At 39.3% G+C, this 72089-nt stretch overlaps 1 protein-coding gene across 4 annotated transcripts; it reads left to right on the forward strand.

Moving 5' to 3' along the window:
- The first annotated feature begins 8334 nt into the window (after positions 1-8334).
- On the forward strand, positions 8335-53658 carry LOC103974954 (uncharacterized). Of its 4 annotated transcripts, XM_065175322.1 has the most exons (13): positions 8853-8991; positions 10085-10149; positions 10250-10336; positions 11749-11938; positions 12019-12068; positions 15836-15928; positions 16006-16094; positions 16369-16447; positions 45871-45953; positions 48655-48733; positions 48827-49559; positions 51911-52502; positions 53247-53658. In XM_065175322.1, the coding sequence occupies exons 4-13, from the start codon at positions 11815-11817 to the stop codon at positions 53383-53385; spliced, it is 2061 nt and encodes a 686-aa protein (XP_065031394.1). In that variant the 5' UTR covers positions 8853-8991; positions 10085-10149; positions 10250-10336; positions 11749-11814; the 3' UTR covers positions 53386-53658. The 4 variants fall into 4 exon arrangements, with proteins under 4 accessions (XP_065031392.1, XP_065031393.1, XP_065031394.1 ...); XM_065175320.1 differs by lacking the exons at positions 10085-10149; positions 10250-10336 and adding an exon at positions 8335-8564 and having other exon boundaries at positions 8658-8991; XM_065175321.1 differs by lacking the exons at positions 10085-10149; positions 10250-10336 and adding an exon at positions 8335-8564 and having other exon boundaries at positions 8658-8991; positions 48827-49178.
- Positions 53659-72089: the final 18431 nt, after the last annotated feature.

The following is a 72089-nucleotide window of genomic DNA, read 5'->3' on the forward strand; positions in this document are numbered from 1 at the left end:
AGTAAGAGTTCCACTCAAAATAAAGAATGAAACGGAATCAGAGGAATTAACCTCAAAGGTCAGAATTACACTTAAGGGGCTTAAGCATGAAGGAGGCTTTTGCGAGGTATTTCCTTGATGCAGAGTTGGAATACACCACCAGTAGGAAAGGAATCAGGTAACACTGTCTAGTGCTAGTGCTCCTTCCTGTATAAGTGGAAAAGTAAGAAATCAACTCGTTAGTGGGAAAGTCAGAATCCAACCCTATAGTAGTAGCTTGCCTCAACGCAAATAGTTACGACCGCTTGAGTTTAATCCTACCAGATAGACAGTTTGAGTTTCATCCTATCCCATATAAGGGAAAGATGGAAATGCTCTATTTGACTTTCAAAAGCCTAGAATCGATGCGGTGCGATTTAAAGGTGTGGTTAAGTATAAAGTGAGCGAGAAAGAAGCTCCTTATTTGCATTTGCAACAGGGGTTCGCCCAGCCCTTTAACTTGATGACTTGCTCCTATGCAGGTTTTAGTATGGTTTCTAGTTTACTTACGTGACATGAGTGGAATCCGTCTTTGTCTGCCCTAGCTTTAAGTTCTCATATCAGCATGCATACCTTTAAGTTATAATATCAGCATACCTATAAGTATGAATTAGGCACACCCCTGCAACTTTAATAAGAGAAACTTTAATAAGATAATAAAATAAGAGAAACTTGTGAATAAGATAAGAAACATATACATGCGCGCGCCCCGACGAGAGTAAGCCTGAGCGAGTTCTTACTGCTCTACTTGCTGAATGCTTTTCCTTTAATGAGGCACCACTATCCCGACTACTGGAATTTCCATAAGATAGCCTTATTACTGCCTTGCTTCTTGTTCTCGTATACTTGCTTGCTCTCTTTACTCTAAATAAGCTATTCCTGTTCTGATCTTTCCTATTGCAAGTGTTCTGATCCTTCCTATTGCAATTGTTTCGATCTTTCCTATTGTAAGTGTTCTGATCTTTCCTATTGCAAGTGTTCTGATCCTTCCTATTTCATATGTTTCAATCTTTTCTACTACAATTCCATCTCTGCTTTTGTCTTAAATATAAAAATTTTGAATTGTTCTAGCCTTGTATTTGATACATCTCTTGTTTAGACGTAACGATTTGAATCTGGAAAGCTTTCGAGATTCTGACCCTTCCATCTTTTTTTAGCTATAAATCCCTGCATAGATTTCTAATCTAGACATAACTTATTTAATTAGAATATTGACTCGTAAACCTTTCTTTTGACAGCTTATTTGAATAATTTAGACTTCTATTTCGATTGACCCTATGGATTCTGTAAAATAGAGTCCGTACCTTCTGACATTTTGATACTAAACTGTTTATAAGTCCATGTTGGGAATTCTGATTTATGCAAAATTTACTTTGTTAGAAACTAGACTCCTAGATCTTTCTTTTGATACCTATAATGAATAATTTAGAGTACAAATACCTACCCAACTATCTGTTGAATCCGATCTTATAAATTCGGCCAAACAGAGATCTTATTCTCCGACTTTTGTTTACCAAATTATTTGTAACTCTCTATTGGGAACTTCAATTCAGATGAAGCTTATTTTATCTAAAAGTAAGTTGAAATATCTTTTCAATGATATATTTCTTGAGTAAATTAGAGCACAATTGATAGTTTGAATCATTTATCCAATGTGCCTCTCGAATTTTGCCAAAAATCGAGCTTGGATCGATTTCACTTGTTCTTATTTCATTCCCTTTGGAAATTGATTTTTTTAGCATTCTTTCTTCGAATGAGCTTTATATCATACTTTGAATTCTTATATGCTTTTGTCCTTAAATTATTTATATTCTTGAAACCTATTATGTAAAGTTTATGTTGTATCGCATTATTTCGTATGGGCATATGTAAGTTTCGTTGTTATGCATGTGCGTCTGATATATGCTAAAATCCATATATTCTCTTGCCTTAGTTTCCTTTCAAATTTGAATACATTTTTGAAAGATTATATTTGCATTGTATTAACTCACAAAGGCACATGTACGTTTCATTGTTCCGCATGTGCTTCCGATATGTGCTAATTTTATTGTTCACACTGTTCTTTTGTACTCTGGTATTTGTGGGATATTGTGAACCTTTGCCAGAAATAGTAAAGGGAATTATATATAGAGCCTGCGATGCTCTACTAGCTCCCTCTGACTTCACCTAGACGTGGGTGGATTGAGCTCCTAAACGTGAGAGACTTCTGTCTAGTGATCATTCAGAAATGGATGAATCACATTCTATCTGTGGTCCCACTGCACCTTCTGTATATTTGATATGATATTCAGAGGTTTGGTTATGTTTTTTCTATACTTGCTTTGGATAATAATGATATAAATGCAATATCAAATACAACGTTTGAGCTTCTGTTTCGTATTTATTTTTTAATATGCTCCGAAATGGTTCAAATGTCGTTTATATGCTCTGAAATATTTCATATGTTATTGATATGTTCCGAAATGCTCCCTATGCCTCTGAAATGTTCATACACCATTGATACGTTTTGAAATATTTCATATACCATTGATATGTTTCGAAATGTTTCATTTGTCATTAATATGCTCCGAAACATTTCATACACTATTGATAAGCTCTGAAATGTTTCATTCGTTATTGATATGATCCAAAACATTTCCTACGCCATTGATATACTTCGAAATGTTTCATCTGCCATTGTTATGCTCTGAAATATTCTATATGCCATTGATATGCTCTGGAACATCTCATACACTATTGATATGCTCCAATTACTCTATGCTCTATTTGTTATGAACAAAATATGTTTTGATTAAAATGACATTTATAATTTTGTATCTAATGAGATGGTATCCTTGAATCTCTTATATTCTGCCTTGCATTGTGATACCTTGTTTATTTGAAACTATCCTTTTTCGTTCTAGATATGTTTTGTCACTTGTTGAGCTGTTTTTAGCTCACTCCGTTGTTATCAATCTTTCAAGTCAACTTGTCACTCTGAGATTTTTGTATTGGGCTGAGGCAATGGAGAGCTATTCAAAATTGTGGGCAAGTCTTGTTAGTTGTTATGTTAATGTTGAATAAGCATATTCTTTATGTAATGACAATGTTGTCAATAAATCTGAATGGATATATTATGTAAAAGTGTTAGAAGATCTCTCTTATTTGGAATTTCAGAATATTAAGTTTAGTCTATAATGATATTGATTGGTGGTAAATGGTTGGAGTTTTGATTGTATAAATTACTTTACTTGTAGAATTATAAGTGTTAATATTTTGTTAAGTTGACTTGAGTTTCCATTAATGTGAATTATCGAGTGATGTGATATATGATTATAAATTGCACAGGTTTTATGGTTGTGAATTTGATTGAATGTTTCTCTGTATCCTCAAATGTTAGTTTAGATCTTGGATTGATTTGTGATGGAAAATTTTAATGTTATCAATTTGAATGGGTGTGACAGAGGTGGTAGTTTGAGGATCAGTGAAATATTTGATATGTTGACATGCAAAATATACTGATGTGTAGTGAACTATAGTGATCGGTGAAAATTTTCTTTGATACATTTTAGGAATCTAGGGTGACGAGGACATTTGGTCCTCCTACTTCATCTACTTCTAATTAATTATAATAGATGAAAGGGTTGAACGGGGATATTAAATCAGAATGGCGTAGTGGAAGCATGGTGAACCTAATACATTAGTGGCAGAATAGTGGTAGAAAGATGGATGATGCAAATTGAGAAAATATTTGATGTACAAAATTATTTTAATGATCAAAAGAATTTCTGAAGATCAAGGTCAGGAATAGCAAGGACAAGTTTACCAATAAAAATATGATTGAAAATGAATCAGAAAATGATAACAAGAGGGTCAAGACATCTGGATTTGGAAAGGGAAGTCATTACAAAAGACTTAATCCTATGTAAGATGAGAGTTAAATTATGAAATAAGTTTGTGTTTGTGGGTGATTTGAGTCTATTTTGCTTGTGAAAAGTTAGATCATAAAGTCAAAGACTATCCTTTAAACAAGAAGAAAAAAATCACTGCCTCATAAATCATCAACCCATGTCATAGTATATGTTATCATTAAATATAATTCTAAAATTTCTGAATCAGTGGTCAAAGGTATTATTCATATTGACATGGTCGAAGGCATTATGTTGATGTGGTCCGCCATATCGACTTTGAAGCTCCTCGTTGGCATTGATATGGCTGTAGACAGTTGCGAATGGGCATACTACTAAATTGTGCCCTATCACACCTCTATCATGAATTAGTTAAGCAAACTTGGTTATCATCTTCGGTACCCAAAGGAACAAATTATATATCATAAATAATCAACAATTAGAGAGATGCAAAAATATTTATAGAAGCAAGAAACCATTAAATGCACCATCTAATTCCTAAGTTCAAGAACATAGGATTCCTCGAAATCAACAACTTTCATAGCACAAATCCAAGTACGAATTCCTAGAAATAGAATCTTGAAGAAAATAAAAGGGCAGAACCTCGGACCTTAAACTGTGACTTCAGATGTTCTAGCTCATTGTCGAGATCATTGATGGCCTAATTATATGCCTGGATCGGTGTGCTTTGAATCGTCGAGATTAACGCAGCGCAGCGGAGTGGCTTACCCTGAGTTCGACCTCGAGCTCTCGAGGGCTCGGCACCTTGTATCCGGAGAACATCACATCCGGATCTCGACGCAACTGCCTGTGATAATCCCGAAACAAAGGAACGCGTCACTCATAAGAACAATAACAGAAGCAGAGTCATCGAATGGAGAGGACGAGCATTACATTTCGAGGAGGTTACCGAGGGTGTGGTCTTCTCTTTGGGTGGTGAACTTACCGACGCAGGCGATGTTGGTTTCCTGCACGTAGATAACCATAATTCATGACATTCGGTGTACAAAAGCAGTGATGTTGTTTCACGGAGTTAGGAAGAAGTGAGAAGAATGCAAAATAGACGAGGGCGGAAGGTGGCGGCACTTTTGGGCTACGAAGTCTTGGTGATGTTCCTTCTTCTCCTTCTCCTTCTCCTCTTTACTCTTGGTGATGTTCCTTCTTCTCTCTTGATGTTGTTCCTCCTTCCTTTTTTACCTCAATCGGATCGTTGGCGCTCTCGTTATATTTACAGCAAAGCCTGAACCCGGCGTTTGTAAGGCGAAGTTTACATATATACCCCGCTACAATTAATTTTCTGAAATATATTCCTCGAATTTATATATATACCCCAATAGTCAATATTATCTTAGCAGAAATATTAAAATTATAATTAACATTAATATTCTTTAAAGTTATTCTTAGAGAGGATTATTATGGTAATAGAATCAAAGGTATTTTTCGTGTTCTATAAATTTTAAAATATTTTTTATACTCAAATTACGTGAAACTAAACATAATGATATTGGTATTAGAGAAACATTATTATGATTCGTGACCTAGAAAAAGAAATTTACCCCTGGACGTAAGAAATGAAGAGTCATATAAGATGCTAATTCGACGGAGTCCAATAAATGATCATGTAAGATGCTAATATGCAAAGTCCGATGAGTTACAGTGTCTCACATGTCACATAATCATCGGATTAAAAAGGAACATATTAAAAAAAAGAATAATTGTTGTAACCTTTCAGATCTGGAATATCTTCTTTAATGGCTGGTCATTCTTATTCAAACATTATAAAAGGAATTTTCTATTTTTTTATATCATTTCTCTACTATATCTCACTTACGATACGTTCCAACTTGAGCAGTATTTTTTTTTTTAACTCCGTTGATCTCATTCCAGAACTCTGTCTATAAATTCAATAGCTGACGATATAAAAGGAGAGATTTTTATTATTTATATTTATATTTTTAATTTAATTATTTGTAATATTCTTAAGACACCTTCTAGAAATGTCATCATTTAATTTTAACACCTTTTAAACTTCTTCTATATACTCCTTTTTTTTGTTCCCCTTCTCTTTTTTTTTTCTCCTCCTCCTAATCATCTTGATGATCAGGAAAAGACATAGTTAAGGTTCTGATAACGATACTCATATAGATGATTAACCTACAAATGAAATGGATTGTATAAACTAATAATAATAAAAAAATCATGAGAAATAAGAATATGATTAGTAATTGAGGGATTGTCTTTAATAAAATTATTATTTTAATTATTATATGAAGTAAGGGGTTGTCATCTCTTAATTTGTAACTATAATAATAGCATTAAATCTATGGGTGATTTAAAAAAAACTATTTTTTTCTTTTCTCTTAAGATGCCTCTTTTTTTTTTTTTTTCAAATAATGTCTCTTATTTTTTTTATCTTGTAAATATCCCTCGTTGCCTCCACCTAATAATAAGACCCCATCACTCTACCCATTGACGTCCTATCATAATCTTTGCTATCTTACCATCATTCTCACGTGCTTTCACCCTACCTATGAAAATCTCACTATCTCATTGCTATCCTCGCAAGCTTCATGAGGCTCTTCTTTCACCTTTGCCATACAAATGGAGATATTGCCATCGTCCTTAGTATCTATTTCCACTACACAAGGCTTCCCCTCACTTCTCTCCTGCATGACCCACCACGTGAGATGTCACCTATACCTCTCCATGCTGCTCTGCTTAGTGATTGAACGATAGTGAGGGGTTACAACAATAAAGAATGAGGGGCAATGAGATAAAATAATAAAAAATAAGGAATGAAGGACGAAAGCAATAAGGTAAAAGCGTCGAGGTCGATAGTCAATACGGTAAAAGATAACAAGGCACAGGTGAATAAACATCAGGGAAATGAATAAAAATCAGAAATTTGTTTTTTCAGGGAAATGAATAACTTGTTGCAAACGTTTGTACTTGTCCAGTAACTACAATCACAATCATTTATAATTGCAGGTAAATAAACATCTCTTACGTGCTTACGAAGGACAATACCTTAAATGCTCTCACAAGCATAAACTTTAGCAGGTAATATTTGGACTCCTCGATCATCGCAAACTATATTTACAATCATTTATAATTGCAGGAAAATAAACATCACTTATGTGCTTGTGAAGGACAAAACCTTAAATGATCTCACAAGCATAAATTTAGAACAGGTAATATTTGAACTCCTCGTTCTCTTGGAGAAGTTCGTGCCGTGGACACTTCACATCTTGCGAATGCTTTGCTTTTCATTACCGTAAAATATATATTTGATATCATCAAAATCCATGAAGATCATCATGTCATCAAATAATACAATGGTTTAGGTTAAAGTGCCAAGTAGATAATTTACATTATTCGGGCAGACATATCCTTTTTTTATTCAAATATTAGGAGGGAAAAATTGTTGGATATTTGAAAACCAACAATTTTTATATAACTTGCTTATGAATTTTCAAATTTATTTTAAAGAGGCATTTTTTATATTTTTAAATTCGATTAAAAGGACCGTAATTAAAGTGTACCAAATATTTTGTTTTTTTACCATGAATTAAAATTATTGAGTATATCAGTTTATGAATATTAGGACAAAAGTAAAAGGAGAATTATTATGGAATTTTCGAATTATACAAATGAAAAATCGACTTACATACTACAGGTGAAACCATTAGAAAATCTCCAATTTATAATGAGTTTATAGTTGGAGAGAAACCACTTAATTTTTCCCACTTAAATATTATGTTAATTATCCCATATTACAAACAAATGAAATTTATACTACATATGTATCCTTCAAACCACCAAATAAAACTACTTAATTATCTATTTTTTCTACCTTTACCTGCAGTTCCGACTGAGCTAAATCTTAAGGGATCAATCATTTCCTATGTTCCTCTTTATGACGCAACACGAATGGGGCCACAACTGTCGCTGATCGGTCCAATGGACGGCTAAGATGGACTCCCGGCACTTCCTCAGCCATCTTATAAAAGACACATGCCTCGTGTTTTACCTGCTGCTGATCCGCTATTTTAAAAAACTTTTATTGTGGGGGCCAAGAGTACATCCATCTATAATTCAGGTACAATTTGAAACGTAGAAACACAACCCGAATGAATCCGAAACTCGCATTACTGGCGGTCATGCCAAGTGGACGGCATGGATGGACTCCGAGCATCGACGACTCGTAAATGGCCCACTCCAATACACCGATCGTGTTCCTTCTGCACCATTGGGCGGGGTTTTTTTTTCTTAGTTTGGACCCACTCCCTGGAGGGTGACGGTAACAGGAGTGGACACCTAAAATTCCCACCGCAACTAATAGCCGAATACGAATACATCATGTAACCTAATACATGTAACGTTATATATATGTTATATATAGATATATATATCGCTTCTCTCCGCCCCTCTTCCCTGTCTTCTCTTGGCCCTGGTTCACTTCGCCCGCCCCTTCCCTCTCGCTTCGCAATAATCCCATATATTTCCCCTCGGGCTTATTATTATTTTTATTATCGCCCAATTCCCACCTCGCTCTAATTCTTTTTCAAATCGATCACAGGAGCGAAACCCCTCCCCCTTTTAAACCCCAACATCTCATCCGATCTAAATGGCTTTCCACATCGCTTGCCCCATCACTTGGTAATACTTCTCTTTCCCCCTCTCCCTCTCTCCTTCCCTTTCGTTCGCTCTCGTTTGGTTGTGGGGTGACGAATCCCTTTCTTTGGTCCGCAGCCGGCGGATTTGCGACTGCGAGCTCGGATTCCCGGCGGGGCTGCGCGGGGAGGCGGGGAAGGGCGCGTTCTTGGATGAGATCGACGCGCTCGAGGAGTTCTTGAGTGACCCGTGGACCGTCCGGCCAGACGCCGCCGAGAGGGAGGAGGAGGAGACGGTCCAGGTATGGGTGCCTCGCGTGTCGCCGGCCGTTGCCGTGCCCTCCGCGGCCGTGGACGACAGGGGCGCCGGCGTAGGCGACGAGGTGAAGCGGGCGTTGCTGCAGCGACAGGCGCTGGCTGCTTCCCTGGCGGCAGAGGACTATGTCCGGAGGTTGGAGGCTGGGGGTACTGCGGTGAGTGCCCTTCTTGCGTCTCATGACGAGGCTTTCTTTAGGAGTTTAGTGGTTGGCTTGTTGGCCTTGGTAGATTTGGGGGATAATATCTTGGAATGTTTCACCAGGATTCTTGCTATTCTAGAATTCATGTCTATATCTTCACTTTAAGTGTTTCTGGATTCGACCCATAGTTGAAGGTTAATTTTCTTCTCTATTGCTTTCAGGTATACAAATTTTTTGATATCGAATTTGGTGAAGATGTTTTTTCTCATCTTGTACGGTTTCCTATATATCTCTGTTGATTGTAATTGAAGTCTCAATAGTTGTTTAAATCACCTCCATGATGGATGTAGGATAATTTATGCAAGTTTTTCTAGTTAACCATTGATGAAGGAAGTGATATTATGCAAATCGTTGATTAGTTAACCATTTTATTTTAACTTTTTGTTTGAACAAACAACCACAAACCAATTCTGTGCTCTAGGCACCACCTTTTTTATATCAAACCTTGACAATGGTTGAAATAGATTTTTAGAAGGGGGAAAAGGATGTTACTGTTACTGATCCATTTTGTGTCACTTCTTTCTCATCATCAGAATTGTTCTTGCCAGAGTTTGTAGTGTCAGTTCGTAGCTGAATGCCATGAATATGTTATTCTAGTAAAAGATCTCGGACTTGGTAAGATAATGGCCATATCCTGTGGAAATTTATTTGTTTACTTGATGTCATAACTTGATCAATTTTTAATACTAATAACATGCCTTCCAGTTTAGCTTTCACCCAAATCTTTTCTAATTTTTGGTGAATAGTTCTATGTCATCATCATATTATGTTACAGATGAAAAGGCAATGTTTATCGGCCCAGTTAAAATCAACCATTGTTTTTTTACATGTCAACGTGTAACTATATTAATTGTATGCATCACAGAAGAGCCAAACAATAGTGAGACTATTAATGGCACAGCTTGCTCTTGGTATGATGTAAGAAAGATTTGGGTTGTTCTTGCTTAAAGGGTATAATTTGGACTCCTATAAATGCAGACTTTCTGTATGGTCTTGGTTTGTGCCTCCTATCCAATCATTTCAGAATTTCACTTATTTATTACCACAGGGGGGAGCTTTGTTCTCCGTAGTGTGCACCACTATATCATCCACCAGTTTAGACAAGTACCATAGGTATGTGCTGCAAAGTGGCCTAAATTTTCCCGCTTGCCAACTAGTTAAAGTATTAAGCTTCTAAGCTATCAGGTAAATTTTGTTTTGGTTACTGTCACAGGCAATTCACTTTACAGATTACTGAGAGATTCTTCTACTGTCATACACATTTGAGAAAGTTGTTTGCTTAATTTACGTACCTGTCAAGGTATGGAGTTGATATTACCTTAGCAAATTGGGTGGAAAGATTCATGATATTGTTTGGTTTCTTTTTTGAATTTGGGAAAGCTGTTGCTTTACTTTTGATTTGCTATTGGGAAATGGGTTCCAATGGCAGTGATATCACCCCCATGATCGTGTTGATGACTGGGAAACTGAAGGTTTTTCAAGGCATGATGCTAGCAATATGTTTTATTTATTTAAAGTAAGAAAGAAAGGTGGTTGCTGATATTAAATTTAATAGAACTTTACAGGTTAACATTGCTAACTAGGAGATTGTGACTTTCTGAGAGTCAGGATCTTTAGTCACATACCAATTGTTTTGGAAGTGCTTTTGTCATTGCATTGCTGCGATCTATATTGTTTACATCACCAAAATAATTCCCAACTGATTGTTCTAGGTGCTGTTATTTCTGATGATTTGACTTAGTAGTGAGAAACATTTAGACATATGAAAGCAAAAGGAAATCAATTAAAGTGGCTTCCATTTTCTTTTTGGGGTTTAAGGGTTTGTTTTATACCTCCATATTATAGGCCTCCTAAATGTTGATATCTGAGTATTGCTTCAGTGGTTGTTGCTTTAGAAATATATTGTCTCAAACATGTGGCACTATGCTGATTGTGTTAGATCTTGTAATTTATATGAGTCAATTTAGACTATTGTGGTGTAATTAAATCTATGAACAATCAGTCACTTATTGATTGGAATTCTGGTCAAGCACTTTTGCTAGCCAAACATATACTTTATTGCTCACTTTATTTTTCTGAAACTTGGAATTATACAATGTCGTCTCTCTTGTGGTATTGACCCAATGCGTTCTGTTATTGCCTGAATTGCAACGCAATAATAGATATTATTTAAATTTTGGTTTCCAAGAACTTGGTGACCTGACACTACCTTAGTAATCGTGGAACGTCCATTTCTGAACTTTTCTTCTGAACCTCTTAGTATTGCACAGCACCAAGTACAATTGCTATGCTGTTTAGTCAACTTCCTTTAGACATGATCTTGTGTCATCTCTATGAATTCTTGATGTTCCTTCATGATTTGTTTAACTTTACATGGCTCCCATCTTAGCTCTATTATTTCAGTACTTTTTGTTAGAGGATATATCTTGTCTCATTGCCTATTTAGTGGTGTAACACACATTCCCTTGTTTCAGAATTAATTTCTTGTGTTTGTATAACCAACTGAATGGTTTTTAAAAGGTGTGTAGACTATATTGTATGTACCTCTGTACTCCTGTTCACCAGCACAAGGACAGCCATTAATTTGGATTCTCTTACTCCTGAACTATGTGGAAATGAAATAGCTCATGTTGTAGTAAAATGTTTTAGTAAGTATTTCTTTTAATCTGCTGTAAAGAAAAGCAGTGGATAAAGTAATTTGAATTATCCCAGGAGTTACTAGGAGAGGCAACTAGCAATCTTGCTAGGGATGATCAAGGGGTTTCTACCGTCAAGGTCATGTGCCGTATTTGTTTCTCTGGGGAAATTGAGGGAAGTGAGAAAGCTATGAAGATGCTATTGTGCAAATCATGCAACAGGAAATACCACAGAAGTTGCTTGAAAACATTGGTTGAACATAGAGGTTTCTACTCACAATTCAAGGCTACACAATAGAAATATTTTCCCCGAAGATTTCATTACTAAACATGTCTTTTCCTGCAGATCTATTTCATTGGAGTTTGTGGTCTTGCCCTGCGTGCCGCATCTGTGAGGTACTTGCTTTTGCTGGTCTATGTTGGTCACAGCATGCCTTTCTGAATAAAGAGTTAGAACTTTACAAAGAAGTTACTAGAATTCTAGGAGACATTTGTGCTCGTGCTTGGACCTTTTTACTTAGACTTCATTTGTCGGGATATAGTGTAGGGACTTCTTGTGAAATTATGTTGTCTATAGATGTTAGTCTATTTTCCTCTTCAAATATACAGAACAAGGTCTACCACTGCAGGAATGTTGGTAGAGACAACTAATTCGATTGCTAAAGCTTGCTTAGAAAAAGTAATTCAGTTTCTCTTGGCTGCTGTTTGATGAATTTGATAATTGATTTTATAGAATGCTAATCTTAATGCATCCTTTATTTGGCGACAACCTTGACATGCTGAATAGCATGGAAGTTGATTTGGAATTTTGGATACTGTTATTGATGCACAAAATCTGCTATGTGGTGGATATTTTTTTATTCTTTGACATGTTAGATGTTGATGTTGATTCTATGCTGCTGACAATGTCCAACAAACGTTATGTTGTCAAGTTATGTTTGACACTGTCTCCTATTACTTTAGGAACAATTTTTATCATATCATCCATCGTCTGCTCTATAATGCGACTATTCGTCTCAGGTGCTTATGTATGAAACATTGGATGAATTCAATGGACTTCATGTTTGGTTTGTTAAGTGTATTTTAAGTTAATTTTGGCAATTTTCAGTTGGACCCAGAATGCTAACTTTTAGTTATTTTTCATTGGATGACTATTAAAACAGATGCACTTAGTAGTGAGACCGTGGAAAATTTAGTTTACAAGTGACCATTGCAATGCAATGGCTAGATAATTGCAGAGATTTCCAGACATAAATATATTGTTCTTGGCAGTCCCCAGGGTGTCATTTGAGCATATGTCATATTCATGCATTCTTCTGTTGTCCCCTGAATTCTAGCGATCTAGATTGCAAATGTTATGTTTAATCTGAATTGACAGACTGTCATGGACAGCCACTGCAAGCCTGCAATGCAGGACCTTCGTCACTCGAGCAATCTGTGTTTTGTTTGTCATCACCTTTTTTCTTGTGTACAACTGTGAATAACGAGGCATATGGTAGCTGAGCAGTCTCATTTTGCATGTAATTTGCTTGTTTTCGACTGTAAATGTAGTCTGCAGAACATTCCGTTGACTGTCAACATTCCTGGACTGAAACTGGCCAAAACAACCCATTTTGCTTGTGCCACGACTACTGATTTTCAGTATTGTTGTTGGTGGAAAAAACGTTAGCTATCTCAGCACTCTAGAACTGCACAGTTGGCACTGGGCCGATTAGGACTTTGGTACAGTAGTTGGAGAGCTTCAACAACTCGTGAGGCCATAAGTGATATATTCGTAGAAGTGTGAGACTTCGTCAAACTCTTTGACAACTCGGGACCCTAATACGTTTGGATTTGGGACTGCCTTTTCAAGGCTAATTTAGTTCTTATTACTTTCAATTATTTGTAACGTGTGCCTTCCAGACAAAGATGACCTTGTGTTTGTCGTTTGCTTCTTCAACTAATTCTGTTCTTCTTTTGCAGATCCTTTGGGACCGCAAGGGGTGGAAACCTAGGCTGATCCTTGTGGGTAGAAGTCAGCTTGGGTGCCTCATAAGTTAGACAATTCTAGCTAAGTTTGTGATATGATGGAGTCAAATGGTGGCCGACACCCACCTAATTATCACCATGTGAACTTTTTACCATGATTTCCTTCCTAATCCATGATTAAAGGTGCATCTCAGGTGCAAAATATATTTTTATTAATTATGTCCTTTGAGGGTGAATCTTAATGCCATGATGAGTTGTTTCCTTATTACCCGGATGTCAAGGGTTCAATTTCAAAAGCAGCCTTTTTGCTTGTAGGAGTAACCCATCCTAGACATGGCAGTTATGGCAGACTGTCTTGGGCTGCCCTTCTGCTCTTGGAGGAATTTGCATTTAAGAGGGAAAATTGTTTCAGGGTAACTGTGGTTTAATTAATAGTTATGTATTAGAAAAGTGCATGTATATTCATGCACTTTTGTTTTCAGGAAGCAATTAAAATGGAAAGAAATTAATATTTTTAATCATTTTCAATGATGATACGTGCTATTTCTTGTACATGATAGCTGATAGCCTGATACCACCGAAAGTGATATCTTTTTATCAATGAAATAGTTGCACAATGGGACAGGAGTAATTTACTAGTTATGGGTTATGAATGGGCAAGAAATCCAATGTGAAATTTATATTTTGAATAAATCTGCTCCAGGATAATGGCATATATTTTTAAAGGTTTCCTTCTAGAAAGTATAAATTAGTTTGTATTGTTTAACTCATGAACCCATGATTGGTGGGATTTAGGCTTATAATCATGCTATCGTAATCTGGCTCCAAGAACCTGACATGTTGTGTGCAGGCTGTAAGTAGCATCGCGAAAGATACTTGCCATAAGGGCATAGTTGTGATGTTGATTATTAATGGTAGCTTGACTTTGGAGGAAGAGTAAGCTTGTGGTGGTTTAAAAATGCCAAATCGTGTTTCAAGCATCATTGACTGGAAGTTTTCAGAAGCTCAAATGCACTCGAGTATCATCAGCATGTCCTGGGCCTGTTGGTTATGGGCATGATATGTGCTGTTGGCACGTCCTTTGCTGATACCATGTCAACATGGTCATGCTGGCAGCATACTTAGTGAGAATTAGAGGTCATATGGATTCCAAGTGATCTGCTGTTGGTCTCCTTCAGTGTCCCATGACAACAGTTCCAACTTCATCAAGAATGATTATTTATGTTCCTGCAGTGCAGGCATTAAGGTTAATGCCAGTTGGCCTCAGGATAAAATATATAGGCCTGTTATCTATCTGTAGTCATCTGATATCCCTCTTTGCTTTTGAAAATCCAGTCAGAGATGAGGGTCAAGAAGTTTGATAAAGATGATATTTTAGTGATGATAAATATCCTCGACTCTTGACTATGTTACTAATGCATTTTTTTTCCTTGAAAAGTGAATAAATATGACTACATATAGTAAATAATAATAATATAGCTCAGTAGAACAGAGAATCAACTTCTTATCTTGTGCCAATCCTGTTGCTATGGTACTTGCAATATGATATTGCTCTTTATTGTTCAAGCTTTGTCTGTGGCTCTGTGCTACTTGGCATGGAATGGAACTCCACTTATTTGCTTTAGTTAGTTTTGACTCTTATCCATGCTAACATGAATGTCTAGATTCCACATCAATTTTGGAAAAATATTAATACCATGATTTACTTTTTTCTGCAACAAACTTGAGCTTCTGTGTGGTGTGTAAATCAAACATGATGTTCCATGGGTGACATAAGCCTATAATGTTCATGAGTGCTTGTAATGAAGTTCCGACTCTCCAGGTAATCTTAGAAAAATAATTCAATGCCAGAATAACAAACTGTTCTTATTTCAATATATAGGAGTATTTATTTGTATGTTGTGTTGAAAGTTGAAACCATGTGGTTTAGTTGCAAAACTGATAGTGAAAAGCATCAATATTCTAGTTCTTAACATTCTCTTCTGCTTCAAAAACGTTCTTTAGAAAATTGTGACCAACTTTACACAACAGAAAAACCATCCGGTGTTGACCTTAAGATAGTGAAACCTGTTGCCTTTATTCCATTCTGCTAGGTGTCTTTTGTTTGATGTCATATGCTCATTTTTGTCATGTTCCTTGTTATCGTCCGTGCTTGAGTTGATGGTTATATCAGTTCCTGATTCTCTTTTACCCAGGTCTGCCGAAGAACTGGTGATCCCAATAAACTGATGTATTGTAAAAGGTGCGATGGCGCTTATCATTGCTACTGTCAGCACCCACCACACAAGGTGTGTTATATGACTGATTTCTGGATAATGCATAGTTTTCTGCATTTCAAGTATTGTGTCAACAATTTAACTTGCAGAATGTGAGCCGTGGACCTTACTTGTGTCCAAAGCACACAAGATGTCACAGCTGTGGGTCCACCGTTTCAGGAAGTGGTCTTAGCACAAGGTAGTTCAAATACCAAACTGCATTTCGCATGATTAAGTTGCTGCAGTTGTCTGAGCTATTTTCTACACTACATAGTTGATCAACAAGGTTGTGATATTTTGGTGTAGTTGTTTGAGATATATTCTATATGCCACATGGTTGAACCACATGGCCCTCATTATGATGCTGTAGTCTTCTGAGATATTTTATACACTATTAAGTTGAACCACAAGCTCTGAAACTAGTCTGTTTTATTGGCATCATTCCTACTCTAACATGGATCAATGATCTGCAGGTGGTTTTTAGGCTATACCTGTTGTGATGCTTGTGGTAGATTGTTTGTGAAAGGAAACTACTGTCCAATCTGTTTGAAGGTACTGCTTTATTATACACAAGTTTTCCAGCTTTTAAAAGGAAATCTTGGATTACAGTTTACAGATTATAAGGAAGATTCTGTGAATTGGATGAGAGCCATTTACATATTATAGTGACCATATTTCATTTATGTTTGCCTATTTTGTATTATGTTTTTGGAAAATCCTTGAGTTAATCTGTAATATTGACAGGATTAGCAAGTTAGTGATCATTTAGTAATAAGGTTCATATTATTGGGAGTCAACTATATCTGAGTAACTAGATGACAAATCCTCGAATAGCATATGTTGGATCTTGACTGGTTATATTGGTAGCAACAATATGTGCTGTCCCTAGGAGTAAGGTTGAGTTGTATGGATGGTGCATTTATCTTTTTTTGACAAAGACTACAAGCTACATTCATATTTCATAAAGCTAGTAAAATAAGTACAGGGTGGAAAGGAAAAAAAACGTCAAAAGAAAAGTAAAAAGAAAAAAAAGGAAAAATATAGAAATAATGAAGGCAGGAGAGCCTTCCCAATCCAATTGCAATAACTAAAAGACAATCCAGTAAATGTGTCAAATTTTTGGATTCCCAACTGCTAATGTAAGTAGGATCCTTTTGAAGTTAGAAAACTACTCTAAGGCCCTGGTGAGGATGTTTCTCTGAAAAACTTTGTTATTTCACTCCTTTGTAAATCATCATACAGATCAACAAGACAGGGAATGAAGCTAGATGGCCATGGGAATTGGACATAAGTCACCTCAAAATCAAGGTAGATGGAGGGCACAAAAAACCATTCAAGCTCTATCCCAAAGATTCTATCATCTAAACCAAGCAATTTAACTTGCCCATTTTTTTCCATAAATAAAGGAAAACAACTGAATGTGATATAAGGGCCCAAGAATGAGGTTCAAATAATGCCTTAAAAGTTCAACCAAAAACCATGTTGGCACAAGCCAAAGGTGATTGTGATCTTAGGATTTCTAGTATGGAAATCTTAAAAGGAGGGTTCAAGCCATTAGTCTTCCATAGATTAATTGATCTTCCATTGCCAAGCGAAAATTTATGCTAATTAAAGATTTTTAGGATTAAGGAGATATCGAAGATACAGTGATAATGCCAATTCAATATCTTTAAGTAATAATGAGGAAAGTGTTGGGAAAGGAAAGAAAGCGATCAATGCATCCAAGTGTAGGGCTACTAATTTACCATGCATCGTATTTGAGGTTTTTTTTTTTTTTCACTCTAGAGATGTGCCTTGGAATCTCCTAGTAAAATGAAAAGAAAAAGACATTAATGTATGATTAATTCATCAGACAACTAAATTATCCTCCCAATTTATCTGGTCACTAGCTAAGAGACTAGACTCATGTTGTTTTAACATGTTTTAGACTATAGCTATTAGGTGGTTACCAAAAGTTGATCATGGCTTGTGGATATGCTTTTTTGCGATAACTCGAATGATAACACATTAACATATTCTTCAATAGTTCCCACCTTTGTCTTGCCCTATGCCAAAGCCTTTTGACTCCAATTTCATCTATGCAAGTTGAGTCGGGCCTCCTTGCCTTGGTATCTATATCGAGACTCAATTTGTAGTGAGATAATTATAGCCCTCATGGTCCTTCGTTACGTGGGTCGGCCCTCCATAAAGCTCGATGTTCACCTCATCGGCTCGATGCATGCCTTCATCTTTGGCAGTCTTCAGTAGCTTCCCGACTTGATCTCACGACGTGTCCATCGATATATCACCTCCTATGAGATCTTGTGATGACTCCTCACTGTAGCTTGATTTTGGCTTCTTACGAGCTTTATAGAGCATTTATCTTTGCGACCCTTGTCTTTCGGCTTGGAAGAGAGATTGGTAAGGCATGCTTCTTAAAGGCATCTCCTTCAATGTGTGTGGTCCATTGCACAAGAAGCATTTGTCAAAAATTTGGGCTTATCCTCTTGGAAACTAACTTGTTTCGTTGGAGCAACATTCATCTTCACATACTTCTTTCATGCATACTTTCCTCATGCAAAAGATAAAATTTTCTTTGTCCATTACGTCGAATTTCGATCACCTTGGGATGGCCACAGACAATTCGTCGTCTATATATAAAGCCATTGTATGAATACCGAACTTTTCAGGTCATCAATTCCCTCGCCTCTATGAGCCCTTGCACAAACTCTTTTAGTCGTTGATCAACCATTCTTTGATTTTCACAGTCTCATTTTTTAAGAAGCTCTCTCGCTTACATCGAGCACTGTGAAGTTAGGTTGACCACATTGAGTTGTAGCTCGAACTAAGCCATCTCGTCCTTTATGTGCATGTATATTCTTCCGAGCTCGCTTCTTGTGGTGCCCCCCGTGCGATGTGTTGGTCATCCCTTTGAACGCAATCTTGGATGCATGCTCCTCTGGATGACTTTATTTCCAACGTTTCCAAACCCATATTCTTTAAACGGTCACACAAACTGCCCTCCAAGCAGCCCACTGTTAGGATCAAGAGCACTAAGAGGGGGGGGGGTGAATTAGTGCAGCGGAAATTTTTCAGCGATTAAAACCGAAAGCTGCGTTCGTTTGACAAAAAACGATTTCAATGTAAAAGCCGATTCTAAGATTACTTAAGATTAAGCGAGATGACGTTAAAGTAAATCTACAAAGGCAGTTTGCAGTTTATGATGAAAATCAGAATGCAAGCGCAAACTGAAATGCGACGTTCGTACGATAAAACCAGTTTACGTCTAAATGACAATTTTGAAGATACTGAACTTTGAGATATGTTTTATACATGCGCAGAAGGCAGTTTGCAGTTATGATTGAAATCAAGACGTAAACGTAAACTGAAATGTAATGATCGTACGAAAAAGCCGATTTACGTCTAAACGCAGATTCGGAAAGTTCTGAACTTAGAAATTCGTTCGTAAAAGCGCAGAAGGCAGTAGCTATTTAGGAGGTTTGCAGTAAAGTTAAAATGCTCAAAGTAAATGCAAATCGAGATTTAGAGTGGTTCGGTCAATCTTGACCTACTCCACTTTTGGCTTCCTCCACCGACGAGGTCACCGACGTCAACTAGAGGCCTTCCTTCAATAGGCGAAGGCCAACCACCCTTTTACAGTTTCACTCCTTTTGACAGGCTTAGGAGACAACCCTTACAGAAATTTTCTCTCCTCTCTTTACAACTCAAAACTTTGAAGAACAGAGGGAGGAGAACTTTTGGCCTTTACAACAATTTTGAGCTCTAAGAATCACAGAAAGATATCAAGATTTCGAGTGTAAGTTGCTACCTTTCAGTGCTGAATGGGTGGGGTATTTATAGGCCCCAACCCAGTTCAAATTTGGAGCTCAAACTGTCAATTCTCGGAATTCCGGGATCAGGTGGTTGCACCTCCTGACTGGGGCCGTTGCACCGCCTGGCAGAGCTCGAAGACTGAGCCTCTGGGCGGTGCTACCTCCTGTTAGGGGCGGTTGCACCTCTCTGCCAGAGCTCGAAGACCGAGCTCAGGCGGTTGCACCTCCTGACTGGGGCGGTTGCATCGCCTGCCAGAGCTCGAAGACCGAGCTCAGGCGGTGCTACCTCCTGTCAGTAGAGGTTGCACTGCCCAGTCTCGCTTGGAGACTGAGCCCAGGCGGTTGCACCTCCTGGCTGGGGCGATTGCACTGCCTAGTCTCCCTGGGAGACTTAGCCCAGGCGGTGCTACCTCTTGGCTTGGGCGGTTGCACCTCCCACAGCAATCAGGGTCTGAATGGGTAGATCCATTCGGCCCAATTTGAGTTTTTTCAGGGGCCCAATTGCCCCAAGATTAAGCTAATGGGATCACCTCCCATTACCAACTTAATCATTGTGCTAACTACGATAAATCCTAAGACAATTTCTGCAGCTTGCTCTGGTGCGTCAATCGCTTCTTCCGGCGAGTTTCCGGCGAACTTCCGTTGATCATCCGATGAACCCTCGGTGATTCTCCTGCGGACTTCCGGCAAACTCCTGGACTTGCGATGATCCACTTGGCGAGTTCCGACGAGCTTCTTGGCCAAGCTTATGGACTTCTCGGATTTGTTCCCCTAGAACCTCCGACGACTGTCCGAACTTCCGTCGAGCTCTCGAACTCCCAACGTGATCATTGTCATGACTCCGGCGCAACTCCTACTGCATGTCTTACTTTCATCGTAGTTAATCCTGCACACTTATCTCAACATATAGGTTAGACAACAAATGACAATTGACTTCATCATCAAAATCCGAGATTCAACACCCACTATGTTACCTCTATTAGATGTCGTGTTTGTTAATGCGCTTGTCCCATAATTGTCACAAACTTAGATGCTTTGTTTAAGTTGTGTATCACCCTTGCGATATTTGTCTCCCTACCCGTAACCTCATGCAGTCTTATGGGGACCTACAAGGGAAAAGGTTGTTCCGTAGAAGCCAAAACTTAGGATTTTACAATCAAACACTTTATAGGCATCGTAAAAAACAAAGATGGACCTTGCAAATCTCAAAACGGTCGTGTAACAAAATCGACCAGAAACTAATCGTGTACAAAGTTCGTCGTATTGTCATGGACAAAACTGTAAATGGGTGTTTGATGTACTTCTCATGTATATCCGTGTCTTTCGGTTTTGTTCATGCTTTACACATTCAAAGATATCTATGAGAATGATGTGGATTTCGGCTCAATATGGCAGAATTGCAAATCAGGTTATCTTTGATGGTTCTTTTTTCGAGCCAATATATTGTGTGTTTCATCTTCTTTTTTGAGACAAGTAATTCTAGCTGAAGCTCATGGTAGTGTTTTGGGAGGACATTTCAGTAGGGACAAGACTATAGTTCTTGTTCAATCAAATTTCTATTGGCTTTAGATGTTCAGAGATATGGAGAGACTTGTAAAGCAATGCCGAGTGTGTCATTTGGTAAAACCAAGACGTCAAAATTCTAGTTTGTACACTCCATTACCAGTGCCTAATGCTCCATGGGAGGAAGTGAGTCTTGATTTCGTTTTGAGATTGCTAAGAACTCGAAAAAACAAAGATTCCAAAACTTCTGAAGTTTTGGGTTCTTCCTCCACAAAATTTACCTATTGACTCTTCTTTCACTTAGTTGTCACTTCCAAGTAGGTTCGCATCACTTCCGCTTTCGATTGGCATTTCGTTGGGAAATGAAGCGGACAATCTACTCTCAGTAGCACTGATCACCGTTGGTGAGGATTTGACAACTATTGTCTTCCATTATCTTCGCAGGGTCTTTGAACTTGTACAGAGCTCCTCTGCTGGATAGATAAGAGAATTGGGGTACTCGGTTTCACCCATTCTCTTAAGGGTTGAGAAGGCAAAGGTTACTTGACTTCGCCCGCCTCCTCGAGGTTGTACTCCATGCATCGAGCTGGTTACTGGCCTTCGCCTGCTCTTTGCTCACACTTCTGAAGCACTTGAAGTGTTTGCACTCCTTGCGTTGAGTTAGCTACTGTGATTCACCTTCTCAATGCCATCGAACTTCTGGAATGCAAGAAGTTTTTACCCCAACTTGGAGTAATTCTCTAATAGACTTGGTTGCCTCTAGGATTGTACCGTCTTCTCTATCAACCTTGTCGCCTACTCCCCTGAGTAGCAAAGGTACAGCACCGCGTACTGCCTGCTTCGTTCCTTGGTCGTGCACTCTTGCAAGACCCGAAGTCCTTCACTTTCGGCTATCTTGATGAGAAGCTCGTTGACACCGGTCTTACGAAGTTCCTTGGCCTCTGCCCTTCAGCCTTGTCTCGGTACTTGGAGTTTGCCTCTGCTCCATCTCCTCGGCCCATTTCACGACCAAGCGCTCTCCCTCCATGAGAGCAAGGGATCAATGACTTTCACGGAAGTCCCGCCTCTGCGGTACCATGGCACTGCCATGCCCATGACCCTACTATCCGTCGCCTCGCATCTGCATCCCTTTTCTTCATGATCAGTAGATATGTATCTGTGGCATTCCTCCGAGTCCACCTCCATTCTAACCGATGCTTGATTTTGGGTAGCTAAGTCCCTCTGGACTCATCGTCGCTTCCTCGCTCCTTTCGACCCCCTACTTCAACACCTCTGTGTTCTCCAAGTAGCTCCCTTTGGTCGATGGAAAGACAGATTGCAACTCCCATGCATGGCCTCTGCCATCGCATTATAGGGTTTGCACCGATTCTGTTCTCCTTAGCTTCTTTGGTAGCAACGTTCGCTTACTCGACCTTGTCCTCTGAATTGCCGGGCTCCCTTAAGCGAATATGAGCTCTGAAGCAATCCAACTCTCCAACTACTTCGATCATACCTCTGCATGATCAAGTCCCTCCCATGAGACTCACTGGTACTTGCATTCGAACTTTTCCCTTGGTGGAACACAGCCCCCATATGCTGATGACCTAGGCTTTTATCCGATGCAAAATTCGATGCATGCACGGAAGACCCGCCTCTGCGGTACCATGGCCTTCACTCCTTGAATCCATAGCCCTTCTTGCCGTCGTGTTGTTCACCGAAGTGGAGCTTCCAGTAGCTCCCGATCATACCTCCGTATAATCTAGTCCCTCACGGGACTCATTAATGTGTATCGCATTGTCACAAACTGTTCCACCACGATCCGCTGCACCATGTCGCCTCCTGGTGACATCTTTATTGCATTCTGATCCTTGTGGGATGAACTCGAATTGTGATCCCTCCATGTGTGGCCTCTGCCAATACATCGTAGGGTCTCTTCCACCTTCGATTTTGTTCGCTCCTTTGGCAATCGACCTTCATCCACCCACTCTTGGGTCACACCTAGATGAAGCACCACTCTAGGATAGTCCGTCGCCTAGTAGCTCCCGAAGTCCCCCGACTTCGCTGCAATTAGTGCACCATTGTTTGGATCCTGGGCCTCTGCCCCTACCAGCACAATCTTCGCTGCTCACCGCTTCCTTCATGGCAACTTGAACGACAACACTGTGGCATATTCTTCAAGAGTACTCCCCTCCGCGTCCTCTTACCCCGTGCCAAGGCATTCTGAACCCAACTTCACCTCCGCAAGTTGAGTCACCTTAGTTCCTTCGTCAAATGCGTCTCCGAGATAAGGTGCATGTGCCCAGAAGCTCCCTTCGTCTTTGACACCATGCAAGATGAGTCCACTCCGTCAGAATGAAGGACCCATGGAACAACATGATCCTGCTCTTGCCTCTGCAAGAGTTCATGTCCTTGACCTATGTCCAAGGCAAGCACTGTGCCTCCGCTCCATGTTCCATCTTCTCTGCTGGCTCCCTTCATGCGGCTTGGGTACTTCGCCAAGTTACACCCAAGTTGCTCCGCTCCTCGTTTTTGCATTGAGTTGATGGTGGCCCTCGTGCCCACCATTCCACGGGTCAGCCCTTCCTTGAGTTCGATCTTCATAACGACTCCAAGTGTGCCTTCATTTGTCTTGCTTTGGGTCGCTCCCCCACTTGATCTCGCAATGCATCCACCAATGCATTCTCTCAAGTGAGATCATGCGACGACTCCTCGCCGCTTGCTCGGTCCATTGAGCTTCGTGGAGTTGTTGTTTGTTGAGGTATTCCTCCTCAACATGTGAGGTCCGTCCCACATGATTCTCCCTTTGGAGAGCCGGGACTTATCCCTCTTGGATAACTGTCCCGTTGGAGCAACATCTCTCTTCGTTTCGGAGACCACCATCCCCTTGGACTACTCCGATTTGCTGAACAAACTGTGCATTGTTTTGCCTCTTGCAAACGCACTTGCTAGATTGCGACTCCACGTCAATATAGCACCCGCTGCACCATTCAAGGCTTAGCAACATGCTGAACTCGTTGCACACTTCAGCCTCCTACGGACGTATCCTTCACATGCCGAAAAGAAAGTTTCAATGCTCCATGGCGCCGAGTTTCGGTCGCCTTGGGATGACCGCGAACATTCAATCGTCCGCATACAAGCTCATGCATGAGTACCAAATTCTTCGAGTTAGCAATTCCCCTCACCTCTGTGAGCTTTTGCATAACTCTTTCGGTCGTTGAGCAACTCATTCCACCTTGCATGGTCTCATCCTTTACCAAGCGCCTCACTTGCCTTGAGCACCATCAGGTATAGTTGTCAACGTTGAGCCGTAGCTCAAACTCAGTCATCCTACCTTTTGTGCGCTTCACATTCTTCCAAGCTTGCCTGTTCTCGTGGTGCCTCTTGCGCGAAGGGTTGGCCATTCCTCTGAATGCCAATCTCAGATGCCCGCTCCTCTGAGCGACTCTTTTCCCTATATCTCCATGCCCGTTTTCTCCCAAACGGTCGCGCGTGTGCTGACTGCCCCCAACGCAGCCCTGCTAGGTCCCCCACGTTTGCATGCTAAGTGTTTCTATGAGTGCTTGTCCCGCTCTGATACCATCTGTCACGGACTTAGCTGGTTTTGCCTAAGTCGTGCGGCATCCTTGCGTGTCCGTCCGCAAAGGTCAGCCTCCCCGAAGCCTCCCATGGTCCCTTAAGACCCACAAAAGAGAAAACGGGTTAGAGAGAACGCCTCACTCGGGATCCACAAGCAAACATTCCAGGAAACACTTCATAGACAATGCAAATTACAAACAGACTTTACAAGCTCTGAACAGTTGCACAACAAAGGGTCAAAATGGTCCATTACAGACCGAAAATCTTTCACAAGTGTCCACATGACACAACCTTTATTTACAAGCCTAAAGCGGCCACCAACCCAACTAAAATGTGACTATTAAGCCTTCGACCGTCCCTCTACATGCTGTTCAAAGCATGAACATATCAAAAGACACGGACATACATAAGCATTACATCAAACATCTTGTTTAGAAGTTTGTCCGTGACACTATGTTGGCAAGAATACTAAGTAATGATATCTCATTCTTCCACAAATTAATACAATCGTTCTATGCATCATAGCATTGGTAAGAGTCCTTTTGAGGTTGTTTATGGTGCTAATCCTATTGGCCCTTTGGACTTAGAAGTTAATGAGAGGGCTAAGTAGATAAAGAAGCTATATGAGGGTGTTAAAGCATCTATTGAGAAGCAAAATGAGAGGTACATGTAAGCTGCCAACAAACACAGAAAACACGTGGAGTTTTACGAAGGTTATTTGGTCTGGATTCATCTAAGGAAGGAGAGGTTTCCACCAGGAAAATTTGGGAAATTGAAACCAAAGGTTGATGGTCCATTCAAGGTGCTTAAGAGAATTGGAAAGAATGCTTGTGAGATCTTGCTGCCTGAAGATTATGGAGTCTCCCCAACATTTAATGTGGTTGATTTAAGTCCTTATCATAATCATGTTAATGAAACAAACGAGGAGTTGAGGGCAAGTCTTTTTCAATTAGGGGAGATTGATATGGGAGTGCTTCATTTGCAACAATAAGCTCTTGTTGACCTTGCTGATATTATGGCTCACTTAAATATGACAACTCATGAGCATATTCCTTAGACAAAATTAAAGCTGTTTCAAGGTACTTTTCTTTATGACCAAGGAATGCATTAAAGGAGTTAGTTACCAATTGTAAAACACTTAATTTCGTAATTCCCTATGTATGAAGGGTTGTTTCATGCATTAGTACTTATTTTGGTGTTTTAGGGTTAGAAAGAAGTTTAGAAAACTAATGCTATTGGCAGAAGCTTTCTTGGAGTCCTCTCTTAAGCTTTGTATCTCTTGGATGCTTCCTTGAGTGTTGAGTCTTTTATTTTCAGTTCTGTATCTTTGTATATTATTCTTGGGGTGGTGAACTTTTTGTATCCCTTTATGATTTTAAACTTGGTGGTGAGCTATTTTTTGATTTTATTAAAGTATTATTGTGAGTTCGTTCATTTTTTATCTGAAAAACTTATTCCAGTAAATACAACTATACTATCAGATTTCTTTCAAAATTCATTCTACATTACACCTCCCTCCCCCCCCCCCCCCTCCCCTCTCCGCGCATTAGTGAGAAGTTCAGGAAGAGTCACCTCAAGCTTGTCCATTTTAAAATTCATAATGAACTATGAAAAGGAATTTAGGAGGGACTGAAGTACAAAATCCATATATAGGTTATTCTCTATGACCATTCCTAGCCCCGTGAGTTTTTCTATCCACTCAATCATTTTAAGGACATGGTTCTGAACCAATGTCCCCTTAGTCATCTTGGCACGGAATAGACTCTTGGATATCTCATATTGCTGAGTCCTTCCCTATTCCTGAAACAATTTGTGAAGATGTAGGAGAATAGATCTGGTATCTATCTTTTTATGCTACCTTTGTAACTCGAGAGTCATAGAGCCCAACATGTAACACTGAGCAAGAGTGGAGTCGTTTATGTACTTCACGTAGCGAGCGATCTCATTCTCACTTGCCCCTTCCTCGGATGTGAGCATTACTATGTCAAGGACATACTCGATTTTCTCTGTTGTAAGAACGATTTTTAGGTTGCGAAGCCAATCCGTGTAGTTTGGACTAGTGAGGCGGTTGACATCAAGTATGCCGCGTAAGGGATTTAAAAACGATATTTTTCTGAAAAATAAAAATGCAATAGAAAAGTAAATAACATGTATATTTTGGATTTTGAAAAAATAATTAATATATTATCTTTTATCTTAATCTATTCCCACTATTTTTTTGCGAAACACATAACTCCCTCCGATATGTGAATTGAAAATCTACGGTAGATTTTTACTGGGGATTGAGATCCAATCGACGCCTTAGTATAACGTTGAGGGACTCAATCAATCACACAGCCCAAATGGTAGGTAACTCTTGCCAATCACAACTCCTTATGATTCTCATCCTATTCGACCTCTAAACCATCATGGCCTTAAGGGACTCGACCAACCATGATGCTTGGTTAAGTCAGCACTATCATTACAAGATGAGTCTGATTCGATGGTATGCCCTCGAGGGACTCAACCAAACATACTATGCCCTCAGGTCATCGGTGACATCTCAATGTTGTAAGCAAGATCTCAAATCCTAATATATATGAGCCTCGAGGGACTTAACCAACTCGGTCTACGTCAAAAAGTGATTTTCGCTTATAATGATGGAAGGTCACGTGGGTCAATCTTATTGCCTCACGTTTGCCGACTTAATATTATTTTAGAGGGGTTTTTGTAATTTGATTTAGTCTTGTGGTTAAATATGATGCGCTACACATATTTTTAACACACACACACACACACACACACACACACACACACATATATATATATATATAGTAGGTGTAGAAATGTATATCACATATATGCACACACATCTATACTAGATGATTATGGACTAGAGCCTAAGTGATCAGGCCCGAGCCAAAGGCTTGATCACGAACAAAAAGATCAAAGTGTGTCTCAATGCATCTCAATGCTCGGTGATTGTGTCTCGTCCTCATCTGTCGTACCGACACCTCGGTACATCTCCATGCCCGACGATCGTCCGTTTCATCCTCCTGGTTCCCGTTAGCTTCTCCATGCTTTCGTCGCACCTTCTCATGCGATTACAACTTAATTACATGCACGTAGGTCCATAAATGTACATATTACATATAAGAAGCCTTGATCACATCAAAGGGAGGTATACCACTAAGGGAAATAGAATCACATGCCGGATATAATGAGAGAGAGAGGGAGGCTCACAGGCCCCAATAATAATAATCACATATACACTTCATCACATTACATGACCCATGATCATCTATCCACATCATACGTCATATGTACACAAATATGTAGGACTCTTTGGTAATAATTAATTAAATTAATTAATTAATTATATATATGGTTTAACTTTTAAACCTAGTTGAGACCCCTGCCATATCCTCATGGCAAGATGCCCCTTACGGCTAGGAAACCTTAGTCGCCAGGGTTACCCCTGCGTCCTGGAGTCCCTAGCCACAGGGCTGCCTTCGACAGCTAGGAAGCCCTAGCTACCAAGGTTGCCCTAGTAGCCAGGACTCTCTAAGTGTAGGGCTGCCTTGGGTAGCCAAAAAACCTAGTAAAGTAGTTGTCCCTACAGCTAGGAATCCCTGGCTGCAGGATTACCACAAGTGGCTAGGAAACCCTAGTCGCCAGGGTTCCCCATGCGGCCAGGAGTCCTGGCCGCCATGGTTGTCTTTGGCCAAGTAGTCCTCGGCCAGGGCAAGAGCAGCAAGGGCTGCTCTTGGCCATAGCAGCTTTGGCCAGGCCGAGAGCAGCCCTTGGCCAAATTTGTAGGGTAGCAACTTTTGCTTCCCTTTTTTGCCTTGGCATATAAGATATCTAGAGGTTCTTGGGTGATAGAATAGTTTGTACGCCAAAGATTACGTTGTTCCAATCTCAAATCGGCAAAACCGTAACTTGTTTACCAAACACCAATTCAGCACAACATGCAACAACTCATACAGTTTATAACCAATCGTCACACGAACAACCTGGCTCTGATACCACTGTTGGGAAACCGGGAGAGCATCACACGCGCAGCGGAAAAACAAAACAGAAATCAGTTTCCCAAAAACAGATTTATAACAAATCGCGTGCGACGATTGAGAGTGAAGAACTCGTTAAATTGAAAACTATGTAAGACGTGAGATCTCGCATGAAGGAGATCTACAGATCTGATAGAACCCCAGAGGAATTCTATGTAGATTGATCTTCGAGGGAGATCACTCCTTGGAACGCTATAGAGGAATTGTAGAGAGATCTTATTCACAAAGAGATGGAAGCTACATGCTTATATAGGGCTCCAAACCCTAGCCCTAGGGGCTGTTTCCTAAGTGAGTTTCCTCTTTTGCCCTTAACCCAAACCAACCAACCCAGTAAAAGGGGGGCGGCGGTTAGGAAGCCCAAAGGCCCAAATATAAACCCTAGGCACTCTTCTTTAAAGGATAGAGGCGGCTAGGTGGGGTTTATTACAATCTCACAGGGTTTTATTAGCTGCTTCTTGGTTGAGTAGGACCCAACCCTACTAGAGTCCTATCAAGTCCGCCCTCTCCAAATCAGCCTTTTCCTCAAGGTTGAGGTTCCATGAACTCAGGGAACCGGGTCTTCAGTTCCTTATGTGATTCCCATGTGGCGTCTTCAAGTGGTAAATTATTCTAATGCATTAGTACTTCAGTAGAGGGATGTCGGCGACGCATCACGATTCTACGATGTTGGGCAATTGGATCTGGGGTGACTCATGTTCTCCCAACTTGGGCTTCAGGCATGACACGTGGAAGACTGTGAATTTTGGCATCCTCTGGCAATTTAAGTTTGTACGCCACGACTCCAATACGCTCTGTGATCAGATAGAGTCCATAAAAACGTGGGGATAGCTTCATGGAGGCTCGTGTGTTGATGGAGAGTTGCTTATATAGCTGTAGGCGAAGATAAACCCAATCTTCTACGAAAAATTCTCTTTCGCTTCGTCGTGTGTCGGCTTGCTGCTTCATTTTGGCTTGAGCGGTAGAGAGATTATCCTTAAGCAGTTGTAGGAGTTTGTCCCAGTCAATCAATTCTTGGTCGACCTGTTCTACCTTGGCCGAGCCAATTATATGCTCTGGAATCACAGGAGCCGGTCGACCATACAGTGCTTCATAAGGGGCACATTTTGTAAATGAATGATATGTAGTATTATACCTAATTCAGCCCAGGGAAGCCATTTCGCCCACTCCTTTAGCCGGTCACTAGCGAAACACCGAAGGTACGTCTCTAAACACCTGTTCACCACCTCTGTTTGGCCATCAGTTTGTCGATGATATAGTGTGCTCATCTTGAGTTTGGTGCCATGTAACTGAAATAACTCGGTCCAAAATTTACTGGTGAAGATCCTGTCACGATCACTTACAATGAACCTTGCATCACATGCAGTTTAATAATATTATCCATGAAAATCTCGGCAATGCTAGTAGTAGTGTAGGGATTTCGCACAACACAAAAATGAGCAAATTTCGTAAGTCGATCAACCACTACGAGAATTGTGCTTTTTTTCTTTGGAAGGTGGCAGCCCTTCGATGAAGTCCATGGAGATGTCAGTCCACACTGAGTCTGGTATGGGTAGTGGTTGTAGCTTCCCTGGACTTGCCACTGTTTCACCTTTGTGCTGTTGACATACATCACATTGTGCCACATATTCAGAAATAATTTTTTTCATCCCTCTCCAATAAAAATTTTGCTTGACTCTTTTGTAGGTTCTCAGGAATCCGGAGTGCCTTGCTGAAGGTGTGGAGTGCATTTCATGCAAGATGATTTTGCTGCAAGGGGAGTCAGGTATAAGCACAATGCGACCTTTGTAGCCTAGATCCCTTGAATCCCAAGTATAGTGGGCTATTGCACTTGGATCTTCTTCCAATTTTTTTATGATGTTGCTGATCTCTGGATCCTTCTTCCATTCTTCCCTAATGTTCTTGAGGAAGCCGGTGGTAGGAAGGGAGATGGCTGAAAATTTAGCTTGCTTAGGTAGTCGTGAGAGTGCATCTGCAATAACGTTTTCTTTCCCCTTTTTGTAAATAATTTCATAATCAAATCCTAGAAGTTTGGTTACCCATTTTTGCTGCTCAGGGGATGATATCTTCTGCTCCAAAAAGTACTTGAGGCTTCTATGGTCGGTTTTAATTTGAAATCGTCGGCCGATCAGGTAGGGTCTCCACCCCATTACTGCGTGCACAATGACGAGTATCTCTTTATCATATATTGACATGTTTTGATGGGAGGGAGACAATGCCTTGTTGGTGTATGCGAGTAGTCGACCATCTTGCATGAGAACGACTCTATTTCCGACTCCAAATGCGTCGGCCTTAATGATGAAGGGTTGGCTGAAATCTGATAGCGCTAGCACTGGCGTCGTCGTCATGGCTACTTTAAGTTTGTCGAAGGCAGCGGAGACTTTGTCCGACTATTGGAAGACGTCTTTTTTCAGTAAAGAAGTGAGGGGTGCACTGATCTTCCCATAGTCCTTGACAAATTTTCGGTAATAGCCCGTTAGTCCAAGGAACCCGCGCAGTAATTTCACGTTTGTAGGTTTTGGCCAGCCTTGCATTGCTTCAATTTTTGTTGGGTCTACCGCCACTCTTTCTGATATTATGTGCCCAAGGTACTCTACGTTTTGCTAGAGAAAACTGTACTTTGGCGTCTTAACAAAAAGAGTATTCTCTCGAAGGATCGTCAAAACAACCTGTAAATGCTGAAAGTGAGTCTCAAGAGAATGGCTGTAAATGAGAATATCATCGAAAAATACAAGCACAAATTTGTGAAGAAATCTCCGAAAAATATCATTCATAAGACTTTGGAAGGTTGAAGGAGCATTAGTGAGTCCAAAAGGCATTACCAAGAATTCATAATATGGTCGTTATGTCTGTGAAATGCAGTTTTTGGAATGTCGTATTCATATACCCGAATTTGGTGGTAACCGGATCGGAGGTCCAACTTCGCGAAGACTCGAGCTCCTTTTAACTCATCAAGAAGTTCATCCACCACTGGTATTGGGTACTTGTCCTTGACGATGATGCCATTTAAAGAACGGTAGTCGATGCACATCCGCCAAGTTCCGTCCTTTTTGCGTATAAGTAGCACCGGTGAGGAATAAGGGCTGCAACTTGGTCGAATCACCCCTGTTTCAAGCATCTCCTTTACAATCTTTCAATTTCATCCTTCTAGAGATGAGGATAACGGTACGGTCGAGTGTTCGCTGGTGGTTTGCCCGGAAGGATTGGAATCCGATGGTCATTTTGTCGAGTAGGAGGAAGACCGCACGACTTAGCAAAAATGTCGGCAAATTCGACAAGCAATTGGGCGAGATTTTGACATTCAATTTCTATTTTCTTCCCCTCTGGTTGCTGCTGGAGATGCATAAAAAAATCACCATTTACCTTGTATAAAACTTTCTCCATTCGTTTGGTCAAAACGGTGGTTACGTTGCATCCACGCTTCCTGGGTAGGATGATATGTTTGCCTTTGCAATAGAATTTCATAATTAACTTGGAAAAGTTCCAAGAGACATCACCTAGCGTAGTCAGCCATTCTATGCCAAGCACGGCCTCATAGTTATCAATTGGTAGGAGGAAGAAGTCGGTGATAATTTCTTGGTCCTGCAGTAATAGTTTCACCTGCGGGCATCTTTGGTCGCACTTTAGGATTCTACCGTTGGCGACCTTTACATCGAACTTGCTGCAACCTTCGATATGGAGCGCCATCCGAGCAATAACCTTACTGTTTAAGAAGTTATTAGTGCTGCCCGTGTCGATGAGAATAGTGATCGGTTGTTGTTTGAGAAGGCCTCCACCTTTCATCGTTTGCGGGTTTGAGTAGCCGGCTAGCGCATGTACCATAAAGTCGGTCGGTTGTGGCTCTTCTTCCGTATCTTCTTCTTCATGTTCAAAGCTCTCTTTTGGATGTTCAATGACCTCGTCTTCTACTGGTTCAATCACAAGAAGTCTCCTTTTTGTACAGCGATGCTCGTGGCTCTATGGCTTGTCGCAATGCTAACATAACCCCTTCGCAAATCGCTCCCGAAGAGGTTCAATGGTTCAATCGCTCCGGGCTTCATGGAGCGACCCTAGTCCTCCGGGCTTCATGGTTCAATCGCTCCTCTTGAAGTCGTGCAAAAGAGATGGCTGCCATAAGTGTGTTCGGTTGTCGCGCTTTAACTTCTCCCCGGATCTCCGACTTCAAGCCCTCAATGAAGGTCCCCAATAGCTGTTTTTCAGACCAATCACGAGTTTGATTAGATAACCTTTCAAACTTGGTTTGGTACTCCTGAATGGTAGAGGTTTGTCGGATCTTTGCTAGTTGTCCGTCAATGTTCTTGTAATCGGTTGGTCCAAAGCGGATCAACAGTCTTTCTTTGAATTGTCACAATGAGAGGACTCCATGAGCGTGTTCAAACCAGTCAAACCACTATATGGCATCCCCTTCAAGATGTATTGCTGCAATTTCTACCATAGATGCATTCGCGGTTTTGTGGTACCGAAAATAACGCTCCACCCGCGAGATCCAATCAATCGGGTCTCCTTCTTCCCATCTAGGGAAGTCCACCCTCATGTGTGGATAGTGGAGATCGGTCAGAGAGCCTCCCCTCTCTTGGAAGTTATCTCTTCGGGCTTGGTGTGATTGGTTAGAGCTCTCCCCTTGATGTGATTTCTTCGGGCTTGGTGGTCGACCCAAATTAAGTCGGTAAAGAGAGTCTGAATCTTATCCTTCATTCGCGTCTCGAAGGCTTTAAATTTAGCATTGATTGCTTCTTCCGATGCTATAGTATACGCTTCCAAATCTGTAATGTTAAGATCTCTCTTTTGTTGTTGGGTTAAAGGCATGTATCGGTTGAGAGAAGTGGTGGTCGAAAGGGTTGGTGGATTGGTGGATGTAGGCTGCGGTTTTAGGCTTTTTTTTTTTGGCTGTTTTGGGTGCAATTTGAGGGTGTGGTTTGGTGGAGTTTTAGGGCTGTGATGGTAGTGGATGAAGGTTAGGAAAAAAGTTTTAGATCTGTGGTAGATGGCAGCAAAGGTTTGATAGAAATCAGTGGAAGTTGCTGCAGATAGGTGTTGTCTTGTATGAGCAGAATTATCGTCGAAGAAACACCGGTTTCTCGATGAAATTTCTAACAAAATATGAGAGATTTGAGGAGGGAATTTGATAGCAAAATCTCAGTTTAGATAACAGTAATGATGACAAATTTAATCAAGAAAATTTCGGCAGTATAACAACAAGGAGATTGGTGCAAGTTGCGATAGCAGAATTCTCGTCGAAAAATTCTAGCGGTTTGCAACGAAAATTTGTAGCAAAACAAGAACGGTTTTAGAGATGAATTCCTTAATATATCAATCTTAGATGGAAGCCAAGAAGATCTATGAAGCGTATAAGAAATTTCGTTCAAGAAGGAAAGCAAATAGATCGGTTAAAAGCAACAATATACGGCTGAAATTTTCTGCAGCAATCCTTCGTTCGCAAAGATGATAACTTTTACGACGAAAGGAGTTCGCAGCATGGGATAGATAAAAATACTTCTTCTTGGTATTTTGAATAGAAAATTATAGCAGCAAAAGGTATTGGTGATAGGAGAATACTAGATCTCTGATACAATTGGAGGTGACAACAATAGATTGAGTAGATCTACGCTAGAAGATGACGGTCAAGATGGCAACATCAAGAGTAATTGTGGGAATTGCTTGGCTGGCGGTGGGCGGTAGAGGTGGTAGCAAAAGCAGCAAGATCACTACTTTGATACCAGATAGAACCCTAGAAGAATTCTATATAGATTGATCTTTGAGGGAGATCACTCCTTGGAACGCTATAGGGGTTCCACCTTCTTAGAAGTCGGCTAAATGGCTGCAATTGTACATAGATCTTATTCCCAAAGAGATGGAAGCTATATACTTATATAGGGCTCCAAACCCTAGCCTTAGGGGCTGCTTCCTAAGTGAATTACCCCTTTTGCCCATAACCATAACCAACCAACCCAGTAAAAGGGGGCGGCGGTTAGGAAGCCCAAAGGCCCAAATATAAACCCTAGCCACTCTTCTTTATAGGATAGAGGCGGCTAGGTGAGGTTTATTACAATCTCACAGGGTTTTATTAGCTGCTTCTTGGTTGAGTAGGACCCAACCCTGCTAGGGTCCTATCAGGATCCTAGTCCGTGGATGAAGGAGATCTCGCATTCTCCTATCTAGCGGTGATCCACACGGCGGATGAAGCGACAACGTACTTCCTCTTGCGACGTGTTCTTTTCTCGCTTTCGCGCACCACTATCACGCAGTAGGGTAAATCCTTCTTGTTGCCCTCTCACACCAAACAGGGGGTAGCCCTATTGCTAACCCTAATGGATCCTGCCCTATTGGGTATTGGATCTCCATCCAATTACCCTAACATATTGGATACTTGATCTCCATCCAATTAGCTATAGCTTAATGAAAATTGGATCTCTATTCAAGTTTTCACTCTAAGCTCTTCTTGGGTCCCGCCCAACGGATCCAATAAAATAGGGACTTATTGGATATCACATATCTAATCTTTTATTTGTCGCATCATCTACCATATGTGTGTGACCTTTTAGGCCTAATATCGAGCTGGTCATGAGTTGTACCTGTCAGAACTCCTTCTGACACAATGAATTATTATCCCATAATAATTCACTCAACTCATCGACTATGGACGTATTAAGCCACTACATCATAGTCCCCAAACGGTATAGGGGGATTTAATCCATTGGACATGTCTACTCTTAGTTACTGTGCATTTATAGTCCCTTATCCATCTAAAATCTCAGAGACTGTATACCGAGCATGGTGTTGTCAGGCCCATACAGAATCTACTTGAGTCTCATTCTAATCATATTTTTTCGGAGAACTCTTCTCTTAATCCGATTGACCCTGGCTAGGGATTTGCTTGAGCGAGAACACACGCGACATTCCTCTCATGATACCGAGACCGGATGATCCTCTATTGACACTCAATTGCTCTCGTAAGGTTGGTTACCACTCTCGATGACTAACTAGGTTAGATTTGGAACTTCCAGACCTATAAGTCTGGTATCAAAGAGTGGAGTACTTATGCAGGGCATCCTTGGTGTCTCAAGTCTAAGGATCAGACACACAATTGGGATCACGGAACCGTTGTCTGACAATGTGGTATTATTAATTATCAGTATTCTGTGAGCGGATCATTCAGTGAATTCATTCTCTAATGAGCACCTGCATTATATTCTTAGTATCTCTACACAAGCAGCTATGAGACCAGTTGCCTCCATCATATGGACGGGTATATAGTACACCGGTCTGTCTGGCTATCTTGATGCCCCTCTCGAGTAACCTATGATCAAGAATCTTTAGAGTCTTTGTTTATAGGCGAATTGGTCTCATTATCATGATTTGATCATGATCCAATTTCTATTGCAAAGATCGAAGGACATCATAATATATTTATCATCCAATATAAAGAGCGTATCACATATGCCATCACTCACGTGATTGGCTTGCAGGACACCTGTAACTAGCACCTTTGTTACGAGAGAAAGCCATTTTCCGTTTCTGGTTGGCCTCAAAATGCAGTTACAGTGGTGCATATGGCATAGGAAGGTCACGTTTGATGGTGTATGGAGGAGGCAAAGCAATCGATGGTGTTTGGCGGAGGAATGAATGACGACGTAGGGTTTCTCTTTGGTGATGGTTATAGATAAACTTGGTGATCGATTGTACCTTTGCCATTGTCTTCTGATGGATTATTGATAAACTTATTGTAGCTCATCAATGTCTTTCATCATGAGATCCATACAATGTGTTACACACTTAAAGTTCAAAAAAGTTCCCTCTGCAATCCATCAATTGCAAACCAACCTTATTGAAATTTGCCCTATTATCAGTAACAATTTGGATAATATATTGTGAGCCAATCTCCTTTACCTTAGTATCCATTAGGTACTTTACATAGTTTACATCTTGAATTTTGTTTCATGCATTAATGGACTTATAAATGACCCTCTTTCTATTGCAGTATACTAAGAAGTTGATAATGCTTATTCTGGTGGGTTTGGTTTAACTATCACACATCAATGTCACCTCATATAGGTCTCCTTGCTTCTTTAAGGATTTTATCGCATCTCTCAATTCTACCATCTTCGAGATGTATTTCCTTCGGCGCAGGAGGTTGGATGCCCTTACCAACCTTTTGAATTGACAATACCATGCTTTGCTAGTATGAACCTTTGGCTGTATGGATTGGAATTCTGTGAAAGTTAAACCACTTGGCAAAGAATTTGCCAATATTATTCTTTTCTTTGTATATGCATCATCAATCATTGTCTGTTTTGTTAACTGTGGTGGATAAACCTCCGGATCCATATTGACGATATCAAGTCTCATAAACCACCTTGCCTCATGTTATCGATCCTACACATTTGAGGAGGAGGAACTGACTTATGTTGCTCAACTAAGGAGGAATTGGTTGCTTTATGATGGCAATCTTGCCCAGTCCCAGTCCCACTGCCACTATCATGCTTTCATTTCAAGTTCCATGTTTCCATTGTGAGTCTTTTGTTCGATGTCTCGTGGCCTCATTAATGTGATGATGCTCCAATGAAGCATAAATGCTAGTCACAAGTTTTGTGTCGACATCATTGCTGTGACCCTTATGTTGATTAGCCTGACCTTGCTTCCAAAACTACCGATTTCGGTTCAATCGTATTTGGAATCGAAACCAGCCAGTTCTAGGCAGTTCAGTTCTGGTTCAGGAACTAGCAGTTTTGGAATTGATTCTGAACTAGAACAACCTATTTTATTATATTATTATTTTTTAAATTTCTCGAAAATAGTCCTTCAATTAGCTGTTTATTAAACTATTGGAATGGCAAATTCACCATTTACATGGCATTTAGTTTTTTTTTAAATTTTTCTAGGCTTGCTTGGAATCGAACCAAAATTGTCAGTTCTGATTCCAAATCCAATTTATGGGGATCAGAATTGAACTGAATCACCTCGGCTCTGGTTCGATTCAAAAACCATCGAAATGTTGTCCCTGTTTGGTTTTAGTTCTGAATCGGTTCGATTCCAATTTGGTGTTAGCTCGAATCAAACCGAGGCCAAGGCTAATATTGATCATATACTAGACCCTGTATGGCACACCTATATTGTTCTTGTTCGACCTGCTTACCTAGAGCATTCGTCTTTTTCTATTCCATATTTGCTTGAAATTTTAATCTTAGTGCATTTTGCGACATCGTGATGATATCTGTTGGCTATATGTTACTTCATACGGTCACTCCTCTACGCCGGTCAATGTAGTTACAATGAATACACTACCAATGATGACTATTCTATAAACTATGAGCATTTTCCTACAAAAATGTCAACATAATAATATCCTGTGATTAAGACTAAATTATGGCTAATGACCCCTAATTGGGTCTAAAAGTAAGAAAATGATACTAATTGGCTCTTGTTAGACTTTAATCATATTAAATACAAGAAAAGAGCCTTAATCAACTTATTATGAATTCATAATGAACCAATTAAAAACATTGCGATTAAGCCTAAATTATGTTAATAATCCCTAATTATGTCCAAAAGTAAGAAAATGACATTAATTGACTTTAATTAGACTTTAATCATATTAAATATAAAGAAAAGACTCTTAATCAACTTATAAATTTATAATGAATCAACTAATAACAAGTTGTAATTGAGCCTAAATAATGACCCCTAATTATTTCTAAACTTAAGAGAAAGATAATCACCTTTAACAACCTGAGTTCAGGCAAAATTAACACACCAATTTAGGTCTAAAAGTAAGGTAGTGGACCTATTTGACCTACTCTTAAGGGAAATACACTAGTCACCCTTAATTATTTATAATTATGAAAATAATAATAATCTGATTACATCAAATGATAACTAAAATATAGAAAGAGCATAAATACCTTTAATTGAAGAAAATTTTTACCCAATCCCAAATTTGAATCCATCAAAATAAGGAGCTTGATTTGCACTGATCATTGATTAGGATGTTTAATCAAGTCAAAGTGAGAAAAAGAGTGAACGAGGGGAGTGAGTGGGGGAGGGGAGGGGAGGGAGGGAATTTTAAACAGGTAGAACCAACCATGGTCCACTGGTCAATTTGATCCTTGGACCTTGATTTGGCCATTGGACCTTGATTTGATTAGCTTGGATTGGTACAATCAAAATTCGACCATTAGCAATCAATATAGGTCGGTAAGGAGTGTATCGTCCAATCCGGTCAAAATCCAACCAATCAATATAAGTCAGTAATGGTTTAGTTTGGATGGTAAAAAGGGTGTATTGGGCATGTGTTTCACCTGAAACAGTGATCTGTGTGTCAATCATCAAGCCGTCCTGTCACGGACAAACTTTGAAACAGGGTGTTTGATGTAATGCTTATATCTGTCCGTGTCTGTTGGCATGTTCATGCCTTGTACAGCGTGTAGAGGGGCAGCCGAAGGCTTATAAGTCCCACTTTAGTTGGGTTGGTGGCCTCTTTAGGCTTGTAAATAAAGGTTGTGTCATTGGACACGTGCGAGAGCTTTTCGGTCTGTAATGGACCATTTTACCCTTTGTTGTGCCACTGTTCAGAGCTTGTAAAGTCTGTTTGTAATTTGCATTGTCTATGAAGTGTTTTTCGGACATGTTTGCTTGTGGATCCCGATTGAGGCGTTCTCTCTTGCCCGTTCTCTCTTTTGTTGGTCCTAAGGGACAATGGGAGTTTTCGGGGAGGCTGACCTTTGCGGACGGATACGCAAGGGTGCCGCACGACTTAGGCAAAACCAGCTAAGTCCGTGTCATATGGTATCAGAGCGGGACAAGCACTCATAGAAACACTTAGCATGCAAACGTGGGGGACCTAGCGGGGCTGCGTCGAGGGCAGTCTGCACACGCGCGACCGTTTGGGGGAAAAACGGACATGGAGATGTAGGGAAAGGAGTCGCTTAGAGGAGCGGGCATCTGACATTGGCATTCAGAGGAATGGTCAACCCTTCGCGCAAGAGGCACCACGAGAACAGACAAGCTTGGCAGAATGTGGAGCGCACAAAGGTTGGGATGGCTGAGTTTGAGCTACGGCTCAACGTTGACAACTATACTTTGATGGTGCTCTAGGTAAGCGAGGCGCTTGGCAAGAATGAGACCATGCAAGGTGGAATTAGTTGTTCAGCGATCAAAAGAGTTATGCAAAGCTCACAGAGGTGAGGGGAATTGCTAACTCGAAGAATTTGGTACTCATACATGGGCTTGTATGCGGACGATGGAATGTTCGTGGCCATCCCAAGGCGGTCGAGACTCGGCGCCATGGAGCATTGAAACTTTCTCTTCGGCATGCAAAGGATACGTCCGGAGGAGGCTGAAGTGTGCAACGAGTTCAGCATGTTGCTAGGCCTTGAGGGGTGCAGCGGTGACTGTATTGACGTGGAGGCGCAATCTAGCAAGTGCGTTTGCAAGAGGCAGAACAATGCACAGTTTGTTCAGCAGATCGGAGTAGTCCAAGGGGATGGTGGTCTCCGAAACGAAGAGAGATGTTGCTCCAACGGGATAGTTATCCAGGAGGGATAAGTCTCGGCACTCCAGAGGGAGAATCATGTGAGACGGACTTCACATGTTGAGGAGGAGTACCTCACAAACAACAACTCCACGAAGCTCAATGGACCGAGCAAGCAGCGAGGAGTTGCCGCATGATCTCGCTCGAGAGAATGCATTGGTGGATGCATTGCGAGATCAAGTGGGGGAGCGACCTGGAGCAACACAAATGAAGGCACACTTGGAGTCGATATGAGATCGGACTCAAGGGAGGGCTGACCCGTGGAATGGTGGGCACGAGGGCCACCATCGACTCAATGCAAAAACGAGGAGCGGAGCAACTTGGGTGTAACTTGGTGAAGTACCCAAGCCGCATGAAGGGAGCCAGCAGAGAAGTTGGAACATGGAGCAGAGGCACAGTGCTTTCCTTAGACAGAGGTCAAGGACATGAACTCTTGCAGAGGCAAGAGTGGGATCATGTTGTTCCATGGGTCTTTCATTCTGACGGAGCGGACTCATCTTGCATGGTGCCAAAGACGAAGGGAGCTTCGGGGCACATGCACCTTATCTCGGAGGAGTATTTGATGAAGGAACTAAGGCGGCTCAATTTGCGGAGGCGAAGTTGAGTTCAGAAGGCCTTAGCACGGGGCAAGAGGACGCAGAGGCGGGTACTCTTGAAGAATATGCCACAGTGTTGCCATTCGAGTTGCTAGGAAGGAAGCGGTGCGCAGCAGAGATTGTGCTGGTAGGGGCAGAGGCCCAGGATCCAGGCAATGGTGCACAAATTACAGCGAAGTCGGCGGACTTCGGGAGCTACTAGGCGACGGACTGTCCTAGAGCGGTGCTTTATCTAGGGGTGACCCAAGAGTGGGTGGATGAAGATCGATTGCCAAAGGAGCGAACAAAATCGAAGGTGGAAGAGACCCTGCGATGTATTGGCAGAGGCCACACATGGAGGGTTCACAATTCGAGTTTATTCCCCAAGGATCAGAATGCAATGGAGATGTCACCAGGAGGCGACATGGTGCAGCGGATCGTGGTGGAATAGTTCGTGGCAATGCGATACACACCAGTGGGTCCCGTGAGGGATGAGATCATATGGAGGTATGATCGGGAGCTACTGGGAGCTCCGCTTTGGTGAACAACACGACGGCAAGAAGGGCTATGGATTCAAGGAGTGAAGGCCATGGTACCGCAGAGGCGGGTCTTCCGGGCGTGCACCGAATTTTGCATCGGATGAAAACCTTGGTCATCAGCATATGGGGGCTGGGTTCCACCAAGGGAAAAGTTCGTATGCAAGTACCAGGGAGTCCCATGGGAGGGACTTGATCATGCAGAGGTATGATCGAAGCAGCTGGAGAGTTGGACTGCTCCAGAGCTCATATTCGCTTAAGGGAGCCCGACAAGTCAGAGGACAAGGTCGAGTAAGCGAACGTTGCTACCAAGGAAGCTAAGGAGAACAGAATTGGTGCAAACCCTACAACGCGATGGCAGAGGCCATGCATGGGAGTTGCAGTCTGTCTTTCCATCGACCAAACAGACTGCTTGGAGAACACAGAGGTGTTGAAGCAGGGGGTCGAAAGGGGCGAGGAAGCGACGATGAGTCCAGAGGGACTTAGCTACCCAAAGTCAAGCAATCAGTTAGAATGGAGGTGGACTCAGAGGAGTGCCACGGAGACATCTCTACTGATCGTGAAGAAAAGGGATTCAGATGCGAGGCGACGGATAGTAGGGCCATGGGCATGGCAGCGCCATGGTACCGCAGAGGCGGGACTTCCGTCAAAGTCATTGATCCCTTGCTCTCACGGAGGGAGAGCGCTTGGTCGTGAAAGGGGCCGAGGAGGTGGAGCATGCAGAGGCAATCTCCAAGTACCGAGACAAGGCTGAAGGGCAGAGGCCAAGAAACTTCGTAAGACCGGTGTCTACAAGTTTCTCATCAAGATAGCCGTAAGTGAAGGACTTCGGGTCATGCAAGAGTGCACGACCAAGGAACGAAGCAGGCAGTACGCGGTGCTGTACCTTTGCTACTCAGTGGAGTAGGCGGCAGGGTTGATGGAGAAGACGGTACAATCCCAGAGGCGACCTCATCTATCAGAGAATTACTCCAAGTTGGGGTGAAAACTTCCTGCATTCCAGAAGTTCAATGGCATTGAGAAGGTGAATCACAGTAGCTAACTCAACGCAAGGAGTGCAAACACTTCAAGTGCTTCAGAAGTGTGAGCAAAGAGCAGGCGAAGGCCAGTAACCAGCTCGATGCATGAAGTACAACCTCGAGGAGGCGGGCGAAGTCAAGTAACCTTTGCCTTCTCAACTCTTGAGAGGATGGGCGAAACCGAGTACCCCAATTCTCTTATCTATCCAGCAGAGGAGCTCTGCACAAGTTCAAAGACCCTTCGAAGATAATGGAAGACAATAGTTGTCAAATCCTCACCAACGGTGATCAGTGCTACTGAGAGTAGATTGTCCGCCTCATTTCCCAACGAAATGCCAATCGAAAGCGGAAGTGATGCGAACCTACTTGGATGCGACAACTAATTGAAAGAAGAGTCAATGAACAGATTTTGTGGAGGAAGGACCCAAAACTTCAGAAGTTTGCGAGGCGATGCTCGTTAAAGCTCCAACAAGCATCCACCCAGTTCAAGCAGCATGTGGAAATTTTGAGAAACTGGCGCAGTAAGGATGGTCTTTTCCTTCATTTGGTGGATCCGCAGGAATCAACGAGGATCAACACAACTCAGCCAACCCCACACCAGAGTCAGAGTTATTGGTGAGTTGAAGCAGCATGGCGGATCAAAGGTTCGACTACCCAAAAACAGCAGCGGAGAGCAGCTGGGAGCCAGGAGGGGCATTGCAGCTGGAGCAGAAGATTGAAGACTCAGCAAGGGCGAAGAGTTGCAGTGTTCACAAAGGCTTTGACGAGGACGTCGAAGGGATAAGTGGGGGAGAATGTCACGGACAAACTTCGAAACAGGGTGTTTGATGTAATGCTTATATCTGTCCGTGTCTGTTGGCATGTTCATGCCTTGTACAGCGTGTAGAGGGGCAGCCGAAGGCTTATAAGTCCCACTTTAGTTGGGTTGGTGGCCTCTTTAGGCTTGTAAATAAAGGTTGTGTCATTGGACACGTGCGAGAGCTTTTCGGTCTGTAATGGACCATTTTACCCTTTGTTGTGCCACTGTTCAGAGCTTGTAAAGTCTGTTTGTAATTTGCATTGTCTATGAAGTGTTTTTCGGACATGTTTGCTTGTGGATCCCGATTGAGGCGTTCTCTCTTGCCCGTTCTCTCTTTTGTTGGTCCTAAGGGACAATGAGAGTCTTCGGGGAGGCTGACCTTTGCGGACGGATACGCAAGGGTGCCGCACGACTTAGGCAAAACCAGCTAAGTCCGTGTCAGTCCGATATGTATCACTAATTTTGTTTCGTTTCGGGCAATACAACAAACATTGCTATTATGTGTAGTGTATATTAACTATTTGGAATTTTTTCTTGTTTAATTTAAACAGTCTCATTCTCAAGATCCTTCTCTCGTTGCATCAAGGGTTGATTCACTTAACACACTCCATGTGGCCTCATCTAACTTGAACCATGGGCTTAGATATGAATTATTATTATTTTTTTGTAAGTGAATTGAATTGGCAGGGGCATCATATGGCAATTGAACACCACTTGAACTTGGAACTCCATCTTGGTAGATTAAGGACTAACCCCATTATTTACAATACATTTTTCTAGTTGGTTTGTATTCTTCATTGACTATAACATTGATTATGTTTAATGTGATTATTCAAACAATAAAATTCTTGACTCAATGTTATTAGTCAAGAATTATTATTGTTTGAATAATGACATTAAACATAATCAATGTTATAGTCAAGAATTATTATTATTTTTTTGTAAGTGAATTGATTTGGCAGGGGCATCATATGGCAATTGAACACCACTTGAACTTGAACTCCATCTTGGTAGATTAAGGACTAACCCCATTATTTACAATATTATTTTCTAGTTGGTTTGTATTGTTCATTAACTATAACATTGCTTATGTTTAATGTCATTATTCAAACAATAAAATTCTTGACTCAATGTTATTAGTAGCACTTAGGCGAAGTGTGCCCCTATCACCTCAAATATGTTTAGGTGAGACACCTTTGCTTGGGCACCATCTAGGCGAGTGCCTTAGGTCGGGCGTTGAGCGTCTCGCATGTAATAGGCTCGGCCACCACTTCTTCATCGCCATAAGTTAGTGGCACCTAACCAAGTGACCTTATTGAGTGTGTTACCCTCCTCCTCCCCCGGAGTCTCCACCACTTTGTCTCCTCTATCCTCTCTATCAAGGTATGCAATATCATACCGTACCGGAGTTTCGACATTTGCTCGGTATGGTACGATATTGTATCCGAGCGGTATACTGTTCGGTATATATATATATATATATATATATATATATATATATATATATATATAATTCGATGACGTCGCCAATGTCGCCTCTCTTCTCTCAGGCGCTTGGCGACGTCGCCTCGTTTATATATATATATATATATAAATTAATAAATATATATTTATATATAAAATAATATATATATATATATATTTATTTATATATATATATTTTTTATAAAAGGCGACATTGCCTCGTTTATATATATATATATAAATATTTATATATAAAATATTTTTATAAAAGGCGACGTCGCCTTTTCCTTCTCCCATACGGGGCAACATCGCCGAGGCGACGTGATATCATCGAGTTTATATATATATATATATATATATATATATATATATATATATATATATATATATATATATATATAAGATTATTGATATTTATATATAAATATTCTTATAAAAGGCGACGTCGTCGATAAAGACGACACGACGCCGCCTTTTATAAAAATATAAATATAAATATATATATATATATATAGTTCGTTCTGTCCGGTAAGGGGTGGTCCGTGTACTGGCCAACTGACGGACTGGTACGTACCGCCCGTACCGGACAGTATTATTCGAAATTGCATACCTTGCTCTCTATCTTGCGATCCATCTACATTTCCTCTCCTTTGGCACTATTTGTCTCTTTTGTCGTTGTCCTCTCCATCTGCATGATAAGAGGGGTCTTCTTTTACAATATTGAGGGGTCTCAACCTCAAGTTTTACAACGTACCATAGTATACCTCAAATAACTGAGACACCATACCATTCAGCACGAATTATTCTATGATTGAGAGGGGTCTTCTTTTACAACGTGATGCATTTATTTCAAGTTTTACCACGTGATAAAGATAATTTTGGAATGTGATATAGTGGAATGGTAACTATCAAATTGACTCATCTATTGAGGGAAATTCATCAAAATTTGTCGGTATCATTCATGAAACACAATTGATGAGGTGCTGTCTGTACACATCCACAGGCACCTATGTCTCCATCCACATCATAATGTTTTTTCTTGGTATTCCATTGCTAATATTCTTCACAAACCATTATTTTAACCAAAGTTTCTTTTTATTGTTAATTTTTTTTATGTATTCATTGTCATGTTCTTACAGGTCTATAGAGATTCTGAAACAACACCCATGGTTTGCTGTGATGTTTGTGAAAGATGGGTCCACTGCCTATGTGATAGCATCAGGTTGTTGTCAGCATATTCTTGTTGCTTACTTAGGAAGATCAATGTTCGATTTCTTGTTTTTTTATTTCTTTTGAACTTTGATTATGCAACATGATCTAAGTTTATATTTACCTGCACAGATTACATTCTTTTTCACATGCCATATTGTGATTTTGTTAAAAAAAAATTAAATTAAGGCCTTTGACAGTTTTCTTATTACTGTGATGAGTGCCACTTTGATATTATTGTGTTTATATTGACAAAATGGTCAAGAATAATGACTGTTTGAAAATGAGGATTTATTAATAGGACCCTTTTATATAATTCATTTATTTTGTAAAACTCCTCACATTATTCCTATTTTCATTTTTCCCATAAAAAAATGTTTTTGAAGCAATGGAGACCCCTGCTGTCCATATCCGTGAGTCAAGTTAACTTCAATATAATTTTTGTTACTCAAAATTCAAAATTCACTTAATGGAAACTCTCATATTCAGCATTAAACGTCCACAGAAACATATCAAAGGAACACACTGGCAACAATAGATCCTCCATGGCTCCAACAACTCCATCCAAGTTTGGCTACATATGAAATCAATTCATTGTAGTTGTTAGTGGGTGAACATTTTTACTATTTTTATGGACTGGTGTGACTATCCATTTTTTCATGGTTTGATGCCCTAACAAACAACAAAAACTGGTTTTAGGAAGAAAAAAAAAAGAAACTACAATCTTTATTAACAATAAGAATTGCTACTTTTTTCTGGGATTACTTGATAAAATTCACAGAAATGAAAATAAAACAGTTATGGTGATAAGAGTTTCAAGTTATATATATATATTTTAATGTCTGTTCTTCCCCCAATCTAGATCTGGTGATGCAGCTTGGTGGCACCTTTATGGGACATCCTTCATCTGCACTTTGTCGAAGTCAGCACACCACCCAGCTTGGCAGAACTCATTCTACATGGATCCTCTTCCTTGTTTGCCCCCACATTCTGGCACTCTTGTATAAGCTTGCCATCAATGGAAAGGAGTTAATCCTACTCCCTGATTACTACAACCATTTTAGGTATGATATCTTGTACCACCACCAGTTCACGACTACGAACCATCACAAACTGAGCTCAGTGTAGAAAATATGAAGGGAAGAATAAGAGAGAGAATTACACATAATGAACACCAAGATTTTTCATGGTTTGGTCAATTGGCCTGTGCATGAGCAAGTAGACAGCTTTTTTAAGACAGAAAACGTTACAAGCCTGCCCCGATATAAGTGACTCACACCAGAGTAATCCTTGCCAAAACCTCTCAAACACAAGATGCATTAGACATAAAATAGATATTCTTTGCTTAAGCATCAATTATATATGGCATGTCCTGAGATATGCCAACAAATTGCTTCACAATTCCCTTGGTCTGCAAGAACTGAATTAATAGAGAGGTCCCGTCATGAGTACTTTGGGGCTGAGCAAATGCAAGAAGCAACTTACATGAGTTGGTCAATTGGTCTGTGCGTGAAAAAGAAGACAGAGCTTTCCTACGATGGAAATGTTACAAGCCACCCTGATATAAGTGACCAATTTGGTTATATCTTGCTTCAGTACGGGCTTATGTGAACAAGGAAGATTAAGTTTTCAAGCATCTCCTTATAAACATGTTGATTCCTGAAGAATAGTGATTCATCTTCCACTGGGTGATGCTTTATTGGTTCTATATAACCTTCCACTTGGAATAGGAGGCCTGGTGCACTGCTACCTGACAGAGGAAGATTTATATGTGTTTGCAGCAGCGCCTGCACTAGAATTAACCATTAAGCATGCAGTGAATCTGAATGCTTGTATGAGTGCAATGACTAGAACATTTGATAGCAGCTGATTATGAATTAGAAAACTTATCAAGTATGGAAGAAGGTGATGTTGTAATGAACTCTGGTATATACACCTTATTATGAAATATGACATGAAGTTCGACATTGATGTTAGCAATTGTCCTAACCATTTATTAGTTGTCACAAAGTTGTTATATACAAACAACTTGAACTAGATGCTATCAAACAATTACACTATGAAAGGAGATGACTTTGGAGATGTATTCTTCAGTAGTTGAATAATCAAATTAATGCGTCATGCACTTCTTTCTTAATGTTACAGGATTCAAACAATATGTTAAGTGGCATAGTTGCTCATTTTTTGGGCAGTCTTCCATTTGTTCTTTTTTTATACTTTCTACTTATCTAGACACTTATCTAGGAGAATCTTGCATATCTTAGATGACAATCAATATTATAAGTTTTTGCATGTGATGATTAATCTTTATTTTGATGGTAAATCTACAGCTCTGTGCATGCTTGAATTTGATTTGGCTTGTAATTTTGTCCACATCCATTGGTGGTTTGAATATGGAGCCTTCTCTGCATAGACTTCTGTTTTATAGCTGATTTCATATTCGTAAGGATCATGAGGTTGTTTTTTAAAATTTCAAAGTTCTAATAGAGAAACTTATTGTCTCATTAGGTCTTTCTAATAGTTCTAGATCAACAGTTCAATTTCTCTTTTTATCCAACCAAATATTTATATATTTTACAAATTCCTGTTGCTAGAATAATCTAACTACAGACTCTACTTTGTTAGAAATAGTTCTCTTCTTTCCTAAGATCAATTGAAGGCATCCTTGTATCATTTCTCATTTTATCATTTTTTGCCCCCCTCACATCACACAGTGATGAAAAATATCAGCAGTTCCAAGCAGATCAAAACCTACAATATAAATGTGCTGCATGCCGTGGCGATTGCTACCAGGTGTCATTTGCTGTTTTGGTAGAATGTTGGATATCTTTTTCACATGATGTGATTTGGTAAATCAATATTCCTGACCATACTCTTGATGATCAGGTCGAGGATATAGATGATGCTGTTCGAGAACTTTGGAAGAGGAAAGATATTGCTGACAATGATTTGATTGCAAGTTTGAGGGCTGCTGCAGGGTTACCATCTCATGAAGTGACATATTCAATCTCTCCCTATTCGGGTGATGAGCAAAGTGGTCCAATCATACTTAAGAATGATAATAACAAGCCCCTGAAGTTTTCACTCAAAGGGATTAGTGATAAATCTTCAGAATATGAGAATACCACCTCAAACAAGAAGCAAGTGAAAAAGAAAGGGTACTGGATCAAGTTGGTTGGTAAAACAGAAGAGGCATATCCTGAACTTGACAAACAGGATGAAACAAGATCATTAGAGTGTAGGTATAGAGATCAGAACATTGATGAAATGACCACTTTCAGACCTGATGGCCCAGATATACTTTCATCTTCTGCAGCTAGAGACCCTAATGGTAATGGTGTGAAATCCTGCACAAATCAGCTTGGTACTTTTGACCAAAGCATGGCCAAGGAACCAGCAAGCAGTAATGCTGATATGATACCAAAAGTCAAAATAAAAAGTAGTAAGTTGCAGGGTTTGCATTTTAAAGAATGTGCAGATAAAAGTGCAAACAAGATTGAAACTACAAGAAGTACCAAACTAGTTATACATATTGGTTCAATAAACAGAAATGCATCCAACTCTCCAAAATCTGAAACTTCCAGCTGTCATAAGGATCAAGATTTGGTCAATTGCTTTGGTATTCACTTTTTTTTTGTTTAACTTTTCATCAGTTGCCTTGGTTTATGTTGAGTATTTAACTTGAAATCACTAAGATAATATGTTGATGTTATCTTGTATTGTTTGGTTAATGTTGTTTCAATATGATGACATTATGATATGGTTCAAGTTGTTTTACTCTATTTTAAGTAATATGGTGGAAATTATTGCCTTGTATGTATGGTATGTAGATGCAATTATGCATTGCAGCATGTCAATATTTTTATTTTTAAAATATAATCTCTTGTAGAATGGAGCATCACAGATGAATATCTGTAAAGGAAGATGCTTGTTTTCTGTGTTTCTGTGATTGTTGATATATTTGTTTGTATGCCTTATGTGTAATCAAAAGCTTAAATACTTTTAACCTTTACTTTCACTTTTTAAAAGCACCATATATATTTTTGATGGGCAAGTATGTATATTTGGGACTAGAGGCAATCAAATTGCTTTTCTGTTAGGATATGTAATTCTTACCAGCAGGTTAGAAAGACATGGATCAATGGCTAGATTGTAGAAGCTTTGATTAGTTTTCTGGTGAAAAGGATCATGTTTTTGATCTTAAATAACACTTATGCTTCCTTTGACTTTCTTTTAAGTTAATGTGAAACTGAAGCCTGTCAACCCTGCTAATATGGCTGTTGCAAGTATTGGATATGCTTTACATCATGTGACATCTTCATTGATTTCTCACTGATTATCATATCTATCTATTGGGATGAAAATAACTTTAAATTGGTGAAATTAAAATTGTGTGTTCTTTATTGGCCCATTGTTTTTGTTGGTGCCATATGAGCTTCCTCATAGTAAATTTTCATTTCCCCATCTTGATTTTTTCATTTTAAGGAGCTACCTGTACTTGATTGTACTTGGTTGCATCTATCATAATCCTTCTTAAACTTTACATGCTTTTAACTATAGTAAATTTTCATTTCTCCATCTTGAATTTTTCATTCTAAGGAGCTACCTGTACTTGATTGTACTTGGTCGCATCTATCATAATCCTTTACTTTCACTTTTTTAAAGCACCATATATATTTTTGATGGCAAGTATGTATATTTGGGACTAGAGGCAATAGAATTGCTTTTCTGTTAGGATATGTAATTCTTACTAGCAGGTTAGAAAGACATGGATACAATGGCTAGATTGTAGAAGCTTCGATTAGTTTTCTGGTGAAAAGGATCATGTTTTTGATCTTAAATAACACTTATGCTTCCTTTGACTTTCTTTTAAGTTAATGTGAAACTGAAGCCTGTCAACCCTCTGCTAATATGGCTGTTACAAGTGTTGGATATGCTTGACATCATGTGACATCTTCATTGATTTCTCACTGATTATCATATCTATCTATTGGGATGAAAATAACTTTAAATTGGTGAAATTAAAATTATGTGTGTTCTTTATTGGCCCATTGTTTTTGTTGGTGCCATCTGAGCTTCCTCATAGTAAATGTTCATTTCCCCATCTTGATTTTTTCATTCTAAGAAGCTACCATAGGTCTTCATTGAATATGATTAAATTATATTTTAAATAGTTTTCCCTTTCTTATCTCCTATTGGAGTTACATCTAGCTGTTCGTGGATAAAATTATCTTTATTCAATTTTTTGTAGTAAGACTACTCATCTGTTTCAACATTCTCATCTTGATTACATTGAGTAATATATATATATATATATATATATATATATATATATATATATATATATATATATATATATATTCCTTTGACTATCCAACATGTTATGATTGATCTTAAAACTTGTTATGATTTAAAAAAAAATAATTAAGGACACTGGTTTTCATAGTTGATGTTCCTCTTTACTTTAACCATTTTGTTTTGAACAATATCATCATCTATGATTAGTAAATTCGTCCATCACTATTATGAAACAGTAAGACTTATAGTTATCAAGAAACTTACTAGGTACCTCCAATCATGCCCCAATGCTAATAGCTACTCTAACATATGTATCTGCTGTTAGGTTGGTATACTGCTCTGTATACCACTACCATACTGGTCCTGTGTGGTGTCAAACTAGTATCCAACCAAGCCTGCCTCGAAGATGTGCTGCTACTTCTAGGCTTACCATAATGTGCTAGAATATCATAGTCTGATTTTACAAGCAAATGTCAGAAGATCTGATTTTTTTACTAGTTTTTAGATGTTTTGGGCTTGGTATTATGATTTGTGCATTCTCTTAGCTTAATCTGTAGTGCTTCTGTTTGCTCTATCAAGTGTGATCTTGAGTTTCTGCTATAGTGTTTTTCGTAAGAAGCCTCTACTTATCCAGTACAGTAGAACAATAACAAAATTATCTTATTTTTTCAGGTGCCAAAATGGTTAATGCAAATGTGATGAGAACTCCAAAGCATGGAGTTAAAGAAAAAACAAAAGTAAAGATTGGAAAAGTTTATGTGAAGCCCCAGAAAAGTAATGGTAATGTGACTGATGAATGTGACCTTAATGCTACAGATTTATCAGTTGAGAGGATGAACGAGGCAAACTTTGCAGCAGAAAATGATACAACCGAAAGGAGCAACAAGGTTTGCCAGAAAAAGCATTCTGCAGATATATATGTTAAGCCACAGAGAGACAGCAGTGAGATGTCACCCTCAGATTTTACCTCCAGTTCCTCCAAAGACCTGAAGACTTCGCTGAAGCTAAAATTTAAGAATCCATGTTTTGAGCAGAAAAGCTCATGGGCTCCTCATGGAGAGGAAGACAACACTGTTAAGGGGCAGAGATCAAAGAGAAAGAGACCTTCAACTGAGAAAATGGGTGGATGGCAGGATGATAGATCATCAAAGTTGCATCTGGAGAATCTTATTGATGAGGCAATGGATGCAAATTGGATATTGCAGAAGTTGGGCAAGGATGCAATTGGGAAGAGAGTTGAAGTCCAACCAACAAATAGTTCTTGGTTAGTATTTGGCTCCAAGCTTGCATCTAATATCTAACTCGTAATGTTGCAGAAATTGAGAATTATATGGTTATTTGATATATTAGTTTCTAGCTTGTTGGTAATCTAAGAATCACTTTTACAAATAAATGGCTGTATACTAGCTTGGTGGAAGTAGTAGGCCTTTTTTTGGTTTACATGGAGAAGATTCACTGACTTCAGACTTTGGCAGACTGCTGATATGCATTTCTTTCTAATTTTGTTTTCTTAAGTGACTCTTTTTACTGTTCTTTTAGTTAACCCTTATGTAGAATCATAGGTTGCTCTTTGTAACAACGTGGTTCATGGATTTTATTTGTTTATGTGGATTTTTTTGGGGAAAAGAGAGAGATGTATCACTTCAAAGGATTGTGTCTAAGACAGTTGGCTCTGATTTCATTGGAGCCCAAGAAAGCCAAAAAAATCCATAGGAGAGTATGTATTCTTGTTGATGTTAGGCTGTCTCTCCAGCTTTACTGGTCACTGTCATTTTAATTGTTAAAGCAACAGCCTAGTTATGGATGGAACCTTTTGGAGATGTACTTTCTACTTGGGCTAGCTGCCCTGCATTCTGGTTCGCTCAATCACTTGCTACCTAAGTTCTTATATATCTGCATGAGAAAGATCTTGGTTTGATCACTATTAATTTGGAAATGGCTAGTGTAATTTGAGTAATTCCCAATTCTAGAACCATGGATTGCTGGATAACTTGTAGACTTTGTGCAGGCATCAAGGAGTGGTTATCGATGTCAACCAAAGCACTTCATCTTTGTCCGTCCATTTGGATGATGGAAGATCTACCCTCTTGGAGCTTGGGAAACAAGGACTTCGGTTTATTTCTCAGAAACAGAGGACAAAATCATGAAGTAGTTGATGTTCCTTGCATTGCTGAATTCTCCAAGGGGAAGTTCACTGCTCACATGCGCCCCCAAACTCGTGGGATTTCAAGCTTTTTGATTTTAGCTCCCCTGATGGAGCTATTCTTGTTTGGGGCTTGTTAGTCTCTGTATTATTGTATAAAAATGCCATGAACTAACATATCAACATTTGCTGAAGGATAGAACGCCCCTGTTATAATTGTAACATTTGTATCATCTATTTCATTCTTTGCTTGAGGAGTCATCCACTCAATTCATCCTTTCAGGTTTGCCTTGAAATCTGATTACATGAGCATGTGTTGGGTAAAAGCCTACAGTTTCATAATTACGGCAAATGAGAGTCAGCTCTCCGTTGATGATCATCCTTTGTTTCTTATTATTGTTATTGTTATTATTTGTTTTTTGATGACTTATCATCATTGGTTGTTAGGAGTGTTCAAATTCGTTTAAACCTTAAATTGTAATTGATACGGGGTAATGCGGAATAGATTCTGAAAGAAAGTTAATAGTATAGTTGTATTTACTTGAAGAAGTTTTCTTGGTTAGAAAAGAAATAAATTTATGATAATATTTTTATAAAATAAAAAATAACTCATCATCAAGTTTAAAATCATAAAGGGATATAAGAAGTTCATAGTCTCAAAGATAATAAACAATGATATAGAACTAAAAATAAAATATTCATCACTCAAGGAAGCATCCAAGAGAGAGCTTATGTTAATATCATCGGTTCTTAAACTTCTTTATAATCCTAAAATATTAAAATAAGTATTAGTGTATGCAACAATCTTTCACACATAAGAAATTATGAAATTAAGTATTTTATAATTGATAATTAACCTATTTAATGTATTCCTTAGTCATAAAGAAAAGTATATTAAAATAATTTTAACTATGTTTAAAGAATATGTTCATGAGTTGTCATATTTGAATGGGCTGGGTTAAAGGCTATGAGACAACATTGTGGGCTGTAGAGAATATCATAGGATCAGCAAGATCCACATGAGCTGATTATAGGTACTCCCATGTCAATCTTCCCTAGTTGAAAAAGACTTGTACTTAAGTCCTCGTTTGTTCCATCAATATGATTTTGATAAGGACTTAAATCAGCTACATTGAATGTTGGGGATACTCCATAATCTTCAAGTAACTTGATCTCATAAGTATTCTTGCTAATTTTCTTAAGCACCTTAAATGGACCATCAACCTTTAGTTTTAATTTTCCAAATTTGCCTGGTGGAAACCTCTCCCTCCTTAGATGAATTCAGATCAAATCACCTTTGTTAAACTCTAAGTATTTTCTGTGTTTGTTGGCAGCTTGCATGTATCTCTCATTTTGCTTCTCAATGGATGCTTTAACATTCTCATGCAACTTCTTTATTTGCTTAGTCCTCTCAGTAGCATCTCCACTAAATTGCTTAGTTATAGAATGAGGGACAAAGTCTAAAGGACCAATAGGATTAGCACCATAAACAACCTTAAAAAGACTCTTACCAATCTATGATATATTGAACGATTGTAGGCAAACTTAATTTGTGAAAGAATGAGATCCCATTGCTTAATGTTCTTGCCAACATAGCTTCTAAGCAAGTTTCCTAAGTTTTTGTTCGTTATCTCAATTTGCCCATAAGTTTGTGGATGATGTGAGCTACTGGAATTCAAAGAAGCACTTAGCTTCCTCCAAAAAGTTCTCTAAAAATGACTAAGAAATTTTGAATTTTAATCAGACATATAGTTCTTGGAATATCATGCAATCTGACAATCTCCTTGAAATACAAATGAACAATATGAGATGCATTATTTGATTTATTACAAGGAACAAAGTGAGACATATTTGAAAATCTATCAATAACGACCATGATAGAATCTTTATTTCTTTGAGTTCTCGGCAGTTCCAAAATAAAATCAAGACTCACTTCCTCCTACTGAGCATCAAGCAGCAATGGAGTGTACAAACCAGAATTTTGATTTCTTATTTTTGTCGAATGACACACTCGACATTGCTTTACATATCTTTCGATATCTCTGAATATCTTAGGCCAACAGAAATTTGATTGAATAAGAGCTAGAGTTTTATCCCTACTAAAATATCCACCCAAAACATCACTATGAGCTTTAACTTGAATTACTTGTCTCAAAGAATAAGATGGAACACATAAGACATTAGCTCAAAAAAGAAAACCATTGAAGATAGAAAATTATTGAAAAGAACATGATTTGTAATTCTGCCATATTAAACCAAAATCCATATCATTCTCATAGAGATGTTTGAATGTCTCAAATCCAAACACTTTGACTTCCATTATTGATAATAAAGAATACTTTCTACTCAATGCATTAGTAACTATATTTTAAACACCAGGTTTGTACTTGATTGTAAAGTTATAAGATTGCAAGAACTCCACCCAAGTTGCATGCCTCTTGTTTAGCTTGTGCTGGTGATTAATGAACTTTAATGCCTAATATAGGACAAATGACTTGGTAAGAAGATATCGACTCAAATGAGATAAAGTACGATAAATAACATAAAAGCTTTTATCATTTAGCTTCTCACTAAAAAAAAACAATGGGCTTTCCTTTTGACTCAAAATGATACCAATTTCCACATTAGAGACATCACATTTAATCTCAAACACCTTATTAAACTTAGGCAAAATTAAGATAGGAGCTTCGATCACATTTCTTTTTAACAGTTTAAAAGCATAATGAACCTCACTAGTCCACTTGAATTTATCATTTTTCAGGCATTTGATGATTGGAGCAATAATAGAGCTGAAACCTTTGATGAATCTTCTATAAAAGGAAGTTGAGCCATGGATGCTGGGAAATCGCGGGTCAGCATCTCATGCATAGTGAAAACAAAAACAAAACTAGATTTCCCAAAGTTAAGTACTTAGTCGTTGTGCGACGATTGGAGTATGAGAAAATTACAAAATCGAAAAACTACATATATCATGTTAGAAATGTTACCTGGGGAAATCATATATCCATAAAATTTTCAGATCTGATGGAGTGGATGAAGGAGAACTCACATACTCCTCTCTAGCGGTGATCCATATAGCGGACGCAACTACGACACTCCTCAGATTGTTGACGCTCCTCAGATCGCTATGGATCTCCCTCTCCACACACACCACGAGGCTACTAGAGCCAAGGAGGAGGAGAGTGTTAGGACTCTAGCTTGGAGAGTCCTAATTGAGAGGGACATTCATGTAAAACTGTTAGGACTCTAGCTAGGAGAGTCCTAATTGAGAGGGACATTCTGTTAGGACTCTAGCTAGGAGAGTCCTAATTGAGAGGGGCATTCATGTAGGAGGTTTTTTTTTATAGAAGAATTAGGAGTTGTAAGGGAATAGGAGTCTTGAGTAGGAGTCATATTAGGAGTTGGTTAGAAGTAAGAATCTTAAGTAGGAGTCCTATTAGGAGTTAGGGTTTAGAAGCCCTATAAATAGCCATGTATTCCTTCTCTTTTCTTAAGCAATAGATGAATCTTTTCTGCAGCCTTTGAGCAGCAACTTGGAGGGAGGAACCCCTATAGAGTTCCAATGAGGTCGATCCCCTAAAGAGATCAACCCCAAGTTTAGAATCTGCAAGGGTTCTAACACCTGGTATCAGAGTAGCGTTCTTGGCGTCTCGCTGCCCTTCCACAGCCATCCATCAACCCTCCACAACCACCCAAAGCAATTCCCACAATTGTTTTAAAAGATCGTCGTCGAATTCCGCCATCATCTCCACCACCGCGGATCATCCTTTGATCTCCCCATGAATTGCAACAGGTTCTGGTTTCCTACCTTACTGCTGCTGCAATTTAGTTATCCTTATTCGAAAATCAAAAAAAAAAAAAAACTGTTCCGATATTGCTGCATAAACCTTTCGTCACAAAGTTTTCATCTCTACGACGAAAGATACATTGCAGAATTCCAACCGCATAGTACCATCTATTTGATCTATCTACTATGCTTTTTCTATCCAAATTTTTATGAAATTTTTATGACATCTTTGACACTTCCTAATAGAAGATTTTCCTTTGGTTTTTTCAAAAAATTCTCAATATAAACCATTGATCTTTTACGTCAAATCTGCTATACTTGAAAATCTGCACTGTAAAATTTCAGCCGCATAGCACTGATTGTTTGATCTTCATACTATATTGTTTCTATCCAAATCTCTACGAAATTTTTATGATAGCTTTGTCACTTCCTAACAGTAGATTTCCCTTTGGTTTCATCAAAAAATTCTCAATATAAACCACTAATCTTTTACGTCCAATCTGCTATACCTAAAAATCTGTGCTGCAGAAAATTTCAGCCGCATATTGTTGCCTTAACCCATCTATTTGCAATCTTTTTTGAATGAAATTTCTTATACACTTCATAGATCATCTTGTCTTCCATCTACGATCAATCTATTAAGAAATTCATCTCTAAAAATGATTTTATGTTGCTGCAAATTTTCGTCGTAACCCGCTGAAATTTTTCGACGAGAATTCTGCAATCGCAACTTGCACCAATTTCCTTGCTGTTATACTGCCGAAATTTTATTGATTAAATTAGATATCCTTGCTGTCATATAAACTGTGATTTTGCTATCAATTCCCTCCTCAATTCTCTCAAGTTTTTGGTGGAAATTACGTCGAGAAACCGTTGTTTCTTCGACGACAATTCTGCTCTTACAAGATAGCACATACTTGCTGCAACTTCCACTTATTTCTGTCAAACCTTTGCTACCATCTACCACAGATCCAAAACTTTCATCCATAGCCCTAAAACTCTGCCAAACCACACCCTCAAACTGCACCCAAAATAGCCACAAAACAAGCCTAAACCGCAGCCTACATCCACCAATACACCAACCCTTTCGACCATCACTTCTCTCAACCTATACATGCCTTTAACCTAACAACAAAAGAGAGATCTTAACATCATAGATTTGGAGACATATACTATGGCATCTAAGGAGGCAATCAATGCTAAATTCGAAGCCTTGGAGGCGCGAATGGAGGATAAGATTCGGACGCTCTTTACCGAACTCATATTGGGCCGACCACTAAGCCTTAAGAAATCATGTCAAGGAGAGAGCTTTGCCCAATCACACCAAACCCAAAGATATAACTTCCAACAGAGGGGAAGCTCTATGACCAACCCCAACTATCCATGCATGAGAGTGGACTTCCCTAGATGGGAAGAAGGAGACCCGATTGGTTGGATCTCGCGCGCGGAGCGATATTTTCAGTACCACAAAATCGCGGATGCATCTATGGTGAAAATTGCAGCTATACATTTTGAAGGGGATGCTATACAGTGGTTTGACTAGTTTGAACATACTTATGGAGTTCTTTCATGGCGATAATTCAAAGAAGGACTGCTAATCCGCTTCAGACCAACCGATTACGAGAATATTGACGGACAACTAGCAAAGATCCGACAAACCTCCACCATTCAAGAGTACCAAACTAGGTTTGAAAGGTTATCTAATCAAACTCGTTATTGGTCTCAAAAACAACTATTGAGGATCTTCATTGAGGGCTTGAAGCCAGAGATCCGAGGAGAAGTTAAAGCGCGACAACCATATACGTTGATGGCAGCCATCTCTTTCGCACGACATCAAGAGGAGCAATTGAACCATGAAGCTCGAAGGACTAGGGTCGCTCCTCAACCAGTAATATTGAAGCCCTCAGCCCCCCCTACTATCGACCAAGTCCCTACACCAAAGAGGTTAACAAGAGAAGAGCTTCGGGAGCGATATGCGAAGGGGTTATGTTGGCATTGTGACGAGCCGTGGAGCCGTGAGCATCGCTGTAGTAAAGGGAGACTTTTTATGATTGAACCAATAGAAGAAGAGGTCATTGAACATCCAGAAGAGAGCCTTGAACATGAAGAAGAAGATGCAGAAGAAGAGCCACAACCGACTGAAGTTACGGTACATGCACTAGCCGGCTACTCAAACCCGGAAACGATGAAAGTTGGAGGCCTTCTCAAACAACAACCGATCACTGTTCTCATCGACACGGGCAGTTCTAATAACTTTCTAAATAATAAGGTTACTATCCAGATGGCCTTACCTATTGAGAATTGCAGCAAGTTTGACGTTAAGGTCTTCGACGGACGGATTTTGAATTGTGATCGTAGGCGCCCGCAGGAGAAAATATTGCTGCAGGACCAAGAGATAATTGCAGATTTCTTCCTTCTCCCTTTTGATGATCATGAGGCCATATTCATAATTAAATGGTTGACGACATTAGGTGATATTTCTTGGAATTTTATGCAACTAATTATGAAATTTTACAGTAAGGAGAAACAGGTGATACTGAACGGGAAACGTGAGGGCGACATAACGACGATTTGCACACAACAAATGAAGAAGGTTTTGCATAAAGCATGCAGCGGCCTTTTGGTACAACTTGAGCAGCAAACTAAGGGAGAGCCAATAGAATTTGAAGATCCAAACCTACTTCCTTTGCTTGCTGAATTTTCAGATATATTTGACGAACCGCACAACCTATCTCTTACCAGTCGGCATGATCATTATATAATGATTCTTTCAGGAAAACCTCCAGCAAATACTCTGTCATATCAGTATCTACATCTCCAGAAGGATAAAATAGAAAGGATTGTAAAAGAGATGCTCGAAACAAGAGTTATTTGGCCAAGTTGCAACCTTTACTCTTCACCGGTGCTACTTGTACGCAAGAAGGACGGAACATGGCGAATATGCATTGATTATCGAGCTCTCAATGGCATAACCATCAAGAACAAATACCTTATTCCAATAGCAGATGAATTGCTAGATGAAAGGGAGCACAAATCTTCGCAAAGCCGGACCTTCGATCCAGGTATTATCAAATACGAGTGTATGAAGAGGTCATACCGAAAACTGCCTTTCGAACACACAACGGCCACTACAAATTTTTACTTTCTTCAATAAAAGGTGAAATATATAGGGCAAATCATATCAGAGGAAGCTGTGACGGTGGACCCCTTCAAAATTGAAGCAATGCAAAACTGGCCTACCCCGAGGAACATAAAATTGCTACATGGCTTTTTGGGTTTAACAGGCTACTACCATAAGTTCGTGAAAAACTATGGAAAGATCAGTGCACCACTTACTTCCTTACTGAAAAAAGATGTCTTCCAATGGTCGGACAGAGCCTCCACTGCCTTCGACAAACTTAAGGCAGCCATAACGACGACGTCGGCGCTAACACTACCAGATTTCAACCAACCCTTCGTTATTGAGGTCGACGCATCTGGAGTCAGAATTGGAGTCATTCTCATGCAAGATGGTCGACCACTCGTATGCACTAGCAAGACATTATCTCCCTCCCATCAAAATAAGTCAACATATGATAAGGAGATGCTCGCCATTGTGCGCGCAACAACGAGGTGGAGACCCTACTTGATTGGTCGACGATTTCAAATTAAAACCGACCATAAAAGCCTCAAGTACTTTTTGGAGCGAAAGATATTATCCCCTGAGCAGCAAAAATGGGTAACAAAACTTCTTGAATTTGATTATGAAATAACTTACAAAAGGTGGAAAGAGAATGTTGTTGTAGATGCGCTTTCGCAGCTACCTGAGCAAGCTGAATTTTCGGTCGTTTTACTTCCAACCAACGATTTCCTTGAGGATATTAAGATGGAATGGCAGGAAGATTTGGAGACCAGTAAGATAAAAAAAAAATTAGAGAAAGCACCAAGCTCCGTGGCTCATTACAATTGGGACTCAAAAGAATTATGCTATAAGGGACGCATTGTGCTTGTGACAAATTCTACTTGCATCTTCAAGAGCAGATTTTGGACAAAGTTATTCCATATGCAGGGTACTAAATTGAAAAGGAGTACGACATATCACCCACAAACCAACAGCCAGACGGAAGTTTTAAATAGGTGCTTGGAGACAGCCCAAAGCCACCCACCAAATATGACTACCCAAAGAGAACTCCAGACCCAGCCAAGTGCCATTATTGATCGACGGATCGTGACTCGACGACGACGACCCACTAATGAAGTGCTAATACAGTGGGCGAACCTACCAATAGAAGATGCCACTTGGGAGAACTATGATGACTTGAAGATCAAATTCCCAGAATTCATGAATCATCAACCTTGAGGACAAGGCTGATTTGAAGAGGGCGGGTCTGTTAGGACTCTAGCTTGGAGAGTCCTAATTGAGAGGGACATTCATGTAAAACTGTTAGGACTCTAGCTAGGAGAGTCCTAATTGAGAGGGACATTCTGTTAGGACTCTAGCTAGGAGAGTCCTAATTGAGAGAGGCATTCATGTAGGAGGTTTTTTCTTATAGAAGAATTAGGAGTTGTAAGGGAATAGGAGTCTTGAGTAGGAGTCCTATTAGGAGTTGGTTAGAAGCAAGAGTCTTAAGTAGGAGTCCTATTAGGAGTTAGGGTTTAGAAGCCCTATAAATAGCCATGTATTCCTTCTCTTTTCTTAAGCAATAGATGAATCTTTTTTGCAGCCTTTGAGCAGCAACTTGGAGGGAGGAACCCCTATAGAGTTCCAAGGAGGTCGATCCCCTAAAGAGATCAACCCCAAGTTTAGAATCTGCAAGGGTTCTAACAGAGAGAAGGCTGAGGAGAATAGGAGGGGCGACCACCAACAGTTCTAGCCTAAGAACCATGAGGCTCCTCTTATTTATCGAGGTGCAAGTAGCTTAACCCTTAATAGATCCTATCCTCATTCGATCGTTATCCAATTATCCAATTAGATCTTATCTATAGGATCAAACTTAGGCTCCACAGATATCTTATATCCGCACCTCACTATTGGCGACATGTTTACTCGTTTCACGGATGTCGTCAACAGTCTAAAAGGACTCGGAAAAAGTTTTTCGAATTTTGAGCTCCTAAATAAGATTCTAAGATCCCTTCCTAAGAGTTGGGATCCTAAAGTCACTGCTTTTCAAGAGGCGAAAGATCTAAACAACTTCCCTCTTGAAGAACTAATCGAGTCATTAATGACCTACGAGATGACTTGCGAAGCTCATGAAGAGCAAGAAGACATCCTTCCAAAGAATAGGAAGGATATGACACTTATAACTTCAGAAGATCACTTGAGAGAAAACTCAAGTGATGAGGACTGTGACGATGACTTGGCACTTCTAACAAGAAAATTTAAAAAATTCATTAAAAGAAACAAGTTTAAGAATGACACAAAAAATAAACTTGAACCCAAGAAGGACCAAGTTATTTGCTATGAATGCAAAAAGCCGGGACACTACAAGAGTGATTGTCCCCAAGTCATAAAGAGAACATCAAAGAAGAAGGCGCTCAAAGCAACGTGGGATGACTCGAGCGCATCCGAAGAAGAGGAATCCAACACCGAGCAAATTGCTCATTACGCCTTAATGGCCATCAGAGAGGAGGTAACGAATTTAATAGATGCAGATTTATCATTTGATGAATTATTAAATGCCTTCCATGACTTATTTGATGAATGCAAGATTATTAGTAGAAAATATAAATTGCTAAAAAAGGAGCATGATAGTCTTACTTGTAATTTTGATAGGTTAAAAACTGAATATCATGATAGTTTAAGTTCATGCATAAAATGCCATGATCTAGAAACTCTCCAAAAGGAAAACTTGCTACTTAAGGACACATTGAAGAAATTCGAGGTTGGTAGCAAGTCATTGAACATGATCCTTGCAAACAAGGGTCACGTTCCCAAAAGAAGTGGAATCGGATTTGTGAGAAGTCCTCACCAAAATCTAACCACCTTCATAAAAGGCCCCATCTTACATGTTCGACACCAAAGCAAATGCAACTTTTGTTGCAAACTTGGACACAATACGCATTATTGTCCATTCAAGAAAATTAGTCCAAACAAATTAATTTGGGTTCCTAAAGGAACCATGATAAATTCTATGCAACATGATAAACAATGTAGATCTATTTTTGAGGCACCCAAAAGCAAATGGGTACCTAAAAATCATCCTTTCTTGTAGAAACCTATACCATCGCAAGCTAGGAGCAAGAGATGGTACCTTGATAGTGGATGCTCAAGGCATATGACCGGAGATCCATCTCAATTCTCTAAGCTCACTAGCATAGACGAAGGCTATGTCACCTTCGGAGACAACAACAAGGGTAAAATCATTGGCAAAGGAACCATAGGTAACAAATCCAACTTCTTTATCAAAGATGTTTTGTTAGTTGATGATTTAAAACATAACCTCTTGAGTATTAGTCAATTATGTGATAAAGGATATATTGTCAGATTCGAGTCTAATGCTTGCATCATTGAAAAACCACACAAAAACACGTCTATGATTGCATTAAAAGAAAATAACGTATACACTATCGACATCAATGATTTGTGTAATGAAATATGTTTTTCGATTTTGAATGAGGATGCTTGGCTATGGCATAGAAGATTAGGTCATGCTAGCATGAAACTAATCACTCAAATATCATCTAAAGAACTTGTAAGAGGTATTCCTCATATCAAGTTCATCAAAGATAATGTATGTGATTCTTGCCAATTAGGTAAACAAATTAAGGGCAGTTTCAAATCTAAGAATCAAATAAGCACCTCTAGGCCCTTACAATTGATCCATATGGACTTGTTCGGACCAATCTCTACATCAAGCCTAGGAGGTAGCAAATACGCCTTCGTCATTGTGGATGACTATAGCAGATACACATGGACTTACTTCTTAAAACAGAAAAATGAATGCTTTAGATATTTTACCAAGTTTTGTAAACTTGTTCAGAATGAGAAGGGTTCTATGATTTCGTCAATTAGAAGTGATCACGGTGGTGAATTTCAAAACCATGATTTCTAAGAATTTTATGAACTCAATGGATACAACCATAATTTCTCTACTCCTAGAAATCCTCAACAAAATGGAGTAGTAGAAAGAAAAAATCGAAATTTACAAGAAATGGCAAGAACCATGTTGAATGAACATAGCCTACCCAAATATTTTTGGGCCGAAGCCGTAAATACTGCATGCTATATTTTGAATAGAGTTCTAGTAAGACCCTTACTCACCAAAACTCCCTATGAGTTATGGAACAACAAAAAACCCAATGTTTCATATTTTAAAGTCTTTGGGTGTAAGTGTTTTATCTTGAATGAAAAAGATAACTTAGGAAAATTTGATGCTAAATCCGATGAAGGAATCTTTCTTGGTTATTCTTCGGTTTCTAAAGCTTTTCATATCTTCAATAAAAGAACTTTAATTATTGAAGAATCCATTCATGTTGTCTTCAATGAGATTACCGAAATCAGGAAAAACGATTTTGATGATCATGTTAATTTTGATTCCTTGAATTTAAATGAAACTCCATCTCCAACTAGCAACTTGGATGCATCCACTTCCGAAACATCCTCCTTACCCAAGGATTAGAAGTATGTAGATGCTCATCCTAAGGAGCTAATCTTAGGAGACACATCAAAGGGGGTTCAAACACATTCTTCTCTTAAAACTTTTTGTTCCAACGCCGCTTTTCTCCCAAATTGAACCCAAATGTGTTGACGAAGCCATGAAAGATGATTCATGGATTATCACAATGCAAGATGAATTAAATCAATTTGAGAGAAATGAGGTGTGGAAGCTTGTTCCTAGGCCAAATGACCATTTAGTTATTGGTACTAAATGTGTTTTTAGATAGAAACTGTTGAATCTCGGATTTTGATGATGAAATCAATTGATGGGTTAATTGATCTAATCCATATTATTGAGTTAAGTGTGCAGGATTAACTACGATAACCAGAAAACACAAAGCAAGAATACCGGAGTCAAGATCGATGGACGCTTAAGAGTCCGAAGAATCGTCGGAGATGCTGCCGGAACCAACCGAGAAGAAATCGGGAACCTATCGGAAGTTCGCCGAAGAGATCGTCGGAGGTTCACGGAGATCACCGAGAAGGCTCGGCTACTCGTTAAAGTCATCACAAGATCGGGAGCTTGATGGGAGTCCGTCGGAAGAAGCTCGTCGGAAAGCTCGCCGAAACAAGACTCGACGTTCGCGGTTGAAAGCTTGCTTAGGATGTGTTTTTGTTATGTAGTTCACTTGTAATTAGGATTAGGATTAAGAGATAATCCTATATCCTGGTTAGGGGCCAACTGGGCCCAAAGTCAGATATGGTTTGGGCTTAAATTAAGCCAAACTAGTGAAATCGGAGTGCCAGGCGGTGGCACCGCCTGGCTGGACGGTGGCACCGCCCAGCACCCAAGAGCTGGGCGGTGACACCTCCTTGGCTGGGCGGTTGCACCGTCCAGCACCTGAGCGCTGGGCGGTGGCACCGCCTGGCTGGGCGGTGGCACCTCCAGCACCGGGAACCCTAAGAGAATTCAAATTTTGGAGCCCAAAATTTGAATCCTCTTGAGGCCTATAAATACCCCTCAAATCTCAGCTGAGGTTACAACTTTTGAGAAGCATTTTGATTGAGAGAAAAGTCTTAGAAAGTCTTAGCAAGTCTTGTTTTCAATTTGCTAGAGAGTTCTCCTCCTTCTTTCTTATTGAAAATTTGTAAGAGGTTGAACTGCTTGTAAAAGGTTGTAAGAGGGGTGTTTACCCTTCCATTTCAAGAGATTTGCTAGTGGAAGGTGGGAGCCTCATCGAAGAGGGGCATCGCAAGTGGAGTAGGTCATTTGACCGAACCACTCTAAAAATCGGCGTAATCTCTGGTTTGCATTTTATTATTGTCATTTACATTACTGCAAATCTTCTTACTGCTTTAGTTCCTTATTACCCTTGCTGCGCAACTTTAAGAATACGCTTTCAAGTTAAACTTTTCAAGTTCCGTTCTTATCGTACGAAAGAATTTTTTAAAATCGAAGTTTTAATCCGCTGCACTAATTCACCCCCCCCCCTCTTAGTGCCGCTCCGATCCTAACAAGTGGTATCAGAGCGAGGTTATCTCTCATATTTGGTTTAATACCCAAGAGAGATGGCTTACTCCGGCATGCAAGAGGGCCACTCTATTGCACGACCACCTTTGTTTAATGGGTCGGATTACACATATTGGAAGACTCGCATGAGGATCTTCCTCATTTCTATGGACTTTGAGCTTTGGTCTATTGTTGAGAATGGATTTCAAAAATCTTCTCTTCCGATGAACGAATGGAATGAATCAGAGAAGAAGGTTTTTGCTTTAAATGCAAAGGCTATGAATGCCTTGTTTTGTGCATTAGACAAAAACGAATTTAATCGTGTTTCAATGTGTGATTCGGCTTTTGATATTTGGAGAACTCTTGAGGTCACTCATGAAGGCACTAGCCGAGTGAAAGAGTCCAAAATCAACATCCTTGTGCACTCTTACGAACTTTTCCGAATGAAACCAAGTGAGTCCATCGGAGACATGTACACCCGGTTTACGGATGTCATCAATGGACTCAAAGCTCTTGGTAAAGATTTTACTAACTTTGAACTAGTAACTAAAATCTTAAGATCCCTCCCTAAAAGTTGGGATCCAAAAGTTACGGCCATTCAAGAGGCCAAAGACCTTAAAGCATTCCCTCTTGAAGAACTCATTGGGTCTCTAATGACCTACGAAATGACATGTCAAGCTCATGACGAGCTCGAGAACCCCCTTCTAAAGAACAGGAAGGATATGGCACTCAAATCACAAGAAGACCACTTGAAAGGAACATCAAGTGATGAGGACAGTGACAATGACATTGCACTTTTGAATCAAAAATTTAAAAAACTATTTAAGAAAGAACAAACTTAAAAATAATATAAAAAATAAATTTGAACAAAAGAAGGACCAAGTGATTTGCTATGAATGCAAAAAACCGGGACACTACAAGAACGATTGTCCTCAAGCCAAAAAGAGGACATCAAAGAAGAAGGCGCTCAAGGCAACATGGGATGATTCAAGCGCGTCCGAAGAAGAGGAGTCCAACACCGAGCAAGTTGCTCATTACGCGCTAATGGCTTTAGAAGAAGAGGTATGTGATTTATTTAATGAAGATTTATCTTTTGAAGAACTCTCTATCGCTTTTCATGAATTATTTGATGAATGTAGAACTATTAGCAAGAAGTTAAGTATCTTAAAGAAAGAGCATGCTTTGCTACAAGATAAGTTTGATAGTCTTCAAACTCCTCCATGCTCTAAGTGTGAGCATTTAGAAGCAATAAAAAATGAAAATTTACTTCTTAAGGAAACCTTAAACAAGTTTAAGGTTGGTAGTAAAGGATTAGATATGATCCTTGCACACAAGGGTCATATCGCAAATAGAAATGGAATTGGATTTGTAAAAGGATTACATCAAAATCCTACCACTTTCATAAAAGGACCTACATTACATGTTTCCTCTTATATGAAATGCAACTTCTGTTGCAAATCCGGACATATTGCCTACAAATGTCCATTTAGGAAAATTAGTTCACAAAAATTAATATGGGTTCCTAAAGGAACTATAAAGGATTCAAAAATAAATAACAAGGTTAGTGGGTCAATTTTTGAGGCACCCAAAATCAAATGGGTACCTAAAAATCATCCTCTTTTGTAGACAAACCCACAAGCTAGGAGTAAGAGATGGTATCTCGATAGTGGATGCTCAAGACATATGACTGGAGATCCATCTCATTTCTCTATGCTCACTAGCAAAGAAGAAGGGTACGTCACCTTCGGAGACAACAACAAAGGCAAAATCATTGGCAAGGGAACTATTGGTAACAAATTTAGTTTTTCCATTGATGATGTTTTACTAGTTGATGGATTGAAACACAATCTCTTAAGTATTAGTCAACTCTGCGATAAAGTTTATATCGTTAGATTTGAATTAAATATGTGCATTATTGAAAAACCAAATCATAACATGACTATGATTGCTTTAAAACAAAATAATGTCTATACCATCAATCTTGATGAACTAAGTAATGAAATATGTTTCTCCGCCGTAAATGATGATGCTTGGCTTTGGCATAGGAGATTAGGTCATGCAAGCATGAAAACAATATCTAAAATCCCATCTCTAGAATTAGTACGAGGGATTCCGAATATGAAGTTTATTAAGGATAAGGTATGCGATGCATGTCAACTAGGCAAACAAATAAAAACAAGCTTCAAACCAAAAATTCAAATTAGCACCACTAGACCATTACAATTGATCCATTTGGACTTTTTTGGACCAATTGATACAACAAGTCTAGGTGGAAGCAAATATGCTTTTGTGATTGTGGATGACTACTCTAGATACACTTGGACCTATTTCTTAGCTCACAAAAGTGATTGCTTCAAGTGTTTCTCTAAGTTTTGTAAACTCACTCAAAACGAAAAAGGCTTCATGATTTCATCAATTCGGAGTGATCACGGTGGTGAATTCCAAAACCGTGACTTTCAAAATTTTTGCGAAGTTAATGGGTACAATCATAACTTCTCAACTCCAAGAAATCCTCAACAAAATGGAGTAGTTGAAAGGAAAAATAGAAGCCTACAAGAAATGGCAAGAACTATGTTAAATGAACATAGTTTACCCAAATATTTTTGGGCCGAAGCCGTAAATACGACTTGTTACATCATGAATAGGGTCCTAATAAGACCATCTCTATCAAAAACTCCCTATGAATTATGGAATAACAAAAAACCAAATATTTCTTATTTTAAAGTTTTTGGTTGTAAATGCTTCATTTTAAATGAAAAGGATGCCCTAGGTAAATTTGATGCTAAATCCGATGAAGGCATTTTTCTTGGTTACTCCTCCGTTTCTAAGGCCTTTCGTGTCTTTAACAAAAGGACCTTAGTAATAGAAGAGTCTATTCATGTAGTTTTTAATGAAATTTCTGATTTAAAGAAAAATGATTTTGATGATGATCTTGATTTTGATAATTTGAATTTAAACGAACCCCCTCCTCAAAATAGCCATTTGAATGTATCTTCTTCCGAAATTTCTTTACCCAAAGAATGGAAGTATGTAGATGCTCATCCAAAGGAGCTAATTATAGGAGATACAACAAAAGGGGTTCAAACTCGTTCTTCTTTCAAGAATTTTTGTGCTAACGCCGCTTTCCTTTCTCAAATTGAACCTAAATGCATTGACGAAGCCTTAAAAGATGATTTTTGGGTCATTGCAATGCAAGAAGAATTGAACCAATTTGAGAGGAATGAGGTATGGAAGCTTGTTCCTAGACCAAGTGACCACTTAGTCATAGGTACTAAGTGGGTCTTTAGAAACAAGCAAGACGAAAATGGTATCGTGGTTAGAAACAAGGCTAGATTAGTGGCCAAAGGTTTCAACCAAGAAGAAGGTATCGATTACGAAGAAACCTTCGCTCCCGTGGCTCGATTAGAAGCCATAAGGATGCTCCTTGCCTATGCTAGTAGTAATAATTTTAAACTATTTCAAATGGATGTCAAAAGTGCTTTCTTGAATGGTTTTATTTCCGAAGAAGTATATGTCGAACAACCTCCCGGATTTGAAAATTCTCTTCTTCCTAATCATGTATTCAAATTGACTAAAGCTCTCTATGGCTTGAAACAAGCTCCTAGAGCTTGGTATGAAAGGCTTAGTTCCTTTCTTATTTTAAATAATTTTACCAAAGGCAAGGTTGATACTACATTGTTTATTAAACATTTTAAAAATAATTTTCTTATTGTGCAAATTTATGTTGACGATATTATTTTTGGCTCTTCGGATGAATCACTATGTGAATCATTTGCCAAATGTATGAGTCATGAATTTGAAATGAGTTTAATGGGTGAATTAACCTTCTTTTTAGGATTACAAATCAAACAACTTAGTGATGGTATATTTCTTAACCAATCCAAATATACATTAGAATTGTTAAAATGATTTAACATGGATAATTCAAAAGCAATAAACACCCCTATGAGTACTGCGACTAAGTTAGATATGGATGAAAATAGTGAAAATTTCGATCAAAAAACATATAGGGGAATGATAGGTAGTCTACTCTACCTCACCGCGACTAGACCAGATATTATGTTTAGTGTAGGACTTTGCGCTAGGTTTCAATCTAATCCTAAATTATCTCATCTAAAGAGTGTTAAAAGAATATTTAGGTATCTTAAAGGAACTCCAAATTTAGGATTGTGGTATCCAAAATCTGAAAAATTCGATCTAATAGCTTATGCAGATGCCGATTTTGGTGGATGTAGGATAGATAGAAAAAGTACATCCGGAACATGCCAATTTTTAGGACATGCACTTGTTTCTTGGACTTCCAAGAAACAAAATTCAGTTGCACTATCTACGGCGGAAGCCGAATACATTGCTGCAAGTGCATGTTGTGCACAAGTCATTTGGATGAAAAATACATTAGAAGACTATGGAATTCACTTTAAAAACATTCTCATAAAATGTGATAATACTAGTGCCATATGTCTTACTAAAAATCCAATTCAACACTCTAGAACTAAGCACATCGACGTTAGGCATCATTTCATACGCGATCATGTCCTTAATAATGATGTTGTTCTAGAATTCATTGACACAAAGCATCAATTAGCAGATATATTTACAAAAGCTTTGAATGAAGACCAATTTGAATTCATTAGAAGGGAATTAGGTATGTTAAATTATCCCTAAGAATAAACTTGTTTGAATGGATTTTCCGTAAAGTTTTTCATTCTCTCTCCGTTCCTCGGTGACTTGTTAAATTATCTTATCCTATCTTGAGTCAAACACCGCTTCCATCTGATCAAGATTAATGATTTTATGATATTTTGAATCTCGAAATTGATTTTGATGGCTTGATTATGAGTTTCAAGTTGACGAATTGAATTTGAATGGATTTGTATTCGAATTATGATCTTGACTTATTGGAGTTACTACTCAAATTTTTTTTTTTCTTATCCCAATCTCTTCTTTGTACATCTACAATTTTTGTTATTTATAAAAAGAAGAGATTTGATAATATGGATGAATGCTGAATTTTCCTTTAAGATGAACTCTGCGTAAATATTTTAGCATACTTAATTTTGAATGATAAAATCTTTGTATGATCAATGATAATATAGATGAGTGATGTATGATCAATGATAAAATCTTTGTATGATAAATTATGTGCTTCAAGTCTCATTCCCTTTTTGTTGATGACAAAGGGGGAGAAAAGTGATGACCTGTATCATTTTAATAGCATGACTTATATGAATTGCAAAAGCTTGTGTGATATGAATGTCTTATATGCCTTACAAAATCCTTGAGAATATCACAAGATTGATTGATCATATTGAAAGCATGCCTTACATCGATATCATGAAATTCATGTTGAAAATCTTTATCTCCTATCGTAGTAAAAATTATCCCATATCATTTGATTTATGATTTTCATCGAAGTTTCGCATTTACTATTGCTTAATGAGAATAACGATAAGCTCTATGGTTAGAACTTATCAGTTTATGCTTGAATTCAATGGATGAAATTCAAGTGTTTTCATCTTCTCATAATATGGCATATAGATAGGGGGAGTTATGTTTAACTCCGTCATCAATTGATTGTCATCATCAAAAAGGGAGAGATTGTTGAATCTCGGATTTTGATGATGAAATCAATTGATGGGTTAATTGATCTAATCTATATTATTGAGTTAAGTGTGCAGGATTAACTACGATAACCAGAAAACACAAAGCAAGAATATCGGAGTCAAGATCGATGGACGTTTAAGAGTCCGAAGAATCGTCGGAGATGCTGTCGGAACCAACCGAGAAGAAATCGGGAACCTATCGGAAGTTCGCCGAAGAGATCGTCGGAGGTTC

The sequence above is a fragment of the Musa acuminata genome, chromosome BXJ3-11 (genome assembly GCF_036884655.1).
Source record: "Musa acuminata AAA Group cultivar baxijiao chromosome BXJ3-11, Cavendish_Baxijiao_AAA, whole genome shotgun sequence".
Classification (NCBI taxonomy): Eukaryota; Viridiplantae; Streptophyta; class Magnoliopsida; order Zingiberales; family Musaceae; genus Musa; species Musa acuminata.

Coding starts and splice junctions, on each gene's coding strand:
- LOC103974954 (XM_065175320.1), top strand. CDS start 8,533: ATGGCTTTCCACATCGCTTGCCCCATCACTTG. Junction 48,734..48,826: donor GCCGTGGCGATTGCTACCAG/GTGTCATTTGCT, acceptor CTTGATGATCAG/GTCGAGGATATAGATGATGC. Junction 49,560..51,910: donor AGATTTGGTCAATTGCTTTG/GTATTCACTTTT, acceptor TTATTTTTTCAG/GTGCCAAAATGGTTAATGCA.